General features: G+C 51.4%; 1 protein-coding gene across 1 annotated transcript; it reads right to left on the minus strand.

Annotated features, from left to right (window-relative positions):
- Positions 1-23646: 23646 nt before the first annotated feature.
- On the minus strand, positions 23647-38133 carry LOC135890566 (carbonic anhydrase 15-like). Its single transcript, XM_065417977.1, has 8 exons — positions 37971-38133; positions 36096-36131; positions 31680-31850; positions 31027-31187; positions 29982-30074; positions 26435-26501; positions 25584-25750; positions 23647-23868 (listed from the first exon to the last, which is right to left on the minus strand). Exons 1-8 carry the CDS (start codon positions 38131-38133, stop codon positions 23647-23649), a joined length of 1080 nt encoding a protein of 359 aa, XP_065274049.1.
- Between the last annotated feature and the right edge of the window lie 20153 nt (positions 38134-58286).

A 58286-nucleotide genomic window follows, 5' to 3' on the forward strand; every position in this document is an offset into this window, starting at 1 on the left:
GGCAAAATGTGGGTGCCCCAGCTGTAGGGAATGGGGAAACGGTAGCTGTTAGAATAGGGAACCAGGCATTCATAAGCAGAAATGCTCATGCAAATCTTTACCCCATCTTCGACATACAGTCTCTGTCCCAAAGATAGCCATGAGAATGCATCGAGCGGCCTGCCCAAGAGCTGAGAACAAAGGGGAGGGCTATGGCATAATGAATGAACCTGCTAAATGAGCTCTGGTCCTCCACTATCAGACTTCACTTCTCCCTCAAGTTGCCATGCTATGGGGCTACGGCTCTCCCCACGGGCTATGCCAAGCAGCAGATCACAGCTCCCTGAACGCTCCTTTCCAGGGGAACAGAAACATGCTGATCAGTCGTGGGTGTATTGCATCAGCCACAACCCGGCTGAGAATCCAGGCCACGCACTGGGATCTGAGGGCTGCCTTGTCCTTCCGGCAAAGCCCTGCTTCCTGCCAGCCAGGCTCCTTTCTGTAATAACCCAACCAACGTTTAGGAAGTGCTTGGAGTGAAATGTCCACGCTTTAGCGGGCTCCCTGTTGAACAGAGAGCTCTGAGAGGCGGGGGAAGTGGATGAGTGAGGTGAAGGGGAACCAATGATCAGCCATGCTGAGTCCAGTGGCCTCCACGTTCTATCGTTTTTCCTTCCCTCGGCTTTGAACGTATCACCCACTTGGACTTCCCCAGTCCAGCCACTCGTCCTCCTGCAGACACTTCATTTCCTGGCCTCTGAGGAACCCACAAGGTTTTATGAGTGTTTGGCATGAGACCGCCATCCCGTGACAAGCCACAGGGCATGAGGGTGATGCTGCTGTGTCATGTTGTTTATGGGCTTTCCTAGCACTTCACAGACATGTCTGAAATGAACCTCACAACCTCCCCCTTTCTGCCACATGCTTGGCTAACACTGCCCTTCCAGCTCTACGCAGCTGTTCGTAGAGTCAGGGAAGCAGCTTTATATCAGGGGCATCTTCTCAGCCCTGTGGCTTGAGACATTTAAAACTAGAAAGGACAAAGCCATAGAAAATACATTGTATGGGGCTAGATGACCTAACAGGAGGGCAGGATGGGTGAAAGCTGGGGGGTTTCTTCCAGAAGATCCTAGTCTACTTGAAGGTGTGTACAAGTCTGAGTGTTTTAGCGACATAATTAAACCAGAAATCAGGCACATTTCTATTCTATAGAAGTACTTATCCCATATCCATTGCCATGGTACCCAAGTGCCTTCCAGCAATGAATTTAGCCATGTGACTGCTGTGTGGTCTTACCTAGCTCTTGGTTTCGATGCACCAACCTCTCGCAGCCTTCGCTAGGTGTCCTTTGCCATCTATGATGCTGTGCTAGCCAAGAGCTTTCTGAGGAGGGAGACTTGTCGGTACAGAGAGGAACCAGAACGGCACCAGCACATCAAAGGGGCGCTGTGGAGCGAGCCTCAGAACCCACCGATTTCATAACAGCTCGACTGCTTACTCCCTGGGACATGCGGGGTGGGGGGAAGGAGAGGAGAACCAGGGGGCTAAAATTAGATGAACAGGCGGCCTTCAAACGCCCTATCCTTCCCTCAGGACTGAACAAGGGAATCACCAGGCCGGTCTCGTCCAAACCAGCTCTGGGCAGCTGCTCCAGCCGGCTGGCCTCCTTCAGGGAGGTTATTTTATCACCCTCGCAGGAGGCACTTTGCTTGGGTTGGGTTTGTTTTTCTGGGCTTTTCCCTCCAGCTGCTGCCTGGGGCAGCGGTTACCAGAACACGTCCCTGTTAGTGCGGCTCCTGTGGAGCTAGACTGCTGCAGGGCGGGGGAGCAGGGCTGAGGCAGAAGCACCAGGCCTCTGCATGAGTGGCCCTGGTCTCCCATTGATCCCCCAGGATCCACAGTGTGTGGGGCAGGTCCCACAGCCTCCTCCTCGCTGGGGGCAAACCCTGACCCCCAGCAGAAGATTTCCTCCCCGGGAGAGGGTAGTGTGACCCACGGTTTGATCCTCTTACAGCGTTCACACCTGGGATGCTGGAAAGGGTTTGAAATGTTTCTGCCCTGTGAGCCTGCTACAGCCATAAATAATACGCCAAGCCCTGAAGGCCTCGCCCAGTCCTTATGGAAACAAAACCCACAGTGACTCCACAAAGAGCTTGGCTAGGGAAAGCCAAAGGGCTCAGGGCATGGAATAATAATGCTACAATATGCTGCACCCCCAAATAGCCCACTGCATCCAGATATCTCAAAGCACTGCACAGAGGAGAGCAACACTTTACAGATGGGGAAACTGAGGCACAGAGGGTGGAGGCCTCCTCCAAATCCCAGCTTCATTCAGGCACTTGTAAGATGATACAGGCACTTTTGCAGATGATACTAAACTACTCAAGATAGTTAAGACCAAAGCAGATTGTGAAGAACTTCAAAAAGATCTCACAAAACTAAGTGATTGGGCAGCAAAATGGCAAATGAAGTTTAATGTGGATAAATGTAAAGTAATGCACATTGGAAAAAATAACCCCAACTATACATATAACATGATGGGGGCTAATTTAGCTACAACGAGTCAGGAAAAAAATCTTGGCATCATCGTGGATAGTTCTCTAAAGATGTCCACGCAGTGTGCAGAGGCGGTCAAAAAAGCAAACAGGATGTTAGGAATCATTAAAAAGGGGATAGAGAATAAGACTGAGAATATATTATTGCCCTTATATAAATCCATGGTACGCCCACATCTCGAATACTGTGTACAGATGTGGTCTCCTCACCTCAAAAAAGATATTCTAGCACTAGGAAAGGTTCAGAAAAGAGCAACTAAAATGATTAAGGGTTTAGAGAGGGTCCCATATGAGGAAAGATTAAAGAGGCTAGGACTCTTCAGCTTGGAAAAGAGGAGACTAAGGGGGGATATGATAGAGGTATATAAAATCATGAGTGATGTTGAGAAAGTGGATAAGGAAAAGTTATTTACTTATTCCCATAATACAAGAACTAGGGGTCACCAAATGAAATTAATAGGCAGCAGGTTTAAAACAAATAAAAGGAAGTTCTTCTTCACGCAGTGCACAGTCAATTTGTGGAACTCCTTACCTGAGGAGGTTGTGAAGGCTAGGACTATAACAATGTTTAAAAGGGGACTGGATAAATTCATGGTGGCTAAGTCCATAAATGGCTATTAGCCAGGATGGGTAAGAATGGTGTCCCTAGCCTCTGTTCGTCAGAGGATGGAGATGGATGGCAGGAGAGAGATCACTTGATCATTGCCTGTTAGGTTCACTCCCTCTGGGGCACCTGGCATTGGCCACTGTTGGTAGACAGATACTGGGCTAGATGGACCTTTGGTCTGACCCAGTACGGCCGTTCTTATGTTCTTATGTTCTTAAGTCACCCAGCTGCATCAGGTGGCGACATGGGGCCCAATTTTCAAGTGCTCAGCATCCAATTCTTGGAAATCCAGCCACTGATTTTGGTGTGTAAATGGAAGCTGGGCTCGTCTGAATCTGGCCCATACAGCCGGGTGTCAGCAGTGTGCTGAAGGCCCCCAGCCCACCCCTCCTCATATACACATTGAACAGCAAACGTGACAAGACAGCACCTTGTGGTACCCCAAAGCCAGCAGTTCACCTGAGCAGCTACCAAGTGCTAGCTTCTGGGACCTCTCACCAGGAATGTTTTGCACCTGTGCACGATGGATGGGGCCCAGTCTCCTCTCATCTGCCTAGGAATAACAGATGTGTCCACGCTCCCTCAGGATCAATGGTTTTGAAGGCGGCTGATGGATCTAAACTAATCCACAGGTCCATCGACTCTGCGAACTTGGCCCAGAGATTAGCCTTAATGAGGGACACGCACTGTCCATCAGTGCTTTGTTAACCGAGTGCAGGAAAAGCGCTACAATTCCCCACAGGAGCTAACACAAGGCAGTCTAGCTTTTCCCTCTCATGCTTCACCCTCTGCACCACGCCGCTGCTGCTACCCCCCTGAAACCGCTTTTATTTCTTTGATTCCTTGTTAATCAAAAGCCAATTTCCCAGCCACATTCAGGAGGCCTAGTGACTACAGCACTTGGCGTTCACCTCTGGGGAGTCAGGTTCAGGTCCTGAGTGTCAGGAGTTTGATGAATCTCAGCTCAGTCCCTAGCAGAAATAAAAACCTTGACCACACGCAGTTCAGCACAGCTATCAACCTCGGCCGTCGGAGAGGCCCAGAAATGAGCTGATCCAGAGACTAAGGGGCAAATTCAGCCTTGGTGTCAGCTAGTATGGACTTCAGTGTAGCCTCACCCATTTGGACGGGGGCTGAAATTGGCCCTTAGGACTTTTCAGCACCTAGAGATGTGGGTCCATCAGGTGAGGTTTACACAGTATTCCGTGAAGGGAGCCCTGGCCTGTACATGAACAGAAATGACTTCAGTTACAGGGGCTGGACCTGCAGCCTTCCCGGGCACAAGCGACCTCTGTGTTTCCTGAAGGAAGAATGTAAAGAACCAGATACTAACGAATGAGCCGTTCTCTGGCCCCTTCGGCATCTGGCAGGGATTTCCTCTTGCTCTCTGGGACGCAGAGCTGTAGCCGATGGAATATCTGTCTAGCCGATAGACGGACTGTTGTCTGGGCTCTCTGCTGTCTCCTGGGCCACCCCCTCTTCCTCACCAGCCTGCTGGGATGTTTTGCACCTTTGCACGAGGGATGGGGCCAGCTGGGTGTGGCATGGCTGAGCTGAGTGCTGATGGCAACCTCCAGACCATCAAGGGGAAGAGGAGCCATCAGCGAGCAAATCCACAGAGCGCTCCAGCCCCGCTGCTGCTTCCATTGAAGCCAATGGGCGATTGGCCACTGATTTCAGTGGGACCAGGGTCGGATCCCAGTGAGAGCGTGTGTCTCTTTCTCTTCTTCTCCTTCTAGCTTCTCCCCTCCCCCTGCTCTCCTTGGCTTCTCCAGCCCCTGCTGCCTCTGATCCTCATCTCGCTCTGGGCAGCGCCTTGTTATTCCACTAACAGGCTGGCGAACGTGGTTACTGATTCATAGTGATGCATACCCCCGTTAGGCTGCACGTATTTTATTAGAGGGACTCGTTTTAATTAGGACTAGGCTGAGAATATAGCGTCTACCTTAATTAACACTCTAGGGGAGCAGTATTACCGGCATAGCTGCAAGTCATCTCTAGCAGTGAGTGACTCAGCATGAGCCTGCGTACTGGTTGTTAGAGGGGAGACGGGCCCTGATGCCTCCCACGCTGCTCGGCCGATGGTCCCTGGTGGATCCCTTTCTCCTTGGCCTTTGCCAGCCTCGGGGTCAAAGGAGCTAAGCAGGGCGTCATCAGGATACTGAAGGACTTGTTCACCTGTGAAACAGCCGTGCTGACACCACAGCACCTTGTGTATAATTCGGTTTCGCTGCCTCCTCAATGTTTTCCTCTCCCTTTTAATTCCCTGGGGCTGGGAGCTGCTGGCAACTCACCTGACTTTGCTAACGTGGCAGCGCTGCTCTTTCCAGGGCCCACAACAAAACAAGCACTGCTGGTGTTTCCCAGCCGCCGCTGCCTTCTCCTGTTTCTCTCCGAAGTTTCACCAGCTTCAGTATCTTGGGGCACTGGCCTGGAACCAAGCTCCAGGGGGACACAAACCAAGTGAGAAAGGTCAGAGCCCTGGCCCCTGCAACGCTCCCCAGTCAATGGCTCTGAGGTAGAAGGCCACGCAGCCTCTGCCAAGTGTTTCAGGAGCTCGTCGAAGGAACTTGATAAATGCCCTTTTAGAGTCCTAGGTTTTAACGTCAGTGCTGGCCAGCAATGCAAAGTTATCATTGTACTAGGGTGAAATTCACCCCTGTGCAGAGAGTCTGCACCACTTAAGCCCTCAAAATAGGTTTTAAGTGAGACTTTATGGTGCACAGGCCTTTTACTGGCCTTTGCATAGGGGTGAATTTCCTCCACTACTGAATCTTAGTGATAGCACCATTGCTCTTTCCTGCCAACAATCTGCAAAGAGATTAAACACCTCAGCTGGGGCAGTTCGGCATAGCTCCATCCCAGTCAATGAAACCACACCGATCTGCAGCAGCTGAGGAGCTAGCCCAAGAACTAGGACGACAGAACTTTCAACGGGCACCACAGGAGCATTTCAGCAGCACGAGGTGTCAGAATCACAGTGTAACTGGCAGTCCAGATCCCCTGAGTCTCAGGCCTAACAACTGCTGGAGGAGGACAAGGCATACTCTTCTAGCCCCTCCAAATAAGAGGATAAAACACCAAAAAAAAGAGGAAACAAAAGAAATGCTGCTGGCCCGTCTGAAGGACCATGTCCACCTGATGGAAGCGAAGCTCTAACACCACATGACATAGTCTAGGGAATCACAATCCATCTCAAACAGGGGGCATTATTAAAGAAAATAGCTACAAACTATAGATACAAACAAAAAGACCTCCACACAGCTTGAGTTCCAGCTTTGTCTCCCTTCTTCACCAGGTCCACCAAGTCACCTTGTCTGAGGGGCCTCTACAGCTCACCTAGTGGCTGAATATATGTTGCAAGTAAATGTATTGCACTGCCAATGGCTGTGGGAACCTGAGAAAAACTGTTATAATACTGAGTAACAACCAAAGTCCCCTCTCCCACCCACCAAGAAGAAACAACAAGGAAGAACAAACTTGCCGCTGTTGCTCCACCATCTAATCACTACCTGAGCAATTGGCCATTTGACTAGGGAGAAGGGAAGAGAATCTGTTGATCAGAGTCCAGAGAAAATGGGTGTGAGAGTAAAGCACTGAGCCTGTCATGGTGGAGAATCCCACTCATGCACCCTCTCTGTACACAATCCCTCCCTGCTTAAAACTTCTTGCAGATGCTGGTTCACCGTCCAGTCTGGAGACGTGCACATGCTATGGCTGAGCCGCTGGAAGAATAAGGCCGGTAACGGCTGCATGGTGACTTACAAAATAGCATTTCAAAAACAACTGGCAAATCTGCTGAGCCGGCGGCCCTGCATTGCGAGCGGTCTCCATGCCGCAGCGTTCCAGGAATCGTGGCACCCAGGGAGAAGAGCCCAGACTTCCATCGTATGTGTGCTGCCTCCTCTCATTCAATCTGCACATGCTGTGGCTACGCGGGGGCTCTAATTGCTCTGGTAGCTCAGAGAGCATTTGCTATTGCAGGTCAGAGCTGTATACTCAATCTTTACCTGCTGGAGGTTTCCTTCACACTCAGCCAGTCCAATAGGACAGATGAAAAAAAGAGCAGCTCCTTCCTTCTCAGGAGTCTTGCCGACATGGATGTCAAATGCTGCATTTGGGACACAACTCACTGCTCTCCTGTGGACTGGGGGGATGAGCAGACATTATCCAGCCCCTGTTCAGCATCTGATCTGGAGTCTGGCTCTTGTACTACAGGGGAAACTGGAATTTGCGGCATATTCCCAATGCCAGAGAACTCTAGGGTTACTCTAGGCCTGGAGCGGGGGCTCGATTGTTGGTATTTATTTGTATGGGCTGTGACAACACCAAGGCCCTGCGGGAATTCGCCGAGGGACCCTTAATGAACCTGAGGTAGGGCAAGGAGTGAAAACAGCACCAGGGCTCCCAATTAATGGCCCTGCACCTCAGGTGCAAATAACAGATTGAGTGGGTAATGATTTTGTGATCGGTGTCAGCAGGGGCTATAATTCAGCAGGGCCCTGCTCTGCCCAGGGCTGGAGAGGTCCCCTCAGGGCCTCCTGGAGCAGTGAGAGCCCGGCTCAGGCCTTTCTGATGGCCTCACATACCAGACTGCTCAGCCCCGGGGCCTGCGGAGCGGCAATCTGCGAGGAGATTTGGTAGGTTATACTGTGAGGCCTGCAGGTGAAAATGAGCTGGGTCACCTCAGCCCAACTTCTCGGGACTGGGGGAGAGGCTGGGAGTGGTCTGCGTGTGATGTCGCCTGGCGAGGAACTGCGAAGCCTCCAGCAGGGCAGGTGTGGTGGACATCAGGCCCTCCGTGTTGTTTTGCTGATAGCAACCGGCACAAACAAACAAGGGAACCCAGTGCAAAGGCAAACAGGAGAACTGCCAGCCCCACACACCAGGTTTGGCACTCCCCAGCTCCCACACACCAGCTCTGGACATGACCTCTCCTCACAGGCCAGAGAGCCCACTCCAGCGTCCATAGGTGTCGGGTGCGGGCAGGGGAGGTTGCACACAGGACCTTGGCCCTGCCAGCTGGGAGGACACTGAGCAGCTTGGCAGGTGGCCCACAATGCCTTTCCCCAGCCCCACACACACGGTACCAGATCAGCACATTCCCTCACCCCAGAGGGGAAATCCCATTGTCCCTCTGCATACTCTCAGGGTACGTGCAATGCTCAGCCTGCTGAGTGCCAAGCTGCCCGACCCTCCTCCTGATCCGGGCTGTGCGGATTCAGCACCCTGTGCCGAGGGGATGGGACTGAGCCCCTCCCTCGGGCATTGGCTGATGCCCCTGGGGATCTGGAGGGACCAGAGAGCACTTTTGCTTAGTTGGAAGAGTCCCTTTGAAAATCGGGCCGCTGTTATTCAGATGCCTCATTAAGGACTTCAGTGTCCCACTTTGCGAACCATCTGGGCTGAACTTCACTACATCTATAATTCCCGGACCCAGAATGCACTGGGCCTCTCGTGTACGGCCAGCATTGCTTCTCCAGGATGGTCTACAGCACAGATAGCTTCTTCCCAGGAGATCCCACCATTAGCCCTTTGTACCCAACGTTACTATTATTTCACTCCTGTCGCTGCCCTGCGTTCCCTGCCGGAGAGATGTTGGGTTTTGTGCAGAGGATTGCAGCCTGAGGGTGAGGGGGTTACTTCCACTCCCTGTTTCTAAAATCTCAGCTCCCCAGCTGGGTTGGTAGAAAAGCCTAGGCCCAAGAGTGGGGTAAGAAAACAGTAACAGAGGAATTCCCTGCACCAGCAACTCAGCTCTTCTGCGTTCCTAAGTTGGCGGTTGTTAAGGTTCCACTTATCAGTAGCTATAGCAGTGGTTTTCTGGCACCTCCCCAGTCTCCTCCTCCTCCCTTTGGGATCCCCCAGGTCTCAGCTCAGGGTTAGTCAACACGAACGATCTGCTACACACTCTCAAACACTCAGCCGGCTGTGCGCAGGCTGAGCTGCCGTTCGGAGGGCCGGAACATGGCCTCCAAGCCTAACAAAACTTGGAACAACGTGCGTCTGCTTCATTCCATCACCGATGGCCTGCGGAGGGAGGGGGACCCTGCTTCCCCCTCTGCTCAGAACACGGCATCTGCTCACAACAAAGAGAGGAAGCAGCAGAGGAGAACAAATAATTCAGTGAGCCCAGACACAGGCGAAGCCCAGGGTACTGGAGACGAACGGCAGGAGGAGACCCCTACCCCCCGAGACCCCAAGAGACAGAGCGTAGGCGAAGAGCGAATGGCTCAGCTCCGAAGCCAGCTGCGAGCCCAGGTGTCCGTCAGGGAGCCGCAGGAGAACCCCAGCCCAGGCAGCCGGGTGATGGAGCTGGTAGAGAAATTCATGCACGGGGAGGCGGAGGATGGAGGAGCTCTGTCTCCAAACAGCAGCACAGGCCCCGAGGGCACAGCAGACCGTGTCGGTGCAGTGTGTGGGCAGCACAGCGACCCTGCTGGCTACGCCGGGGAGCTCCCTGCAGATGTGGAGAAGCTGCGGAAGGAGCTGGCGGCACTGAGAGGAGAGGTGACTGCCAGCATCGAGGCCATGAGGAAGGATGTGACCGAGGAGCTGAACAGCCTGCGTGAGACCCTGCAAGCTTACGGCGAGCATCACGCGCCGCTGCCCTCAGAGCTGGGCCCACTGGGAGAGGAGGACGAGGCCACGTTTGGCCAGCTGAAAGGCACTTACCACAGGGCTGGACAGAAAGAAAAGCCGGGGGGGCAGATCCCATCAATCTTGGAGGAGCAGTTCAAGGCTCGCTCCGTGCCCTCCCTCTGCCCACTGCCAGGCCCCACCAGAAACCAAGTCCTGCTCCGAGCCATGACCCTCGTCACAGCCCAAAAAGCCCTGACTGGTAAACTAGGGCCCCGATCCAACTCAGACCCTGTGGAGCCATTGCAGGGGAAAAGCACCTTTCTACCCCCTGCAAACCTGAAACCCACTGGCAAGAAGCAGCCTAAAAAGATCATAGCACCTCCAACTGCCAGGGGCCACCAGGAGACAGGAAAGTGTGGCCACAAAATGGCCAGCAGAATGGTGATACCTCACCCACCATATGACAGCACCATATGACAGCCCACTGAGCGAGCCAGGCATGGGAGAAGACGCTCAATGGGCTTTTGTTCTGCTAACAGAGCAGCCCCCGCCTCCAATCCTATCTGAATGGAGATGTTAGGAGAGGGAACTAGCCAAGCACTGTGTAAAATACTGAGGCACCAGCATCGAATTCGTGGGCAGCAGAGATCACTGCAGAGCACGGATCCTGTAGCCGGCACAATCGCCAGGAAATGAGCACACCATGGTGCCCTGCAGGGAAGGAGCGCACAGACCCTGGCCACAGCTGCACTCTCCGCACGGAAGCCTAGGTGTCCTCCAGATGGGTATACTGCAGCCAGCACAGAAATGCTGTCTTTGATTCCTTCCAGGGCTACTCTCCGTGGAGCGGCAGTGAGCAATGACTGGCCATACTGTTGTTCCAAGCCAGAGCAGTGGCTTTTAAGCTCCTTTTTATGGGCAGTCTGATGCATAATCTGTATAGTCTTTAATTTTTTTAATTAGCACCTGGTTGTTAAAGCGATAGACACTTAAAAAAAAACCCAACAACCTTGCAGTAAAGAAAGGCTGATGCTATGACAGGTATTTAATGCTAAGTAACAATATGCCGCATTGCTAGGAGATGTTCCGGGGACAGCACAGAGTTGGTACAGCTGCAAATTGCTAAATTACAACAGTAGCTTTCAGTCTTCTCCTTGGATGGAGATTCCTGAAAGGTGAGGGCTCCCATGTGTCATTTACGATCTACAGAGCAGACTGCACTATGTAATGCAACCAAAAGGCTGCGTAAATGATCTGTAACTTACCTAGTAACTGCTCAAGGCAGCAGCAGTTGAAGGGGAAATGTTATGCTGAAACGAGAGATGGTAAACGTAGAAGTATAATGCTTAAATCACAATGCTTATGGTTCACTGGGGATGTGCTGTTACCACCAAGTGAAAGGTTTGGGGGGGGGGGGGTTGAGATAACCGAACTGGAGGAATAGAGAGTACAGGTGGGCTCAGACCAAAACTCTGGAACCTTAACATATGTTTGAAATCCAGGGCAGGATCCAGAGCCGAACGGGTCATCTTTATAGCTGGCCAAACCAAAACCCTAGATTGGTCAAACTCAATAATGAGCCAAACCAAAACGGTGCTTAGATACTAAGATGACAGGCACCTAAGCAACAGCTAGAAAGACAGATCTGAATACTCCCCAACTTTGGAATGTTTGAAATCCAGATCTGGATTCAAATCTCGTGGCCTCGCCCATCCCTAGTATATATTGTTATCCGTATGCATGGGGTGAGGGGGTGGGCAGCTCTGCAGTGCTGCTCATGCATTAATAACCTGCCCAGGGGATAGCTTGATCTAAGAGGTGTTGAGTAAGAGCACCATAGAGTACAAGGTATTTTGGTAGCTACAGATCAGGCTGCAGATGCACCGAGCGCAGAGTTAGGGTATGTCTACACTACAGGATTAATCCGAATTTATATAATTCGAATTTAGGAAACCGATTTTATAAATTCGAATGTATTCGGCCACACTAGGCACCATTAATTCGGTGGTGTGCGTCCAAGCTACCGTAGTAGCATCGATTTCCAGAGCGTTGCATTGTGGGTAGCCAATAACATCTAATTGCCAATAACATCGAATTGCGGCCACACTAACCTTAATTCGGATTAACAATACCGATTTTGACGCTACTCCTCTCGTCGAGGAGGAGTACAGAAATCGAATTAAAGGGCTCTTTAATTCGAATTAAATGGCTTCGTTGTGTGGACGGGTCAAGCGTTAATTCGAATTAAAGCAGCTAAATCCGAATTAAAGTCGTAGTGTAGACCAGGCCTTAGATAGGAGCTCAGTAGATTGCTTTATGTCTCTAGTAACATGCCTGAAAATGAAATGGGGGCAAGGACACGTCCATTTCAATTATAGTAGGGGAATCAAACCTTCCTCCTTCCTTAATTCTAAACCACTCCATATGTCCCTTTTGCCCAGACCCTCCAAGGTATGTAAGTGCCCAACTCCCATTGATTCAATGGGAGATAAGCGCCTAAATACCTTTGAGGTTCTGGGCCTTTCAGACCAGCATGTACATCATGCCCTGAAACAATATCACTAAGGGGTTTGCATTGGGTGTGATCTGAGCCTACACACAGGCCTTTCTCTGTACTTATAGCGCGAATTGTGAGTGTAACACACAACTGAGCTGGGTATTTTCCTCTCATTGCAGACATCATTTTAAACCTACTCCCCTCTGCTATTTTAATGAAATGCTGGGATGATGTTTTTTAATTACTGGACAAAGGGAGCCCTCGTTTGATGCCATTTACAGCTATTGCCCCATAACATGAGATAAACCCCCGGCTTGCCTCAGCAGCTGAGGGTTACCAGCAAGGAACCTAGTTTTCCATGATAAAAAAAAATTCTCGGATTACAAAAATATAAAAATCTGTTTTTCCGCGATTGAAATGAAATGCTGAACTTTACTGTCCCTAGCCATAATATATATATAGGTTTCAGAGTAGCAGCCGTGTTAGTCTGTATCCGCAAAAATAACAGGAGTACTTGTGGCACCTTAGAGACTAACAAATTTATTAGAGCATAAGCTTTCGTGGGCTACAACCCACTGAAGTGGGTTGTAGCCCACGAAAGCTTATGCTCTAATAAATTTGTTAGTCTCTAAGGTGCCACAAGTACTCCTGTTATTTTTATATATATAGGGTATCGGTTGAACACAATGTTTTATTGATATACAGTGGAACCCCGTTTATCCAATCTAATTGGGACCAGGACCATATCAGATAATGAAAAATGGGGATAATCTGGAGAATGGGCAAAGGGCAGCAACCCCCGCAGCAGGCCTCAGGCTGTCAGCCCCGGTTTGGTTAATATGGAGAGCTGGATAATGGAGGCTCTGATAAACAGGGGTCTACTGCAGTTAATATATGGTTTTATTTTTTCCACAAAATGTAAAAAGTAAAGATTCTCTGTAAAAACGCAAACTCTGCATTTTTCTGCCTCTTCCCCTGGCAAACGGATTTCTGGGATCCCTGGGTATCAGTCCAAGTGCAGGGCAGGGAGAGGTAGCAGCTGCCGGAACATTTCACGTTTTTGTTGGGTCTCTCAGATGCTTTAGCACTGGGCAGTGTAGGTGGAGACCAAGCCACCCCGCTGGCTTAGTAGAGGGGGCATGGTCATGAGGTCATCATTGGGCAGGACCAATCTATGTCCAACCTAGATCTAAGGCAGCGGTTCTCAAACACCATTGCACCATGAACAGGGGCGGCTCCAGGCACCAGTGCACCAAGTGCATGCCTGGGGTGGCAAGCCGCGGGGGGCGGCCTGCTGGTCGCTGTGGGGGCGGCAGTCAGGGAGCCTTCGGCGGCTTGCCTGCGGGAGGTCCGCCGGTCCCCGCGGCTTCGGCGGCGGGTACACTGAAGCCGTGGGACCAGCAGACCTCCCACGGGCATGCCACCGAATCCGCGTTACCAGCGGACCTCCCGCAGGCACGCCGCCGAAAGCCGCCTGACTGCCATGCTTCGGGCGGCAAAATACATAGAGCCGCCCCTAACCATGACCCCCTTCTGACAAGAAAAATTACAACCTGACCCCACAAGGGGGCCCCAAAGCCTGAACCCACCTGAGCCCTGCTGCCCTGGGTGGGGGGGCCAAAGCCCAAGGTCTTCAACCCTTGGCAGGGGGCCTGATACCCGCCGCCCAGGGCTGAAGCCAAAGCCTAAGCCCTGCTACCCAGGGCTGAGGCGGCTCAGGCTTCAGCCCCGGGCCCCAGCCTATCTAACACCAGTCCTGGTGACCCCCTTAAAACAGGGTCGGGACCCACTTTGGGGTCCCTACCCACATTTTGAGAACCGCTGATCTACGGGATCCGGACACCAGCTACTCAAATAGAAAGGCCGGGAAACTGTATTCAAAGCCCTGAGTGACAGAGGCGTGGAGCATCCGCAGCTCCCAGTGCTTTCATTAGGAATAATGGGGACTCGGCATCTCTGACAGCCAGGTGCCCAGTCCCCACTGTCTCTTATAGCTACCGTCTGTGAACGCGCGAAAGGAAGATAAATAAACGCTGAGATGCTCAGTAGCGATTCTAAGCAATTTAGAAAAGCTCTATTCAGGCCTGACCTGTCCAGCCACCCTGCAGGGCGCTGAGCCTGCCAGCTCCAGCAGCCACAGGTGGTGGCTGTTTTTCTACACGCCCGCTGGCACTGTTGTCACGTGCAGATTAGCCTTTCCCTGCTGGGCCTGCTACAGAAACAGGGTTTGACCCAAAGCTCACTGAAATCAGGGGGAGGCTGTTCCAGTGGCTTCAATCCGCTTTGGATCAGGCCCACAGCAAGGAAATCGTGCTGGTGTGCTCTGATTGCAAAACCCTTTCTCTTGAGTCCAGGGAACGTCAGTGTAACTGCTTGAGGACGACGACCCTACTCAGGTGAAGTAGGGAGGCCAGAATCTGGCCCCCGGGGAATGGCTCTCTTTTCCAGGCGCAGTTCATACATCTAGCGTGTGGCATGAGCCAGGGAATCGACAAGTTGTTTAAACTCTGCAGTCCTTGTACAAAGCATTTAATTATTTTTCTCCGTCAGCGTCAATATGTTACTATTACATCGGTGAGCGCATATGAGCGCTGTCTGGTGAATAATTGATCACGGGGGAATTTCTGCCGTCCTTGATGGAGCACCTTGTGCAGCCCAGTAAATCAGGCCGGCTGTCTGACCATGGAATCCTGTTGGTTCAAACTCTCTTCATGCTGCACTTCCATTAAGTGAACTAATATTTCTATCCGTTCTCTCGCAAACTGGGCTCTGGATCTGGGATGCGTCAGTATCTTGAAAGTACATTTTCTAAAATGCAATATCCCTCAGTCTCCCCACTCCATTATTTCCTAAACAAAGCAGTGATATTTGAACCAAAATGCTTACTGCTCCTTTCATTCTCGCTTCCCCTGAGAGGAAGAAGTGCAGCCAGACAAAGGAGAACTGGTTTCAGCTTTTTCACTGAAGTCGGGGGGGGGGAGGTGAGAGGGGGGGAGTTGTATGCGCATCACAAAGATCAGAAATTGGACTTTCATTGGGGCACCCAGTTTAAAAACCCAGACCAAGGTTTTCAAAAGTGACCAGTGAATTTGGGCCTCTCCCTCTGCTGGTGTCCAGTTTGAGACCCCATAAAGGGGCCTAACTTCCAGACAGTGCTCAGCCTGGGAAAATCAGGGCCCTTTGAGGTGTCTCAAGTTAGACACCCAAAATTACTAGTCACTTTTGAAAGGCTTAGGCCCACTGTCCTGCTCAGTTACCTATTTGTCTCCCGTCCCCTTTCTACCCCTTTCCCTGGGGAGGATGGACATTCATACGATTGAATCATACGTGTTAGCCTTGACTGGATGCAACATCCACGTAAGTAATGACTTCAATGGGATTCGGATCAGCCCCCTAGCGAGCTGCCACCATCCTCTGCCAGGTTGAGCAGTGAGAGCCCATATCTGGAACCTGAACCTGAGACCAGCAGAGCTGAGCAAATCCAACAAAAATTGCTCTTTAATGTTCATTCAAATAAAGATGTTGAATTCTCAGTTACTATATTTACGCTTGTGTGTGTTTTCCCGTTACACTGCTGTTCTACTGCACACTTTCAATGGCAGACATGCTTGCCGAAAGACACAAGTGTTAGGTGAATACTAGAGAATATTTCCAGAAAGCAAATTTCTAGCTCAGACTTGGGGCATTTGCACTGGAATCCTAAACCTAAGTGTTAAACTCATCCAATCAGGGTAGAGAAATAATATCATGTGGCCCACACATCCAATCAAAATGAGCCAATGCCCCTTGAATTTTGGATATTTGCAATGAATGACTCAAAAACAATCTATGGACCAGAATTCAATGGTTCAGTCCAAAAACTGAACACCACAAGCTGTTTGTGGACACTTTCCAGGAAAAAGGCATGAGTTCTCCAGTAGATTAGTCATTGTGGATTGATTGCTCTGCTCCAGTAGAATCCAGACTACCGCATAAAATGCTACCTCTAGACACCTAGGCTGGGCCTATGCATCTGAGTTGCAATGATGATTTCAAAGCTGTAACTAACTCTGAAGAGATGCCCTTAACAGCACACACTAGATATTTTTATGGCATCGTTTGTGGCCAGAAATAAATGATAAAATTCAAAATTATAACAAGAAATACTGAAATACAGTCACAGCAACTTTTATGGCAACAACTGCATGAAACTAACCCAGGTTTGGCCCTGATTCAGCAGGGCACAGACGCATATGCGTAACTTTAAGCATATGAATAAGTATGAGCTTGATTTAATGGGACTACTTACATGTTTAAAGTTAGGTATGTGCTTCAGTTCCTTGCTGAATCAGGGCCTACAAAATTAATCTTTATATTTACTACGCTAAGCCAGTGGTTCTCAAGCAGGGGTACATATACCCCTGGGGTACACAGAGGTCTTCCACAGGGTACAGCAACTCATCTAGATATTTGCCTAGTTTTACAACAGGCTACACAAAAAGCACTAGCGAAGTCAGTATAAACTAAAATTTCATACAGACAATGACTTGTTTATACTGCTCTATATACTACAAACTGAAATGTAAGTACAATATTTATATTCCAATCAATTAATTTTATAATTACATGGTAAAATGAGAAAGTCCGCAATTTTTCAGCACTAGTGTTCTGTGGCACTTTTGTCTTTTCATGTCTGATTTTGTAAGCAACTAGTTTTAAAGTGAGGTGAAACTTGGGGATACGCAAGACAAATCAGACTCCTGAAAGGGTACAGTAGTCTGGAAAGGTTGAGAGCCACTGCCCTAATCCATTGACTGTTGTCTGATGGCTATTTATTTTGAAGTTATTAAATTATAGTTATTGATTTAGCATAGTGCCATAAGTCATATGTCCTGCATATTAGAAGAAGAGTATTTTGCCTTACAGGCTATTGAAATCAGAGTTCTGCTAGAGCATTTATTTACTTTAAATATTATTTCAATTTTTTAAAAATGGGAGAAAAAGAGAAGGTAGAATTTGCTGATGTGCTCATGTCAGAAGATTTTCCTGATGCCCTTTAACAAATACTATTTTAAAAAATAACCTTTTCTTTTACAATAAAAATCCTGTAGTTTATGAGCTAATGGCAGAAGACCAGAGAGCCACAAAGCAAAGGCTCCTGGTGCCACACAAAAGTCTGTGATCACAACGTTCAGTTCCCTCGTACCGAAAGATTTACGATGTGGGTGGAATGGTTTTCACAGATGGACTCTGGGGAGGGCAGTTGCTCAGTGTTCTCTGCCATTATTGACCTGCTGTGTTTCCCTCATTTGCTTATGGAAGAGACTCATTCTGTGTTCTAAACAATCCGAACCAAATGTAGGTCCTGTGGGGGTAGAACCAAGCCCGTACCCAGAATACGACCTGCAGTTCCCAACACAAACTGGACATTGGTGCAGACACCTTATAGGTTTAATCCATCTCTGCCCTCACTAACTAAGGCCCTGCTCCTGCAAGATGTCTGTCCCATGCAGAAGAACCCCAGCGCACAGGGTCCTGCAGCACTCAGCGGTTCCCATACACGGAGCCACTTGAAGGAGTAGGGCCTGGGTTGTCTCACTGTTCAATAGATGTAATTGTGACATTCTATACCTCAGGGGAGCACCCTGTAACCCTTGTATTCCACATCTATATATAATTGTGATATTGCATATAAAGCAGGCCGTGTGAGTATCAGGGGAAAGGTTATGATCTGCTGAAAGCCAATGTTCCATCTCATCAATGCATATGAAGGTATAAGAATTGTGTTGTATAGTTTTCACTAAAATATGCTGTGGGTTTGGGACGCGCCCAGATCCTAGCTCTCCAGAGACCATGACAAGGGAAGAGGTAACCAATGCCCAGGTGGGTACTGAACAGACATCACCAGCCATTGTCCAGCAAGGGAGTTAAAAGTCAAGGACTCACCTGCATGAGGTCAGCCCAGGGGAATTGCTTAACCTTGCCTGGGGACTCAGCAATGCCCCCCAGACATGCCTGGACATGTGTTCTCCAAGCACATGGACTAAAGGTATAAAACAGAACACAGGGGCCACCTGCCGGGCCTTTCTCCTTCCCCCACCTACGCTGCAAGCAACAAGGACACTCAGAAGACTGAAGACTCCAACAGAGGAGACTGGCTCAGGTTTCAAGGGTGAAACCTGTGTACTCTGAACTACAATATCTAGTGGGGTGAGAAAAACTGCTTAATCTAGATGTTGCCCAGTCTGATCGGGTTGAGAGTGTAGATGGCGTGCTTACATTTTATTTTATTTTATTTTATTTTGGTAACTACCTCTGACTTTTTGCCTATCACTTATAATCACTTAAAATCTACCTTTTGTTGTCAATAAATTTGTTTAACTGTTTATCTTTACCAGTGAGTTTGCCTGAAGTGTTTGGTAAGGGTGTTTGCTCAGGTTTACAAAGGCTGGGGTATATCCACTTTCCATCAATGAAGTGGTGAAGCAATTAATACATTTGCACTGCTCGTCTTCATATTCCTGAGGTACAAGGCTGGGAGCTGTGGGGATTTGGCTGGTGCCTTTATTTGTGTGATTCATGAGTGGCTCTGGGAGCATTCCATGCAATCTAGCTGGGTGTGAAGCTCCACACACGGTTGTGCTGATAACAGCACCTGGAGGGGCTTGCTGCTTGTCACTAGCAAAGCATTGTGAGAGACAGCCCAGGTTGGGGAGTTAAGGGGGCACAGCAGTCCCACAGTCCCAGGCTGCACCCCAGGGATCCCATCACAGTAATCACGAAGAAGAACTTCCTGGAATGTTGTAGGCAATAGTGAATTTCTCCCGCTGTCGCACAATGACTGCTCTTTGAAATGTCACAGCACTCTCATTAAATGTAATCTGTTTTTCCTAAAACAGCTGACACCTTCAGTGACAAAGGCAGTTAGGGGTGCTCAGAAAAACTTCCTTGGCTATGGCATTTTTATAATTCTCAGTAAACTTCATGTATGTCACAGGAATGTTCAGATACATTTATCAGTCTTTGCACACATGAAACTGGGGGGGGGGGGGGGAGAAAACACCTACTGCAAAATATTCCACTATCAGCCAAATACAGGGCTCTGTCCTTGGTCCCCTTCTCTTATGTCTCTGGGCTTATTTCTGGGTAATTCCATCCTCAAACACACATTAACCTGCCATCTGTATGCTGAAGACTTATGGATCGACCTCTCTACTCCAGACCTGTCACCTCCTGTCCAAACTAAAATCTTGGCCGGTGTCTGACATCTATCTGGGACCTAAGCCAGGTTTGGAACTCAGACCTTAAAATGCAAAGAAAGGAAGCTTACCTGGGCTGGACCTACCAGCCTCAGCCCTAGAGGTCTCTAATTCATGCATTCAAGCTAGGAAGCATCTCTCTGAAAACGGGCATTTTTAGAGCCGACTGCTGCCCCTCCATAAATAACGGAGCTCTCTCAACAGGGAAAACCAACGATGGGCAGGGAGTGAAAGAGAAAGCCCTTCCCCGGGGAAAAGGCTCAATTGAAAGGCCTGTGTGGGTGCAGGGGACTGGGTTATAGGCACTAAAATTGACTGACCTTTTCCAGAGCTAACTTTAGACTCCATTCATTTTTCTCCAGTTCTAAATTTAAACCTGCAATTACTGAGAATAAAAGGAAAAGTTCAGGCTCCTGAGATCAGGTTCGCTCTTTGCAAAAGAGCCAGGTACCTCAGCCCTCTGCGTGTTAACCCCAGGAGGTCAGGCGATTTTTATCTCAATAGGCTTTTCCTGCTCTAACCATCTCTGACATTTACATTATGGGGAGTGCACAGGAAAGGGGTTATTAGAGAGACTCAGGGATGCAGATAATCTTATGTTTATTAGCTGGGGATTTAGTTGCCCAAATCCCATTGAAAGTCAGTGGGCTCCCTTAGGCTGCTAGGGAAATCCCAGCCATTGTACCGGTCACTCTGAAGGATCCCCCAAACATGTTTGCAAATCTGACATACTCCGGGTTCTATACTATACTATACTCTATACTATACTCCAGGTTTCCTTCACCACTAAAATGCAGACAGCTCTGGGGTGAAAGCAGCAGCTGCTACGGCATGACAGTGCTAGTTAGGACAGGAAATTAAAAAATAAACAGAATTTCTATTCATTCCTTCCCACCCATTCTTTCCTCTCTTAGAAGATGATCTGAGTTATTATTTCCAGAATTCAGGAAGGGACAAGACTAAAGTCTGAAATTTCAGCACATAAATGATGAACATCCCAATTCCCTTCCCCATGGCACCCCCAGTCCCTGTCCTCAGCAATGAAGGGCGGCGGGGAACAGAAGAGCAGGTCTGGCAGGTACACTTTCATTGCATTTCAGTCATTTTAGCCTTAACAGTTTCCTCTAGCAGGCGACCAATTGCGTTCCCCTGCCAGACCAGAGGATTCACCATGTGGAGATGTCGCTCTTGACAGAAATAAAAAACAAGGTGAAGGCTGGTATGACCAATTTGTATTATACTCTCGGCAGTGCCTTAAGAGGAGACTGAAAGGCTGGATTCCCCGCTCACTGACACAGTGTGAATCAGGAGTGACTCCAATTAAGTCAATAGATTTGGTGTAAACAAGAGGAGGAATCGGGCCCTTCAACTCAAAGTCCCATGCCTCATCACCCGTAGGAAACACTTAGCCCATGAGGAACACCCTGCGGGAGTGTCCAGAAGCTACAAACCATCCGTGGATGGTGTCCCCCGTGCTTCCTCCCTGACGCGTGGGTCTACACCTGAACTCAGCTGCTTGCAGTTCCATGTCTCCGAGGAGAGAATACTCAGGTACCATCTAACCCTCTGGCCTGTGCTTTGAAACGCAGGCTAAAAAATCCAGCCCTGTTTATGGCAAGGCTGGGGGATGACAAATTCCTAGTGCTCTAGGTGCCAGGGGCCTAGATAAGGCCACCAAGCCTTCCAGGAAGGGAACCTGAATTTTCATGGGGAAAAAACAAAACAAAAAACCAAAACAAAAAAACATTTTGATAAAAATCTTCCAGGCTTTTTTATCCATCAAAGTAAGGGGGCGGGGGGAGGCACAAGCCCCTGTTCGGTTGAAAGATACTAAAGGGTGAGTCTTTGATCCAAAGATTATCCCAGGCCCACGTAAAGTTAACGGATGTGCCATGCACTCTTACAGACTCAAAGGAGGGGGGCAATTAAGCCTGTTTATGTAGAAGAGACACCTACAAAAAATGGAGGGACCGCCCAAGGCACATGGCAGGACGGAGCTAAACCGTGTGGGCTGAGGGGTTTCCCTGGTTGCAAACACAGAGAATAGAATCTTGGTTTTGCTGCCTGTGTATGGTAGAGACGGGAAGCCTGGAGAAGCAATTTTGAGCCTGACCCTGGGCAGAGACAGGGCTTCTTGAGCACAGAGGTCACTGTGGGGAGGGCGGAGGGGGAGAGCAGACTTGGGGATTTCTGAGTAAGAATTTCTGCTGCTGTTTGTTTCTACTGTGTTCAGGGGGAAAGGACTTTGTGCACATTTTTTGTCACTAAACAAGATCACGCCCAAGAATAAACCTGACTCATATAATTGATTTCGTCTCCTAACGGAAACATCCCCTGCAAGACCTCGAACACTGATTATCCACTAGAGCCAAATGGGGCAACCCCCCTGTGCAGGATGCTGTGGAGACGCACAAAGTATCAAATGGAAACAAACAAAAAGCCAGGTGATTCTGACCAGAGATGTAAGAACTCTAGATTTATTACAATTGCATTCTGACATCAGTTAAAAATTTCTTCTCATTCAGCGAAAGCACTGTGTGTGCCATATCATCAGTCACTCCAGTATAGCACAGCTGGCAAAACCAAAGGGGTCACATTTGTCAATATGCCATTACTGGATGTGAGGCTCCAGTCCTGCAACGTCAGTGCTTAACTTTAAGCAGGTGAGGAATGGGAGAGCTCAATGGGAGTTCTCATGTGCTTAAAGTTACGTGAAAGTCTTGGCAGAATCAAGGTCTTAGTTTATTATTTTTTAAACTAGCAATGAACATTCCTTTTCCTTTGATCCCTCACCATTGGCTCTTAAGCAATGTAGGCAGTCATGGGATAAGAGAGAAGGTCCTCTCATGGATCAGGAACTGGTTAAAAGATAGGAAACAAAGGGTGGGAATAAACGGTCAGTTTTCACAGTGGAGAAAGGTAAATAGCAGGATCCCCCCAAGAATCTGTGCCGGGATCTGTGCTGTTCAACATATTCATAAATGATCTGGAAAAAGAGGTAAACGGTGACGTGGCAAAGTTTGCAGACAATACAAAAATATTCAAGATAGTTAAGCCCAAAGCAGACTGACGAGCTGTAAAAGGAATCTCACAAAACCCAGTGACTGGGCAACAAAATGGCAGATGACATTCAATGTTGAGAAATGCAAAGTAATGCACATTGGAAAACATAAGCCCAACTATACATACAAAACAATGGGGTGTAAATTAGCTGTTACCCCTCAAGAAAGAGATCTTGGAGTCATCGTAGATAGTTCTCTGAACATATTTGCTCAATGTACAGCAGCAGTCAAAAAAAAGCTAACAGAATGTTAGGAATCATTAGGAAAGGGATAGATAATAACACAGAAAATATCATAATGCCACTTTATAAATCCATGGTATGCCCATACCTGGAATACAGCGTGCAGATCTGGTCACCCCATCTCAAAAATGATTTATTAGAATTGGAAAAGGTACAGATAATGGTAACAAAAATAATCAGGGGTATGGAACAGCTTCCATATGAGGAGGTATAAAAAGACTGGGACTGTTCAGCTTAGAAAAGAGACAACTAAGGTGGGATATGCTAGAGGTCTATAAAATCATGACTGGCGTGGAGAAAGTGAATAAGAAATTGTTATTTGCCCCTTCACAACACAAGAAACAGGGGTCACCCAATCAAATTAATAGGCAGCTGGTTTAAAACCAACATTAGGAAGTTCTTCTTCACACAACGCAGTCAACCTGTGAAATTCATTGCCAGGGAATGTTGTGAAGGCCAAAAGGTTCACTGGGCTCAAAAAAGAATTAGAGACTTTCACGGAGAATAGGTCCATCAATGGTTATAAGCCAAGATGGTCAGGGATGCAACCCCCTGCTCTGCGTGTCCCTAAGCCTCTGACTACCAGAGCCTGGGACTGGATGACAGGGGATGGATCACGCGAGAATTGCATGTTCTGTTCATTCCCTCCGAGGCACCTGGCATTGGCCACTGTCAGAAGACAGGATACTGGGCTAGATGGACCTTTGGTCTGGCCCAGTATGGCCGTTCTTATGTACCCCCTGCCAATCTGCTTTCATTTCATTCATCGTTTTCAGTCCTGTGGCTAGAAAATGATCACAGTGTGGAATCACGGATATGAAGACATCATAAAATAATCACGAATCATTCATGACAAAGAAGGGAGGGAGTCGGGGGAGGGGCCTTTAGGAGGGGCCTGAGAAGTGGACAATCTGGAGAGCCAAGAGCAGAGGAAGGAGCGGGAGGCTGACGCCGGGCATGGCACTGCGGCTGATCGTGGCATCTCTGGACGCAGAGACTTTTCGGTTCTTGAGAGGCTGTGGCGGTCGAAAGTTGTTGGTCATTTTCACTAGAGAGGTGCCGGTGCCATTGGCCGGGAAGTGAACTGTGTTGACAAATGCGTTCAGCTGCAGATGTGAGAGATAGAGAGATTTCAAGCCACTTCATTATGTTCAGTCAAAATACTTTTCAGGCCCCTGATTCAGCAAAGATTTTAAGCACATGCTCATCTTTAAATACACGTTTAAGTACTTTCTTGAACAGGGATGGACTTAAACACATGGTTCAGGTTAAGCACGTGCTCAACTGCTTTGCTAAACTGGGGCCTAGGCAGACATCGAAATCCATCCCCGTGCTTCCCTGCGACTCAGGGTTGCTCACTCTTGGACAAGGCTCCTGATACTTGGCATTTTTCTTAAAGACCCAGCTCCTGGAGTCAAGTGATCCCACGAGAATCTCGGCTTCCAGTAAAGTAAAAAAAAAAAAAAAAAAGTTTAATCTAGTTCTCACACCTGTGGAGAAACCCTTGAAAACAGGACTCGAGTGCACCCGGAACACAGCTGCCTGAGCTATTTGTTCTGAACAACCTTGGTGGCCAATGTAGCTCACTGTTGGGAATTGCCAGCAACTGATCCCCAATGTATTCGGCTGGGTTTTGGTGGGGAGGTGGCAAGGATGTTTCCGGAGAGTCTGGGGGTGGAGAGCAGCTTTTCTGTTGCTTTGATTTACTGTCTGGCTTAGTTAATTTGTTCCTGTTCCTGGTTGCTGATTGCCGCTGGCAGGCAACGTGCGCTATCCATATGTGATTTTTTAATGTTGCCTAGTGGTCATGATTGATTAAATTGCTAGAAAACTAGTTAGTTGTCAGGGCCCTAGAGCTTCTTGTGCAAGTGATTTATTATTGTTTCAATCTAAGAAATAAAACGAAAGTGGCTACATAAGGCACATGATATTGCTGCAGTCATCCAATCAAGGAAAAGAAACAACTGTATTCACTTTCCGGCACAACACAGTGAAAATGACATGGGGCCTCCAGAGCTCGAAGCATGAACTAAACAACCGAGGGTATGTCTACACTACTAGACACGATAAATCGACCCCCGAGCGCTCTCCCATTGACTCCTGTACTCCAGCGCCGTGAGAGGCGCAGGCAGAGTCGACGGGGGAGCGGCAGCAGTCGACTCACCGTAGTGACGACACCGCGGTGAGTAGGTCTAAGTACGTCGACTTCAGCTACGTTATTCACGTAGCTGAAGTTGCATAACTTAGATCGACCCCCCCCGTGTAGACCAAGCCTGAGAGCTGTAACAGGCTGCCATCTTCTGTGGACACAACCCGCACACTGACAATTTGGTACACTGGCAACTGCCCAATACTCACTGAAGAGCAAATAATATTACACTACTAATCACAGCAGCAGGAACTCCATGCTCTTATTTTCAAAGACAATGAGAGTGCGCACGCGGGGGGGGGGGGGGGGTGACTCCCCACTGTTTGCCCAGCTCTGACACAGAATAGTGCAGAGTACCGTCCCCAGGAGGAGATGCACCAGGTCAGAACTGCAAAGCCCGTCTTGTTTGGATGCTATTTCCCTTGGGAGCACATGTACTTGAAATTGCTATTTGTGCCCATCTGGAATGGGTTTCAAGTCCAGCACCTGCAGCAGATGGTCCTGTGTGGTATTTCAGTGGGCACGGATGGTAAGAGGAGACAAACGGAGCAGGATCTCTGCTCCCTGAACTGCTGCCCACGAGCTGGGATTGGGAAGGACCTCTGCATACTGAAGACCCTCTGCTGGATTCACCCGAGCAGTAGTTACAGCAGAGCTGTGCTGTGCTTTTACCTGAGACTGGCTGATAGGGATGGGCTCCTCAAACAGCGTCCAGACGACAACCTCCGCGCAGTCCGGGGTGGTCAAGGAGCCCTGATAGCGGTAGTACTTGGACAGCTTGGCCATGCTGGGAAGAAGGTTGTTCAAGCAAAATGTGGATGCTAAATCCACAAAATCCCCTTGAGAGAGAGAGAGAGAGAGAGAATGAAAAGCCATCATCATAAAAGCCCATCCGGGGGATGAACGGCTTGGAAGAGCTGACATTTCTAAAGCTACAGCGGGCACCATTCAACCCTGCCTCACACCTTGCATCCTTTGCCACCACAGATGCTGCTAGACCGCCAGGTGCAACAGCAGCATCTTGGCTCTGCTTGGCAGACCCTGTGGAGGCTGCCCTCACTGCACCTCCACAAGTCAGTCAACAGGTTACAGTGTGAGCATGGGCAGGAGGGTGTCAGGCATGGCTCCTCCCCTAGCACAGAATGAGAACCCAACACAGCATCAGCGGGTCATTGGCTCAGACAGCCCCAAACTGGCCCTGGGTTCCAGACTTTCCACACCATGCATGGACCCCAGGAAGCTCAATGCCACTGATTCTCAAAAGGGGCTGTTCACAGCAGAGCATCCCTGAATTAGACAATAGGCAGGCCATGTAGATTGATGGCAGTAACACACCTGTGCCCACGTTGTGTTAACCCACCGGGAACAACCCAGTTACACTGTGGCATGGAAATGAGTCAAGGGGTCCTTGAAACCACTGACTGGTGCCCCTGCCTATCCCCTTCCCTCCTGCTTCCGGGTTCCTCTCATCCTCTATTCTGCCTGCCCTGGAGTGGAGATGACAGAGGAGCAGGAGGACTCACCTTGACGGGAAATGTTCTTCAGGCCAGCTACAATCGTGTTGTAATTGGAGTTATCAGCATCCGACACCTGCCAAGCATTACAGGGGGAGAATGAACGACCAGCCCAGGGCAGATCTCAAGGATTCTATTTACCAGGGGAGTCCAAATGGTTCCAGACAAAAACTGGGTCCCCCGGAACCCGAGCGCGTTTGCAGCTCTTGTGGACAGTGATGCGTGTCTGGACACCTATGCTTGTGCTGTGCTTCCCCACCTTGGACAATGATGGAGATTTTTATTTCGACAGCACCTGCTAATCTCAAAGGATCCAAAGTGCTTACAAACTAACGTGTGAACTATACAGTTGGCTCACGTCCACCTTCACTGAAACTCAGCCACCTGCAAGGTGTGTGCAATCATTGCTCAGCAACACGCAGCAACTCTACCCAGCAGTGAAGAACGGTGTCCTACAGACGCCGCAGGAGTTCTCAGAAGACTGATGTCAATACCAAGGGGGAATTGGGCCCCAGCACTGGAGTTACCACCCACCTCTTATGAAACATGCCGGAGGAGCTTTAGTGACATTTCCCACATGAGGATGCTTTGAAACTTCCTTTACACGCCTAGTGTAGATTTCACTGCTGCTCTCTAAGCCAGGCCCACAGTGAGCTGCTATTCTGCAAGGGGAAGCAGTACAATAGAAAGCTGGGATGTCAACGTCCATTCTTAAACAGTAGTTTAATGCTGTCTGCTCAAGCGGTCAGTCAAAACTGCCCTTTCTCTGCCCTGATCAACAGCGGAATGGGGGTGGGGGCGTATTTTTAAATCTGTTTTTGAGTGACAGCTTAATGGGGGAACACTCCAGCAGCCATGCACTGCAGACAAAACGGCAGACGACGGCTATGATGGGATAAGGATCCCATTCTGATCACAAGACAAAACCAATCTCAGTTGCTAGATCGTAAGCTCCTCTGCGGGGCGGGCGAGATCACTGAACCAGACAACATCCTGATTACAATCCTATCCCAGCAAACAGCAAAGTAGGTGACTAGGGAGGCCCCCAGGAGACATGAAGCTCCCACCCCGGTGTGCTGCCTGGATAGCTGGTGGGTTAAGCATCTTTGTGAGACGTGATGCTGGTTTTCACCTCACCGGTACACGACTGGGTCACAGCTACCAGCAAAAAGGCAGAGAGAGAGCAGTAGGGGACCAAAACACTTCTCTTCCTATGCAAATGCTGTGGGCTGAGAACGAAGCCAAGAAGGCTGAGAGAAAGGGTGGTCTCCTGGTTATAGCAGAGGACTGCAAGTCAAAAGCCATGGGTTCAATTTCTATACTGCTATCTCTGATTCACAAGGTGACCTTGGGCAAATCACATTGCTACTCAGGGCCTCGGTTTCCCTGCCTATAAACAAGGAATAATAATCCCCCTTCATCACTAGTGTTTCAAAGCACTTTGAGATCCATGGACAGAAAGCACTATAGAAACGCAAGGTTTATTATTATTAACAAGACTTTTTTCCATGCTTTGCGTTCTCCCCGTGGAGAGAACAGAGGCAGCTTTCTAAGTCAGTCACTGTATGTAAACATTTGCGCTCCTTCCTCTTCCCTTATGTCTCACGCACACTCCTAGCTCCAGAGAAATGGCGCTGCACTGATATAAACCACACAGGTTCACTCCCACGTCAGTTAATTGAAGTTTTCCCAGAACCCTTAAGCCATTGCATTTGGCTTTCTTTCATAAGCAGCATAATGGGCAGTCAGGAAAGCTATTTTCAATGGTGTTGGCAGGCGTCTGGAGCCCCAGCTGCTAACACCATTGTCGGGAGGGGGATATCATGTAACTGATTGAAACAAGTCTGATTCAGCTCTCACCATTCACCTGTACTTTGGAGAACTGGTTACAATGCGACCCGGACTCCAATCACCCTGGCTTTGCACAGTTCATATCCAGGGGAGCAGGGGAAGAGAGCACTGCCCCAGCTGCGACAATGGTCTCTCAAACCTATAAACTCCCAGCTGACCTCCCACTACCTATCTGCTTAACCTTTATTTTTAGCCTTTCAATAGTATTCTTTAAGGTTTATAAAATGTTTTGGACAGAGAGAGCAATCCAACTGGCTGATGATCTCTGTTACGGCACATGTGGCAAAGTAGAAGGTTTTGTCTTCTGTGCATTGCACCTTTACATTTCTAGAAATCTACTGGGCTCCATTAGCTGCAGAAGAGACACCCACACTGTGCTCTCTCCTGGAGACTTTAGTTTTGTTCTTTCTTGTTTTATTGCTGCTTCTTAATCACAAATCAGAAGTAATTTAGACTATAAGTGTGTCGTTACTCGGTGTATGGAAAGCATAACTTACGTCATTAATGGACCAAAACCTGCAATGATCAAAACTCAGATACAGAAATGCACCTGCAGCGTTCAAGTGCTTTACTGAGCCTGGAACGTTACTTGCAACCCAGAAAAGGCGAAGCGTGTGCTAAAGCCTATTCTTTCTGGCAGGAAATGATCGATAGGGTCCATCTAACACCACGACCCTCTTTATGCATTCCAGGTCATTTTTCACTCTTGGGCACGTCAAACTGCAGCAAAAAGCACGTGGTTCTTAGGCGCTGCAATGACAGCCAGAAGGTGAATGTTTTCAGAAATGGCAATGTGCGACTTTCCGCACGCTAAGTGGCCTGGCGCTGGAATGAGCAATGGGGCAGCTCTCGGGACGGAACAGCCTTTGAACAAAATGAGAACTTGGCTACATTCTAGGCAGCTCCCAACAGCAGCACAGAGTTGGTGGGAGAGCAAGGTGAACCAGGCTGTGATAAAATACACATTTGTCCATTTGCTTTACAAAAACAGGGAACCCCCGTGACCGCCTCAAGATGCCACATTCGGTTTAGCGGCAGTTCAACTCAAGTGGTGATTTCTACTCTGTCCAGAGGGTTCGTGTTCTTGGGTTATTCTTCCGTTGGGGTGAATTTCAAACCTTTCCCTGCTGCATTCCATCGGATGCACCAGGCACAGAGGCTGCATTTTGCCCTGTTCCCCAGCACTCGATGCAGCAGTTACATGGTGAATTAAAATCCCAAATCAGAGATTAAACCAATAGTTACTGCTAGGGTACAGTGAACGCAGTGACTTTGAAGCGAGCCACAGACGTGTTTCTCAGGCCTGGCAGCACACAGCCTGCGACCTGAGGATTCGCAGCACACCTGAGCTGTGGCAATCAGACCCCAGGGCACCGCGGCTGTGCTGCGGGAGTGTTTCCATCCGCATTGGAGGCAAAGTGCCATTTCTGGTGCTGGTTAAAGGGGCTGACTTGGCAGAGTCAAGGGTCTTTAGACCCAGAGCGGGTACTCTCCGGGCAATGTCCCACCTGCGTGCCCCAGCCTGAGATTCTCTCTCTAGATTGATGCCAGTGGTGCCATATGGCGGCTCAGTTCAACACAATCAAGGGAATTTTTGTTTATTAAAGGGCCTAGAACGCAGGCTACTCTCTGCCACCTCCTCAGGGTCACTTGGAGGAATCTGGCCATGAACGTGCAAGCCAGGGGCAGGGTGTTTTTGACGTACCTTGTACAAGAAGCCCAGGACAGCCAGCCCATTCGGATGCCCTTTGGCCTCGTTGAAGGTTTTGTACTTGGTGTTCATGTGAACAAGGTGCAGCTAAAGAGGAAGAGAGACAGAAGGAGGGTGAGACCTGTTCCAGGCCATTGTGGTATTTCATAGGCGCCAACTTTCTCCAGCGCTGGTGGGTGCTCGCGCCACCTCCGCCCTGGCCCCGCCCTGACTCCACCCTTTCCCCGCCCCTGGCCCCGCCCCCATTCCAACCCCTTCCCCAAAGTCCCTGCCGCAACTCCGCCCCCCCCGCCCCTATTGGATCCCTTCCGCAAATCTCCGCCCCAGCCCTGCCTCTTCCCCCAGCGTGCCGCGTTCCCCCTCCTCCCCCCTCCCTCCCTGCCCCGCGAAACAGCTGGAGGTGGAGGCGAGCTGGAGCAGGGGGCGGGGCCACAGGGAGCTGCAGGCACTAATTTTTCTCCGTGGGTGCTCTAGCCCCGGAGTACCCACGGAGTCGGCACCTATGCAGTATTTTACCCCATCAGTCACAGGGACGGCGAACGGATACTCAGCTCGCCACTTCCAGCACCCTTTGTAGCCAACGGCGCACACAGCTCCTCAACACTAGTGGGCAGCCACATCCCTGACACTAGGGGCCCTTCACACCACTCTGGAAGTGCAAGAGAGCCTCAGCGTAGGTATCAATGACAGTCACGCTCACTCTGAGGCCTCTTTACGCTGCCAGAGTGCCATGAAGGGCCCTCAGTGCAAAGCAGAATCAGGCCCTTGGTGTTTTAAGGCTGCATTAAAATTTCATTCATTTTTTCATTGAAGTTTTCCAGGGGGACAGGGGAGGATATTTTCCAACCAGCTCTGCCAAACACAAAATCCAGAGAGATGTGGGTTCACCAGGGGTTTGCTGAACCTAAGATATACACATTTATCTGGGGTCTTGTGCACAGTCTGAATCATTATCTTTGTCAGCAACAGGTGGAGTTCTCAGCAATATGCTACTATGAACTACAACTCCCATGAGGCATGACCACCTCTCCCCACTTACCTCCATGGGGAACTGGTGTCCATCAATGGTGTGCTCGGAGCCGTTCCCCTTGAGGTTCCCCCAGTGGAAATGGAACTGCAGGGCTCGGAACTTCTCAAGAAGCACCCCAATGGTGATATTGATATGTTCGCTCACAGACATGCCTTCCAGTCTCATCACCACTGTAAACGGGCCAGAGCGAAGTTACAGAGGGGAAACACATGGCTGCAATCCCACCAGCCTCACCCAGGATAGCGGTGACCTCTCATGTACACAAAGCAGATGGGGTAGAGGTGGCTGGGAGCGTGGGAGTGAATGCGTGTGAATGGAGGAGCACATAAAAGAGTCCAATCAGCCAGCTCACACCTCTGTAATTTCCATGCAGCTGGGCAAACCTCAAGGCCATTCTTCTCAGGCACAATGCATTCTCGGGTTAATAACAGAGCCAGATGCAAGACTATGAGCTCCTCTGGGCAGGGATCATGTTCTGTGTTTGTCCAACACCTAGCATGCACCATGGGGTCCTGGGCCATGACAGGGCTCCCAGGTGCTACCACAGTAGAAATAATAAATATATCATACTGAAGGGAATCCTGCGGCGAATCCAGCCCTGGATCAGAGAGTTTGAGGGGCCAAGGAAGGAGGGAGAGAGGGAGTCTGGCACAAATACCCACCCGTGTGCCCATTGTTCATGAGCCTCCACTTGCCCGGCGGGGCCTGGTCATAACCCTCAAAGAGGACGTCTCCTAGGTTCCTGTCCCTCTGCACTTTACGCCTGTCAATGTTAATGGGCGACTGGTTATCTCCTCCACAGCCCATTGCCAGATCCTTCCAGTACCTGGGGCCTGGAGAGAGAGAGAGAGAGAGTGAGTGAGTGGGGGGGAGGGAAGGGGGTAAAACATGGGCCACACAGGGACAAGCTACTGTGGAGTGAAGGGTCCTGGTGTCGTCACGTGAGGACGCCAGCGAGAGCAGCTTCCTGGGGCATGTGTTAAAATGGAGCTGGGTTTGCCAAGGGCTCCTGGCTTTCCTGCTTTCAACGAGCAAGTGCTGGTAAACGCAGCACGTCCGCCCGCGAGCGCTCTCTGGCCGCAAAGGACACAGCGCACGCCAGCGCTTTCATTAGCCTCTCCCTCCATGGCCCCCCGCCCCGCCCCATGAGAGACGGCCGCTCGCTTAGCCGACCTTCATGAATAGTAATGAGCCGGGTCTTAGTCAAGCCTCATTCATAATTCAGCAGGATTTCCTCGCTGGGCCAGGGCCTATATTTAGCCTGACAGGCGGCCCCTGCTCTCTGAGCTAGAGTTACAGACCCTGAAGAGCAGGCTCTGCTTCCACTAGTAGCTTCCTCGCTGGGTTTGGTTTCTTCTTCCCCCCGCTTCTCCCACGTCTCCCCTGGAGAGGTTCTCCGCGCCCAGCCACACCCCTCTCAGCCCCACCCCTTCGCCCTGCTTCGGCCGTCTTTCCCCGCCGCACACAGCCCCCTCAGACACCGAGGCCTCCTCGCCCTGTCTGGTCAGGGCTGTTCTCATGGGTCTGTGCACTAGCAACCATTTGGATTCTCCACAGCTACCACGATGGTCACCTGTAAGCCTGAGGCCTTCGCGCCAAGGCAGCACAAACTCTTGCCCCACACCTCTGATAAGCCATCGAGACGGAGCCGAAGCCGCCCCGTAAGGCCATGAACACAAACGCGTCATTGGGCTACCGCAGTCGGCACCGCCTCGGCGATGGAACGTAGCAATGGAAGGGAACCGGTGCCCAATGACTGAGGAACCATCACAACACCACCGGTGAACCCGATGGCAGCAAACGGCTGGCTCTGCTGTCTACAGCTGTAGGCTACCAGGGAGCTGGGATTGTTTCAGTGGAAACCATGGTGAGTAACATTAATCTGCGAGGTGCGTAACCTTGTAACGAGGGAGGAAGCCAGACAGTCTCCCTGATCGGTAAGGTTTTGGCTGCTGAAATCCAGCCGCTGCACTTTAGAATGAGCGGCACAATGGAACATCTGCTTTACTGAAGCGGCCCAGAGGCTGAGAGGAGAAGATGCCACAATTAAAGCAGAACACTAAGCCAACACATCAGCAGTCCGCCCACTCGCCACATCAGCTGGAGCCCAGGAACGACGTCACCGAGATTTGGCTGTCTCTGAACTGAAGGGGGGGTCAGGGCCTTACTCCTGTCACTGGACAGTCAGGAAGGCACTTGGACGCCCATGGGGCAAAGCGGCTGGGTCCTTTCCTTTTGCGCCACACGATATCAGCGTCAGGCACTGAAACAGCATTCCAGAGGGAGTGGTGCTATTAGCCCCATTTTACAGATGGGAAACAGAGGCCGAAAGCCACTAAGTGACTTGCCCAAAGGCCCGCAAGAAATCTGCAGCAGATCAGGGAACTGAATCGTGCTCTCCCAAATCCTAAGCTGGCACCCAAACCACTGGGCCATATTACCACTCACGCATAGAAGGACTGTGAGGAGCATGCCCATATGTCTCAATACAGATGTGTTTCATTGATACAACTAAGAGAGATAAGGATGGAGGTCTATAAAATCATGAATGGTGTGGAGAGAAAGTGAATAAGGAAGTGTTATTAAGGTTTTTAAGGTCAGGCTTGACAAAGCCCTGGCTGGGATGATTTAGTTGGGGGATTGGTCCTGCTTTGAGCAGGGGCTTGGACTAGATGACCTCCTGAGGTCCCTTCCAACCCTGATATTCTATTATTCTATTTACCCCTTCACGTAACACAAAAACCAGGGGTCACCCAATGAAATTAATAGGCAGCAGGTTTAAAACAAACCAAAGGAAGTACTTCTTCACACAATGCCAGTCAACCTGCGGAACTCATTGCCACAGGATGTTGTGAAGGCCAAAAGGATCACTGGGCTCAAAAAAGAAATAGAGAAGTTCATGGAGGATAGATCCATCAATGGCTATTAGCCAAGATGGTCAGGGATACAACCCCATGCTCCAGGTGTCCCTAATCCTCTGACTGCCAGCTGCTGGGACTGGACGACAGGGGATGGATCACTCGAGAATTACCCTATTCTGCTCATTCCCTCTGAAGCACCTATCATTGACCACTGTTGGAAGACTGGATACTGGGCTAGATGGACCATTGGTCTGACCCAGCGTGGCCGTTCTTATAACAACATGTACTAAATGGCAGGCTTCAAAAATCACACTTGTCCTTACAGGGCCACATATATGTCAGAAATAAAATACCGCACAGATATACACATAAGTCCTCAAAGAAGTCACTCTCCTGTATAAGTCCAATACTGGCATATAAAATGTACACTAGTTATATACCATTCCCATGGAAGTTACCCGTTTTGGTTACACTTTATATTAAGACTCCATTTTATAAATAGTTTATAAAGAGTTAATAAATGATTCATAGATGTTATAAGTATGTTACAGACATGAACAGTACGTGTGATAGATGGTTATCAGCACATCATTCAGAGGCATTATAAATGGCTATAAGCCATGGTTATAAACAACCTGCTGAACGCTAACGATTAATAATTCATTTAAACATTTATTAAGCTTTTTAACACTTTATAAACTATTTATAACCGCTCCTTTAATATCAAGTGTGACTGACATTTTAAATGTATAACTATATTTTAGTATGGGTAAAGCAACCAGTTTATTTTCCTGGTGACATAGCAAAGGGCGTTTCTGGCCTCTGAAATGTAAGCGTCCACCCCACGCTGTGTTTCCCAGACTCTTCCGAGCGCAGAGCTGGGCGGTGAGCATACACGTCAGACTGCCGGGCTGACGTTTCACATCCCATCTCTGTTTTCTCTTTAGGGTAGCAAGATATTGACTAATGTTGCTGACTTCTGGCCTCTGCTCAGAGCCTGGCACCATTCGCACTGCTCAACAGCCATTTTCTATTTACAAATCAAATCTTGTCCTCAGCAAAAATGGGGAAGCCGAGTGCAAATGGATCCTTTCCCTCAGCCTGGCCCTGCAGTCCTCTGTACAGGGGGTCCCATTCCAATGCACCCCCCTGCTGTCAGGGAAGCTCTGACCACACGCATCCACAGCACTCTGAGCATGACACTTAAAACCAAATCCCACGCCTCGGGGAAGTGAAGGACTCCCAACCAAGCGAGCGAGACATGTGACAAATGAGCAGGGCCTGGCAGGGCTGCCGGTAGCTCTCGACTCAGTGTCGGCTCAGAGCAAAGCGATGCAACAGTTGCTCTGAATTTAGTGAGACCCTGAAATCCTTTTGGGCCGGGAGCAAAGAGAGCCATGGAGTTAGGCATGACAAAGAGGAGACAGTCACTGGAAAAAACACGCGGTGCTGAGCTTCTCCCGAGAGCCATGTCAGGAGTGGACATGCACAATACTTTGGTGTTAAAGTGACAGGGAAAACCTCCTGATCCCAGGGGCCAGCACAGGCCTCACCTCCACAGCAATGCAGAATATAGGCTCCCCTGCTAACTGCCTCTCAAGCTGTCCCTAAGGTCACTGACCACAGCTCGGATAGATCTGCTTATTTGATATATTAGCATGTGGGCAATTTAGGCTTCAATGTGCACTCAAATAATTCACACGTTAGCATCATATGGGTTCACTTCTCCTTCCCTTAGTCGGGTTTCCCACCCTGAATTAGATCACACGTTGTCCCAGTGCTCGCACCGCTGTTCCAGGGCTCTACCTGGCCCAGAATATTTATGCAAAAAATTAAAAAGACCCAAAATGCCTGACTCTGGGCGGATGTATTCTGCTCCTGCACCAGTGCAAAGGCCCTGACTTCAGGGGAGACAGCCCTGATTTAGCCTGGGCGGGAGAGGGAGCTGGATTAGGCTCAATGGGAATAACCACGTAGGTGCTTTGCAAAAAGTCATTTAAAAATCTCTCTGAACTCTAGGGTTGCAAGGGCAGTTTTAGGTACTGCAGCTACCGTGATCTCTGCCCCTGGGGCCAGGCACGCACATTCACACCCCACGCACGTTCACATACCACACACGTTCACACTGCCTTCAGACCCGGGCGTGCACACGGACACGCTGCCCCAGCACACTTGCCCTCCACACACACCCCCACTTGAAACAATTTCTGTACTCACCACACTTGGGATCCTGTGAATCGTAGCACCAGGGAACTGCAAGAGAGAGAAGAATTCAGAATACAGGCTGGTAGGAATGGAAAAAGTTGGCGTTAAAATCCACAGGTTTTCGCAGGGGCAAAGAGCTCGTTGCGTTCTCACTTGTCCTGACCCGTCATTCTAAGCAGCCATGAAGGGTTTGCAGAAAAGCATGCGGTTAGATGCACAGGCCTTGACGTGGGCCTGATTCTACAGAGGCAACATATAGGAGCGAACAGCCATAGCCTCAAAAGCCCCAGGTAGGGTGACCAGATGTCCCGAGTTTATAGGGACAGTCCCAATATTTGGGGCTTTTTCTTACATAGGCTCCTATTACCCCCACCCCCTGTCCCGATTTTTCACACTTGCTATCTGGTCACCCTAGCCCCAGGAGTCGCTCCTTAGCAGCCCAGGAATTTAAATGAGAAGGATCCACATGGAGCCCTCTTGTGGTCACCCTTCAGAATTCCAGTCACCACAAGCAGGAGATACGGAGATACTGCAGCTACCGTGATCTCTGCCCCCTGCGCCGAGCGCCAGGCTTCCTGACCTGCCCGTGACTGATGTGTCGGGGGATGGAGGAGAGCACAGGAGTTACCCAGCACTGTTTTCACAGCCGATTCTTGCCCGGTTTCAGCAAGTTCTCCATTCCTGCCTGGGCTGCGCTGTCACTGAAATGTACCCGTGGTCATTTTGGCAACAGGTTATCGTGGTTTTGGTGACATTTTCTCTTTTTTTGCAGACACTGGATTTTGCTAAAACCAGCCGTTTTAGAGGTAAATTTGGACCAATAATTAGCTGAATTATCAAAACCTCTGTCACTAAAGCGGTGTGGCCCCCCCTTAAATAACGTGACCCTGGCTGTAACACTAGCATAGTGAATGTGATCATGCCTCCTTCTCACAGCGGTGCCCAGCCAGTATAAAAGCTTGCCACTTACTGAGCACAACAGGTGCTCTCCTTCCGCACCAGCGGTACAGACTAGGGCTGCAGGGTTTGAACCCTGCCAACCAGGGCCGGCTCCAGGCACCAGCGCAGCAAGCAGGTGCTTGGGGCGGCCAACGGAGAGGGGCGGCACGTCTGGCTCTTTGGCGGCGGGTCCCTCAGTCCCTCTCGGAGGGAAGGACCCGCCGCCGAATTGCCGCCAAAGAATGAAGCGGCAAAGTGCCGCCGATCGCGGCTTTTTTATTTTAATTTTTTTCGCCGCTTGGGGTGGCAAAAACGCTGGAGCCGGCCCTGCTGCCAAGGACCAGAATGTGAGTGGTCCCACTGACTTCTAGCGGACTAGTCACTGAAGTGAAACATATGCCCGTTTGCAGGACTGGACCGGTATGTGGCTACAGCTTGTTCTATGAGCACCATATTTTATTGCCGTTATTTCGGTGAATGCCTCAGTGACCTTCTGATTACAAAGGCTTTGGAAATGACCAGTGATGGTAGCCCCCGTTCTCCAGGGCATGGCCGGGCTGCGAGGAGGATTAGCTCCACCCCAAGCTCCATCCCAAGCCCATCCCCCCACCACGTTCACACCCGAGTGCCCAAAAGCCAGCATGCAAGAACATACCTGCCCCCTTTCTCCTGGGGCCTACAGCAGCGGAGCAGGAAAGTGAAGGGGAAGAGGGTTGAAAATCAGTACATGATACACCTAATCCAGCGGCACACCGATGCACTCCACGCAGTTCAAATGGAACAGGTCTGTCCTACAGGTCATCATTACTATAACTAGCATTGGAGCAGCTACACTGGTAATCTGGGGTTTACCTTTGTCCAGAAATATTTGCCCAAAGGAAAAACTGATGCTAAACCCATAGAGAAGGGGGATACGTGAAGAACAAACCTACTAGAACCCCTTATTACCGAGCATTTTAAATCTTATTCTTCCTGCATCCAGTACCAGGCCCATAGTACTGGCCTTCTGCTTGCTACCGTTCAGCACCTTCTGTCCGAGACACGGCACGAGGAAGGACTGAGCTATCCAACAGCAAACACCTCTCATGCTCACGCAGGACACCTCACGCATGCTCACGCAGGCTTTTTGAGCCTCTCGGGGCAGCACCAGAGGGTTCAGTCCAAAAGCACTTTGGGCTGTAGCCTGTCTTCCTTCCACAGGCCTAATTCCATTCACCGCCAGTGGAGTTTTGCCTCAAAACCATTGATGGGCTTGAGCCCTTCTTGTACTTCATGGGACTGTGGATCTCCTCTTCCCTGCAGCGTACAGCAACTGCCCAGGCCCTTCACACACACAAATAAGGGAGACACACATTAAACTGAATCTCATTTGTATAGATCACGCTCATAGTTCTAGCCTCTCTAGATCCCTTTGTGTTAATTCTCTGTCCTCACCAGCAATTGCGACGCCACCCAAATATCACCTGTACGTTTCAATCATGTGCTTTTCACCCCTTCTTCCAGGTGACTGTAGAAGATGCTAATTAAGACTGGATCTATCCTCTATCCCTGCAATACCCGCCCTAGAATCGCCTGCCAGGCTGATACGCTGCCATTCATCACTGTTTTGTTTATAGTGCTGCCACGGGTTTGGATCTGTGTCACTAATCCTGGCCAGTCCGGTTGGAATTAATTAGGAGAGCAAGATTTCATGAGACCCTATATCAACATGCTTTAGTGAACGTCAACCACAATAGGCAGTTGTCTGCATGCCTTTCATCCACTGACACCATTGTCCTGCTATCAAAGGAACACTGTCTAGTTCATCGGGCCAGATCTGTTCTTGAATCCATCCTGCTTAGTGCTCATGAACTATGGTTCTCTTATCTCTAGGTGTTTCATGATTCAGTCCCCACTTTATAACTGTTGTGCTGTTTTACTAGGAAGATCTGCAGGTTGGCAATTGCCAGGATCACTCCTACTTCATTTTCTCTGTGCTTTTTCTCCAGTCTTCCATCAACTCTCCAGCATCATCCTCTCTGTCAGTACTGAACACATCAGGGTTTTGTGATGCAGGGTAAGCAATCTGCATACGTTCCAATTAGTCCCCTACTTGTTCTTTAGGGACAGTTCATTTTACATGTCGCCCTAAATTAATTATTATCTAGCAATGATCATCATCGCTATTATGACAGTAGTACCTAGGTGTCACACCTGATTTCAGGGCACCGTTGTGAGAGGTGCTGGGAAAACCCATAGTCAGAAACAATCCCTGCCCTAAAGAGCTCACCATCAAAGTAGACATGACAGACAGAAGGCAGGAGACAAGAACTGAGCTCCTCATCCCTGCTCCAGCCCCTGTACGCCAGGTGAAAGGGATGTGGCAGCATCCAAGGGCTCTACATGCCCTGTTTCTGGCTAGTAAAGAATTCTCCCATCCAGACAGGGTGGGAGACAGCCAGAGGGCTGCTTTCAAGGGGAGGAGGAGGACAGACTATGGCAGGGGGAAGAGCGGATGAAGGGGACAGGCTAGGAGGAGAGCTGGGGAGGACACACTGGAGGGGGGAGAATAGGGGGCAACAGCTTCCTGTCCAATTACAATAAACGCCTTCCTGTCTCAGGCATTTCCCTGTCTTCTTCCCACCCCATAAAGACAGCAACAAACTCTCATAAAATCCACCCTCTCCTTAGCACTTGTGTTCAATTCCCCATCATCATTTTTACTGGACCAATTTTCCCTTTTATCTTCTGCCTATTAATAATAGATCTAAAGAGACCTTTCTTAGGAGCTGAGATCTTCGCTGCAATCCAGCATTCAATATTAGCTTTTACTCCTCTAATTATCCCTGTAACCTGCTTTTGTTTATTTTTATAGCTCTCGCAATCCTCTCCCTGAGCAGATTGATTATATTTTTAACCTCCTTATAATTGCTTGTCCTGTTCTTTACATCTCCACTTAACCAGACTGGCCTTTGTTGCCCTTTTGTGTGTTTACTCTGGATTTAATCAAGATGAAAAACTCAGCAACAGTCCCCTCCCGGCTCGTTTCACATATTTCCACATTACATTTCCAGACACCCCTTTCTCCTTCCCACAACGCTTAGCACTTCTCAGCCACGGACAGCAAAGCCCCTTCCATGGCAGCACAGAGTTTTAATGGACTTGCTCAAGGTCATACAGAAAGTCAGTGGCAGAGATGTGAACAAGGCTCGGAGGGCTGTTTCCCATGCTGGTGCCATGCCAGCTGGGCCATGGGGTCTCTCTAACTTCCCATTACTGTTGTTACTCATATATTACAGTAGTCCCCAGAGGCCTCAGTCAGAGCCCCATTGCACAAAGTACTGTGTGTACGCACACTAGATTGTGAGCTCTTTGGGGCAGGGACTAAGTACAAAATGAGAGAACAGGTGGCTATAACAGATGGGGCAGCACAAGGTAACAAGGACATGATTAAAGCTCAGTAAGGAGCAGTCACAGCACGCCAGCCTTCATAGTTCAAATCCAGCAATGATGGGCTCACACGACCCTCAAGGTTCTACAACCTACCCCACCCATCACTCATCCATGGCTCAATGGCTAACGAGGTGACCACCTTGGCTGCTGCAGCAAATCGTGTCCCCCCAGGAGAAAGCTCTCTTGCTGAGTTCTCACAATCCGTAACTGAGTCATTAGAACCTACAGTCCTCGTTTCTAACCCTGGCACTGGGGAATAAACCTCCTGGTCCATTGGCCTGGGGCTCCTACAGCAATAGATAAGTGTCACCCAACCTACCACACTGTCCTTTTCTGATGCCGTGTTAAAGCGAACTGTTTCCTTCCTTTCTCTCTGCATGGCCCTTCGCAGGTTTCGTTAGTCTTCTCTCCGAAAATGAAAGCCACCCGTAGCCACTTTCTCTAGTCCTGGGGTCTTTGTCCCAAAACTACCCATGGAATTTGTGATTCTGTTTCTCACTTTGCCCTGGTTATTGGTAGCTTGGCTGTTTTTCTTTACCGCCCCCCGCCCCCCTTAACCTCCCACACACACACACCCGACTGTCTCCAAGGAAATCCACTTGTTATTTGTTTGTTCTCTTTTCAGAAACTGCCGAGCTGGCAGGCAGGCAGCATGCAGCCCCGTATTCATCATTTTCTAATTTACTGCAGCTAAACTATCACTCAGTCCCCAAGGCTGTAATGGATCCTGCCCCAGCTTCGTCACGTTGGCTGATTTGTTTCTCTCCAAAACTCTGGGACGACGCACTGAAACTTCTTGGCACTCAGTCATTCTCCTGCTCCCTGGACCTCTGTCCCCCGAGCCAGAGGTGGGGATGAATTTCAGTTTGGGCGCAAGGAACTGTCCAGGTGGTTTGGGGAAATGTTGATCTCCTGCCTTTGGGACCTCTGCATCTGTCCGTGTGAGCTTTGAGTCTGATCCGTCTCAAAACCAAACATCTGCCAAGCCCTGCTTCCTCCCACCCCTCCCAGACACAGCTGCCCTTGCCCCCAGTGACTTGCCATCTCCTCCCACACACACAGCAGTGGAGTGGCAGCCTGAGCCATCACCATTAGCTTAGGCCTAGGTGATAAGCGACCTGCATAGCACAGTGAAAGAGGCCATGCTGGCTAGTTGTTAGCACATGGTGCTGGGAGTCAGGACTCCTATGTTCTACTCCCATCTCTGATGCTGCCTTGCTGTGCAATCACTCAGGGACAAATCTGACCTCAGCTGTCTCCAAAAGCCCAACGTCATGAACACAGAGCCAGGTCCTCTGTGGCCCTTCCCTGCTGTGTGCCTCAGTTTGCCCATTTGTCAAGCAAGGATAACAATCCTTCCCTACCTCCACAGAGGGTTGTGAGGCTAAACCCATTAGTCACTTTGATCTCTGCCGAGAGAAGGCATTGTGCTGCAGAACTGCAAAGGTAATTACTTACTAGTCCTCTCTTTCTGCCCCCATAACTCTGTATGGCCAGAGCCCATCAGAGCTACAGGCTAGCCTGCAGCAGAGGGTGCATGATGCTAATCCCCCTGTGCTCTGGGTTATGTTCACAGCATACACGCAGAGAAGTTTGCTAAAAACAGAAATACACTTGCCGGAAGGTGCACCATAACACTGCTTTAATCGCTTAGAATTCGGTACACCACCACACAGGAACCCCAAAACAGAGGAAGCTAGAACAGGCTGCTCCCTGAAAACAGAGTCACAACTCACCCTACCTTGCTCTAGAACTGACTCTGATTGCACGCTTCCCTACAGAGCCCCCTAGCCTGTAAGCAGGACCAGGAAGACTGAGAATTTCAAAGACGGACCATAATTTTAACCTAAATTGCAAAACATCATGCACTGGGACACTGAGGAAACCTCTTCAATGCACCCTGAGGCTCACACACACCTTCTGGAGCAGTCATAAGAACATAAGAAAGGCCGTACTGGGTCAGACCAAAGGTCCATCTAGCCCAGTATCTGTCTACCGACAGTGGCCAATGCCAGGTGCCCCAGAGGGAGTGAACCTAACAGGCAATGATCAAGTGATCTCTCTCCTGCCATCCATCTCCATCCTCTGACGAACAGAGGCTAGGGACACCATTCTTACCCATCCTGGCTAATAGCCATTTATGGACTTAGCCACCATGAATTTATCCAGTCCCCTTTTAAACATTGTTATAGTCTTAGCCTTCACAACCTCCTCAGGTAAGGAGTTCCACAACGCACTGTACATCACCCTGCCCCATCGAAGTATCACCATACAGAACCAGCAAAGGCAAATTACCAGGGAAAGCAACGGCTCCTCCAGCTTCTCCCTGCAGATCGGGATGGAGCAGGCTTGTTGCTAATAAGTGTGCAGGATGTGACTGCCAGGGCCCACTGGGGTCACTCGCCTCCTGCTGCACACAGCTGACTCTCACCTCCCTCGCCCTGGCTGCAGCCAGAGCTGTCCCGTCCATAGGACAGATCAGGGCAACCGCCCTGGGCCCCACGCTTCGGGGTCCAGGGCAGCCTGAGGGGTTAGCAGGGGGCCTGGCGCCAGCAGCAATGAGCAACCCGGCCCCAGCCCACCCCGCCCCGCCGGTTCTTGGCGTCGCTCGGAGGAGGGGGCGGAAGCCGGAAAAAGGCAGGGCAGGGGCTTGACAAGTGGTGTGGAGTGGGGGCGGGTCCCGGGCCCCCTAGGGACGACCCTGCCTGCAGCTGATGTTTCCAGGTAAGATTTGTGCTGAGCCCCCAACCCATTCATGTCTCCAAACTCCGCTCTGCCTACGCTACCACCCCTCCCAAAGATTAAAACAGCTGTTGGATGCAAGAGCTGTCAAAACCCCCCTCCGTCACAGTTCGTATTGTATTTCCACGCCTGAGCACGCAGGGCCGAGACGTGCTCTGAGCCCCGCAAAATAGTCGCTCCTAGGTGCGCCTGAGCGGAGGGCATTCAGCTGGTGGGCACCAGGGCATGCAGCACCCGCCTCGCCAACAGTGTGGCCCCTGCCCGGAGCCGACTGCCTTGACAAGGCCTTGAGATCATTCACGTAACCCAGTCTGGCACATTCTTCATTGCTCAGGTCTCCAGCGAGACACACCAGAGCAATTAACAAGGGTCAGTGCCCCGCTGACCCCAATCTCTGCGCTGACAGCGCTGGCTTCATTTGCAGCATGGCCTCAGCGCGGCAGGGAAGTGCAGCACTGCACACTGCAGGAATGCAAAATAAGGCAAGTGGCTGGAGCCAGCACTTCCCCTCCCCCCCCCCAGCAGCCCGGCCGAGCACTGGCCGGTCTGCATCCCCCCCTTCCAGGCCATCAATGCTTAGGCAGGGGACTAGGTGGGTTCATTGTGTCTAGGTAGGTGCCCAGGATGGGAGGCGTGTGGGGAGAGACTGTACGGGGTGGAAGCTGGAGGGGAGGTGTCCCAGGCTGGGGGGCATACAAGGAAGGGTGCATGGGGAGGCGGATGTGGAGGATGGGCAGGGAGAGGCTCCACGGGGTGGTGAGTACACACAGATGGGACGTGCATGGAAAGGGGCACCCAGGGAGCCGGGGTTGGGGGGCAAGGCACGGGGAAGGGCACACGGCGACACGGTCACCATGGTGCATGCGGGAGAAGTTTCTCTCCTCTGAGCTCTGATGGCCAAACTCAGCCCTGGCAGACGCTGCGTTAACTCAGCCCAAGTCAAGGGCAGCGTGAGGCCCACTTACGCCGGGGCTGAATTGGCTGCTGAATGTTCCGCAAACACCCTGAGCAGGGAACTCTGCTCCCCGCTCTGCCTTTCCCTGTGCTGTGCGCTATCCCGCCCTAAGCACAGCCGCTGAGCCCCGCCCCGGGGCTTTCCCACCGCAGGAGCAAAGGGGCCGGCCCAGCTTTCACGAGGGCGACACGGACAGTGCTGCTGCACGGCTGGTTGCTCACAGACAGACCCAGTGCGGGCTCTGCTCCCTCCCCCCGTTTGCCATTGGTTCTGCTCCCCGCTCTCCCCACCAAGAAAAGCTAAAGACCCTTCATGTTTTTTTCAGGGCCCATTTCCTCAGGCAGGCAAAAGTCCCACTGACACACCCAGTGATACATCCAGAGTCACCAGTCATCTCAAAGGATGCTCCGCACCCTGTCCTGACACCCCCTCAGCATGGGCCCGGAAGCACAGCAAACTCGGGGTGTGTCGGACCAAAGGGGAGTGAACCCCGCCATTTATCTCGGCGTTTTATCCTGCGTCCCCCAGCGTGGTATTGGAGAGCTTTGCACGTTTACTCCAGGATGCACATGAAGTTTTCTGTATCTCTCTGCCTAGCTGTGCGGGGGGGGTATAAGAAAGCCAGGAGAGAACACCCTTCCTCAGCCCCCAGCCATTGCTTAGGTTGTGAGCTCCTTGGGGCAGGGACTGTCTCTTTGTTCTGGGTTTGTACAGCACCTAGCGCAACAAGGTCCTGGCCACGACTAGGCTCCTGGTACTACGATAAATATAAATAATACGTGATATCCTCCAAGGGCTGTGAGCTTGAAATGTTGCATCCCGCTATGGGGCTGACTGTGCCTCTCTCTTCCAGCTGTGCTCAGGTAGAGCAAAGAGTCATAGCTACAGGCCAACTAAACTACTCCTGAGTTATCTAAGAATATCAGTCCTGCCCCTACCACCCAATGCACTCTGAGGGGACATGCCAACCACACATCAAGCACACTGACATCCGGGAGGATGAGAAGCCCAGGTGAGCCCTGTAGGGAATCTGTCCCAGATCTAGATGTGATATTTGGAAAGAACACTCTTGTTTTAGGAACAGCCTTTGGCTTTTATTCCTGTCCATCAGCTCAACAGTGACAATGGGGCCAAATGAAGTCTTTCCACCACATTCTGTCTTGTACCAGCTTCACAGTTCTGTTAATCTTTAAACCTTTTTGTTCTGTGTCATTTTTCACCATGTCTATCCAATGCATCCTCAGTCTTCCCCTGTATCTAGCTTTTTGCATTCTAGTATGTATCACCATGTATAGTATACTTTCTGGGTCAATTCAGGTCGTGTGTCCGAACCACCCACAGTCATCTTTCTTCGGTAACAGGGTTATTACTTGCTTAGCTGTTTTCTTCTCACTTCATCTTTTGTTTCGTGTTCAAGATCTCACAATCAGTAACTGAGTCATTAGAACCTACAGTCCTCGTTTCCTCATTACAAGGACATGCCTTGAAACTCTCAGTGTTCCCCTCAGCGAGTCCATTTCTTCAGTCAACACCTTTCGTTCGTTGGCTTTCCTCACACTCCAACCCATAGAACAGCATTGGCAGGACAATTGCCTCACGTATGCTGATTTTTGCTTTGATTGAAATATCTTTGGCCTTCCAGATGTTACAGAGTTTTATGAATGCAGTAGCAGCTAGTTCAATTCTTCTTTTTATGCCATCTTCACAGTTTCCATTCTTCAGTACCTCCAAGGTACACACATTTTTTCTAGTTCTTTGTCTCTGGGTTTTATCTTTACCTCTCTCTCGTGTCTTCCAGTTGCCATCATTTTTGTCTTCTCTGTGCTGATTTTCAGTCTGACTTTTTCTGATCCACCTTGTCAGCTATTCTCTGTAAATCCTTCTTGGTCAATATCATCTGCGAAAATAAAGTTGTTCACTGTCCTCCCACACAACATGATGCCTCCCATTGCATCTCTCAGTGCAACAGCCACTACTGCTTCCAGTACAAGTTGAACAAATCTGGTGTTAACGTGCATCCTTGCTCCTAGCTCATCCTGACCCATTCCATCAGATTCTTGTCTATTCCCACCACACTCATCACCTTGCTGTAGATGTTTTTCATCAGCTTGATCTGTTTCTTGGGGATGCCAGACATTCTCAAGACTAGCCATAACCTTCTCTGCCAAATGCTATCAAAAGATAAAGTCCTTCCGATTTAGGGGCAGTAGACAGGTTGTGATACCTTCAATCAGCAAAGTAAGTTCATCACAGTGGTTGGTCTAGTCAGGAATTCAAAGCACTGAACAATATACACTCCTGCCATTGCTACAAACTCCCACGTTTGTGCTGTTACTCACAATTTCTTAAGAATTCATTCATTCCGCCCAAGCACCCACCCCACATACACACACACACACACACACACACACACACTCACACTCTATGGACGTGATCCAAAACCCATTGAAGTCAATGGAAAGATTCCCATTGACTTTGGCTTTGGATCAGGCCCTCTAACCCCACCTGTCCTAGCCCAAGCTAGTCTATAATTCCACCGGTTCTCAATTTCCAGCAGATCCTAGAACAGTGGGATCACAAATTCCAGTCGGGTCCTCTACGCACTGCACTCAGATGACCCGGACCTGAAACAACCTCCAGTAATGCACTCAGAGCAGTCCCAGGCATCTCCATTTGCATGTGGTGAAATCTGCATGAAAATGTTCCTTTGCATTTGCAGACAAGGTAATCAGAACCCTAACTAGCCAAACAATTCACCTGAGGATTTAGCTGGCACATTAATGGGAGGCCATTGTGTTCCTTCTGCTGCCCACTGTGGCAGAGCATCAATTGCCCTTGCAGGTTCTTCTGTGAACTCCTGCAATAGTGACTTCAATTCTCCAGCATGATCCCGACAGCCCAACAGGGAAACCTCCTGTGCTTTGGAGGGGCTTGAGTTTGCTCTGACAGGATATCCTGTGACACTGGACATCTGCTGATCCCCTCGGCAAGGAACAATGACCTGGTAGGGGTGCTATGCAAAGAGCCACCGATCCAGACAGACCGAGGACACGTCTGGGTGCTGAATGCACAATTTCAAGGGGCTCTGAAGTTGTCTAATTAGGTGCAAGTCAGGCAAAGCCAGAGTAGCAGCAGTGTTACATCTCACACACACCATTCCCCACCAGTAAGGGCCTGTACCTAGGGGCAGTTCAGTCTTTACACCCAGTTCAGTTCTTGGCTCTTCTACCGGAAGTGCCAAATGCAACAGACAGACACTTGCCTGGACTGGAGCAAGTGTCAGCCAGGGAGCTGGACTGGAGCTGTCAATCATACATTGCCACAAGCCTCCAGAGCAGTTTCCTGACTCCGGTCACTCACGGACCTCCTGGGATGGCTTGGAACCAGTCACTTGGCAGTGAGAGCCAAGAAATCTCAGTGCCGACCCCTTGAGTCCCCCACCCTGCACTAGGCAGCCTTCCCAGCGCACAGCGATGTGCTGCAAGGTCCCTCATCTTGCAGTCTGAGTAGCTGAGCAAAGGCCCAAGGGCCACATCTGGGTATGGAAATTGTATGGCGGGCCATGAATGCTCACGAAATTGGGGGTTGAGGTGCGGCAGGGGGTGAGGGCTTCAGCTGGGGGGGGGGGTTCTGCGGTGGGGCTGGGGATGAGGGGTTGGGGGTGCAGGAGGGTGCTCCGGGCTGGGACCAAGGGGTTCGGAGGGCAGGAGGGGGATCAGAGCTGGGGCAGGGGGTTGGGGCGCAGGAGGGATGAGGGGGGCAGGCTCCGGTCTGCGTTTACCTCAAGCAGCTCCCGGAAGCAGCAGCATGTCCCCCCTCCTGCCCCTATGCATAGGAGGGACATGCTGCTGCTTCCGGGAGCTGCGCGGAGACCTGGCATGCATGGAGCCGGGCAAGCCCCGGACCCCGCTCCCCAGCTGGAGATTGAGGGCCAGATTAAAACGTCTGAAGGGCCAGATGTGGACCTCAGGCTGTAGTTTGCCCACCCCTGCTCTACATCCAGGTTTGTGGGTTTTCAGGCTAGTCTGGCCAACCGCAGCTGCTGCACCATTTAAAGTGTCCACGCATGATGAAGAGCAGTAGGAGCGGACGTTGAACCGAATGGCTCAGAGGCTCGGCAATCAGATACGGCTCTTCTCGCCTGGAGCGCCCTGGTCCCACGGGTCAGTAGTTCCATAAACAAAAAGTATTAGCAGCTGGGGTCTGATCAGTGCCTTCAGTGAAAGGAGTTGGGAGCCTGGCTGTTCCTGTGTAACCTCAGCACTGACCTACACATTTATTGGCATCCCCGGCTGAGAAGCCAAAGCTTGGCTGGGCTGTGGAGGCAGCTCTCCCCCCTCACACCAGACATGGTCCCTGCAGATCAGGTGTGAGGCTCATTGGTGGGACAGGGCAAAAGGCTCACACGGCCTCTGCCTACGTGGTACTTGGGCACAGCAAACCAGCCTGCAGAGCTGTGAAGCCAGCACCTCTCACAAGGACGCCTCAGAGAGCTTCAGGCTCAAACCCAGGAGCTGCTGGCAGGACACAGTCCACGCCGGAAGCCTCCTCACCTGGTGGGGCAGGAGTCCTGGTCTCTAGCGATTTGAGAGCCAAAAAACTCAGTTCTGGATGCATCTTGTGGTGTCTAAATGGAAGCAGAGCTCTTTAGAAGATCTGCCCCCAGCAACTTCCCCAAGGTCACCTGTAGCAGAGACGCGCATTAAACCCAGAACTCCTGCATCCCGGGCCAGCACCTTAACCATTCTTACTGCCAGGCACCTGCTGAGTGTTGTTATTGCCAGTAGCAGAGCTGGGCAGCAAATGGAAAATATCACAAATATTTCCATGAGATTCAGTTGGTCTTTCATTGAAATTTCATTTGCTGACATTTTCCAGCCAGCTCTAATTAATAACGAGAATGAGCCAAACCCCTGAACTCCATCACTGGCCTGGATCCGCACTGACATCAGTGGAGTTACCGTGAATTTACACCAACGGCTGGGAGAGCAGAATCTGGCCACTGGCTGTGCACTTGATCCAGTCACAGTAAATCCCTAGACACAGCTGCGGCTTCTCCACAGCTTGGCAGGAAACAGCCTCGCTAAGGCAAGAAACAACCGGGTACGCCGCTTTATGGAAATGAGCCCCTCTCTCCCACTGAAATGATCCTGGTGCCACCAGTCTGCTGGCAGCTCAGCACAGCCCGGGGGAGCCAGCAATTCCATGGCCAGCCTCTGAGCCGGTTGGGGCTCAGCACCAAAGCGAGGGCAAGCCACTCGCCCCAGCTGCTGCGTCTCTGTCCTGCCCGGCCCACGGGGGGTTTACGAATGGCAGGGGATGCTGGAGCACTCGGGCCCTGCCAGAGGGGCAGGGCTGTTTGTAGCCCGCAGAGAAGCTGGGAATGCCAGGGGCTGAGAGCAGCAGGTGGAAGGCTCCTGAGCCGCCAGTGCTGTTCGCAGGCAGGTCCTAGGACAGGTGATGCGGGCAGGGTGGCACACAGACACCGGCAAAGACAGAGGGGAGATGAGAGCCCTGCTCCCCGGGTCCGTCTCTAAACCCTCCCACCCACCTGCCCCCTTCCACACACAGCCAGAGGGGAGACGGAGCCAGCCCTGCTCCCCGGGTCCGTTTCTAAATCCTCCCAGCCACCTGCCCCCTTCCACACACAGCCAGAGGGGAGACGGAGCCAGCCCTGCTCCCCGGGACTGTCTCTAAACCCTCCCAGCCACCTGCCCCCTTCCACACACAGCCAGAGGGGAGACGGAGCCAGCCCTGCTCCCCGGGACTGTCTCTAAACCCTCCCAGCCACCTGCCCCCTTCCACACACAGCCAGAGGGGAGACGGAGCCAGCCCTGCTCCCCGGGACTGTCTCTAAACCCTCCGACCCACACACAGCCAGAGGGGCGGAAAGGGGACGAGCCCCAGGCTCTGGCCCCTGGCCCCAGATGGAGAAGAGCAGGAAAAGCAGCGGCAGCAGGCGGGGACCGAGGCCAGGTAGCTGCAGAGTGTGGAAGAAGTGAGCTGGGCAGGGGCACCAGGTAGGGTGACCAGAGAGCAAGTGTGAAAAATCGGGACGGGGGTGGGGGGGTAATAGGCACCCATAGAAGACAAAGCCTCAAATATCGGGACTGTCTCTATAAAATCGGGACATCTGGTCACCCTACCCCAGGCAGAGTCCCGCTCCCCCGCGGGGCCATGCCCGGGGCGCTGGGGGGCAGAGCGCCGCAGTCACCAGACAGGGCCCGATCCCGAGGGGCTCGCTCGGTCCTGACCCAGGCAAGTCCCCCCATCCCGTCCCGTCCCTGGCTGCAGCCAGGGCCGGTCCCTGGAGCCCCGGGACGCAGGCAGGGGCTGCCCGGGCTGGGGGCTGCCGTGGGCGGGGCGGGGGCTGCTCACCTCCCGAAGCGGCGCGGAGCACCAGCGGCAAAGCGAGGAAAGTTAGCGCCAGGCGCTGCATCCTCCGGCCGGCTGCTGTCCCCGGGGCCACCCCGCGCTCTGCGGCTCGCGCCCAGCCTCGGCTGTCCGGGGCTCGAGGGGATCCCGGGGCTGCGCCGCCGCCTGCGCGCGGCTCTTAAATATTCAGCGCCGGGAGCCGGGCTGAGCTTAACCCCTCGCGCGCCAGCGCGGCCCGGCCCGGCCCACCTGCCCCCGCCGCGGGGGGTGCACAGCTCCGCGGGCTGGGGCGGGGCGGGCGCATGGCACAGGGGAGCCCAGCAAGCCCCGGCCTCCCCTCAGGGGCCACTGGAGCGTCGGGCTACTGCAGGGAGACACGGGGGAAGCCGGGAGCCCAGGCCAAGGCCCCTCCGCCCAGAGCCCGGCTCCTCGCTATCCACAGGCTATGGTGCCCAATGGTTAGAGCTGCAGCCTGGCCACCAGGACTCCTGGGTCCCACCTGCCTGCCTGCTCTGCCCGCTGCAGGGCTCTGGCAAAGCCAGTCACTGCTGCAGGTGGGTGGGGGCCTGTGCCCATCAGCACGACCCCTGACCCGCAGCTCTCCTAGGGGCTTACGCCCTTCCTGAGCCCCTGCAGCCAGACCCGGAGACATGCCAAGGATCAGCCTTATTTTGAACGGCGCACCCGTTCCCCTACAGGGAAGTTGCAGGGGGAGAGGGGAGGTTGTTTTTTAGCGTATGTTGATTTTAGTGCTAAAGGAACAACCAAGCTGTGCTCATTCCAGTAAACTTGCAGGGGGCGGGGGTTCCTAGGAGAGGTCCAGGCACAAGTGGAGCCAAAAATAAAGGGAAAGGAGGAAAACAAGAGCAATGAAACAGCAGAGACGCTCACTGGGCCTTAGATTAGGGGTAGGCAAACTTTTTGGCCCAAGGGCCACACCGGGGAATAGAAATTGTACGGTGGGTCATGAATGCTCACAAAATTGGAGTTAGGGTGCAGGAAGGGGTGCAGGCTCTGGGATGAGAGGTTTGGGGTGTAGGAAGGTGCTCTGGGCTGGGATCAAGGGGTTCGGAGGGCAGGAGGGGGGGGATCAGGGCTGGGGCACAGGTTCCAGCTGGGGGTGCAGGCTCTGGGGTGGAGCTGGGATGAGAGGTTTAGGGTGCAGGAGGGTGCTTCAGGCTGGGATCGAGGGGTTTAGAGAGCAGGAGGGGGATCAGGGCTGGGGTGCGGGAAGGGGTGCAGGTTCCAGCTGGGGGGGTAGGCTCTGGGGTGGAGCTGGGATGAGAGGTTTGGGGTGCAGGAGGGTGCTCTGGGCTGGGATTGAGGGGTTCGGAGGGCAGGAGGGGGGATCAGGGCTGGGGCGCAGGTTCCAGCTGGGGGGGCAGGCTCTGGGGTGGAGCTGGGATGAGAGGTTTGGGGTGCAGGAGGGTGCTCCAGGCTGGGATCGAGGGGTTTGGAGAGCAGGAGGGGGATCAGGGCTGGGGCAGGGGGTTGCAACGTGGGGAGAGTCTCGGGGGGGCAGGTTCCGAGCAGCACTTACCTCAAGCGGCTCCTGGAAGCAGCAGCATGTCCCTTCTCCAGCTCCTACGCAAAGGCACAGCCAGGTGGCTCTGCACGCTGCCCCGCCTGCAGGCACTGCGCCTGCAGCTCCCATTGGAGCACGTAGAAGCCAGAGTGGGGCTATGCTGCAGCTTCCGTGTGGTGCGGCCCCCGACCCAGTGCCCCAGCCAAAGCGCCGGAGCGGGGCCAAGCCACATGGTGCGGCTCACAGGCCACAGTTTGCCCACCCCTGTCTTAGTGTGTGCTGGCATGTGACAGCCATCGCTCTATCTGACCTACAGGCCTCCGCCTCAAAGGAAACTTGCCCAGTACTTGGACCGGACAGAGATGCTGGATTCATGGCTCATTACAACAACCTGTAACTCACTAACTCCCCTTTTTGTCCTGTGACTGCAGAGGGGGTAAGGGGCCACTCCACTGTGAATGGGCCCTTAGAACATGTGCTAGCTACTTATGCTAAATAATCTGTTCCACCTTGCAGTGTGCTATGATGCTCTGAGTATCTTCCCACACCTGAAGAGCAGCTCTGCCTCGCCTGAAAGCTTGTTTGTCTCCCCAATGGAAGTTGGTCCAATAAAAGATATTACCTCACTCCCCCGCATCCCCCCCATCTCTCTAATATACTGGGACTGACATGGCTACAACTACCCCACGTAACAGACCTGGAAGCCAATGAAGCAAGCCCAAGAAAAATTACTGCTCAGGCTGGTGCTTCCCCAGTCTTCTTCAGTTGCTCCAAAAATCTGGTCAGGAACCTGGAGGGGGACCGGCCTGGCATGAGAAAAACCTGATCATTGATTGTCTTGTCTCAGCATCTGTCTGCAGCTGAGACACACACATGAGATAATTGCACGAGTGGTGAGTTAGAGGCTGTCCTCTGCTAACCCACCTAACAAACCACACTAGAAATGGAGTAGCCCATCCCTACCCCCACCAAGCGCTAATCAGCTGATGGATTTATGTTGCCAACACCCACACTGACAATCTGCTCCCCCCCCCCCCCCGAGTCACCTGGAGACATACCTGGAATTGTATTTCTATCTCTAGCCCATGGACAATGCCCCTCATAGGGGCTGAAACTAGGGGTGCTGCTCTGGGTGGGCAAGAAATGAGGCTGCACATCTCAAGAACTGGCGCTCTCAGCTGGAGCTGAGATTCTAAAGGCAGGGAAGTGACCGCACTGCTGGGGAAGCTCTCTGGGGCAGAAGCAAATGAGCCACTGATGGCTACTTAGCGTGACAAGGCGGGTGAGGTAATAGCTTTTATTGGACCAACTTCTATTGATGAGAGAGAGAAGCTGTCAAGTGAAGAGCTCAGTGTGGTTCGAAAACTGGTCTCTTTCGCAAGCAGAAGCTGGTCCAATAAAAGATATTCCCTCCCCACCTTGTCTCTCTCCTATCCTGGGACTGACACAGCTACACCACCACCGCAGGCAACTCACGGCCACGGCCACTTATGAAATAAACATTCCAGGCTTTGCAGAGAGAGAGAGAGAGAGAGAGAGAGAGAGAGGTGTGTGCGCCTGCAGATGCCATCAAAGCCTGTGCAATTACCCCTCCAGAGAGCCCTTCGCGCACTTGTTCTTGCTGCTGGATTCTTGGCACTCCTGGGTCGGCTCAGCCTGCAGTGACCAGACAATTCTGTTTGGGGCTGGGGACCCAAAGCTGCAATTCATAAAATCCAGCTCAGCGGTTTCAGCCAGACTCATTTAGCCCCACTCGTTCACTGCCCAGGGGAGTGCACCCGGCCTGCCTGGCACACGGCTGGACAGTGCCTTTCAGTGAGTGTCTATGGGGGTTGGGTGCCTGAATTCCCATTAGAGTTTTTTTTTTTTTAAATCTCCCCCTTTGTCAGCTGCATGCAGCAGGTCCCTTCTGAGCAGGTGGCTAACAGCAGCTACCTCTCAGACCCCCTCAGAGCTAACCAAGTGTTTCTTTAGCGTCCTGCTTCGGGGCCCAACCCCCACATCTCCAGCTGACTTTACCTGGCATTGGGGATACTCAGCGCCTCTGAAAGTCTGGCCCTCGGGATTCCTGATGCTCCAAGCAGGGCGTGAAGCTGGCTGCTGACGGGGATTGGCAGCGCACTACCTGCCGCACGTCAGCCCGCAGCCATGATCCAGGGGGAGTTAAACCAACGGGGCTCCCCTTGGAGTCGCCTGTTTGTCAGGGAAAAGAGGCAGGTTTTTTCCTATAAAGCTGGTTTATTTGGTTGGAGCTGGAACAACCCACCTGTTGTTTGAGAGAGAGAGAGAGAGACAGACTGACCCCTTTCATCAGCATTCAGCCTCCTCTTTACATCAGCCCCATGCCTGGCCCTCCGGGACTGGGCCACTCCAACGCTCAGCCGGCCTCCGCAGAGGGCAAATGAGATGATTGACATTCATCAGCAGCTCACCTCGCCCCTGTCGATGCCCCAGTGTCCTCCCACGTTCATCATCAGTTCAGGAAGCATCTGTGTGGATTACGCTGACACCAGCTCCCTGTTGGGCTGATGAGAAGCGATGCCAGCATGGGATGACCTGGGAATGGCGGACGCTGCAGCTGACTTTACAGGGAGGGGTTTATCAGCTCACCAAGGGCTGTTGGCTGTCAAAAAAGAAAAGAAAGAGAGAGAGAGAGGAGAAAGGGTTTTATTGTCTCAGCAGCAAGAGATCATGCAATTGTCTCTTCCATCCCAAATGGGGGATTTTCCCCCTCTGCCACTCACCAGCCAGAGAATTAGCCTCCGGCAAATGCCATTTTTACAGCCACTTTCCCAAGTCCTAGCACACTTAAGCCTGCAATTTGGACTCTCTGATGCTGCAGTAACATCAGGCAGTTAGCCAACAACTGAGGCTGGTGTGACGGAGTGGGCATTTTCTGTAATATTTTGTATGAATATACGGTGTGTGCCTCAGTTTCCCCCTATGTGCTACCTGGTTAACTAGGTGGTGGGAAAAGGTCTTTGCAGAGACCCAGAGATCCAGGAGTGACTGACGCCTAGCTGTCTAGGGCCTGGGCCCCCAATCCATGGAGAATCTGAGAAGACAATGGCCACTTCAATTGCCTGGACATTTGGCACCTAGCAACTAACGACCCTGGGTGGCCGACCCTCCGTAGGAAGCCAGCTGGTTTGACCAGTTGGAGAACAGGGCAGAGGAGGGGCCAGGCACCGGTGTTAAGTGTGGGCTGCTGGAAGCTGGAGACTCTTGTGAACTAGGACAAGGGAGGGGTCAGAGGGCTCTGAGCTCTGGGCTGACCAAGACGGCCATGCTGTAACTTTCTGTTCTCTGTGCTAACCGAGGACTTTCTCTGCTGTGTTCCAGACATCTAATAAACCCCCCACCCACCTCCCACTTCTACAACGCTGGCTAAGAGTCACTCCCGCTTAAGGGAAGTGGGGGTACATTGCTCCCTTTGGGGGTACAAGCCTCTCTCAGGTGTCCATCTCAGGTGGACTCGCTGAAGGGAGCTCCCAGCATAGAGCAGGGTGCTGAAGACTGTAGTTCAGTCCAAGGAGGCAGTGGAGCCAAGTGGCCTACCCTCGTGGGAGCGGGCGGGCCCACGGAGACTGTTCCAGAGCCCTGGACCTATGGATCCGCGTCAGCGGGCTGTTCTCTCGTAGCCTCGTTCCAGGTCAGCCTGCCAGCAGGATGCACCCGCGCTGCACCCACAACAGGGAAGGGGTTTTCGGTCTCTGGTTCTAAACAGATGTTTCACTGGGCAGCTGCTTCTCCAGCAGCTGTTCAGGAGACACGGACACACACAAGCCTGCATTCAGCCTTCTCTCAACAGCCCCAGCCCTTCCTCCCCACCAACCCCACCCCCCAACCCTCCCCCCGGAATGGGGCACTTTGCAGCTAAGCTGCTGATACATTACTCCACCGCTGGTGTCCTGGGGAGCCCCAGAAAAAGGCCCCCCTGCTCCTCAGCTGTTTGCTGGGGTTGGGTTGGTAGGCCCAGGTCCTTGGTGCACCCCAACAGGCCGAGGTGCAGTCTGAGAGCTGGATTCATTCGTGCCCAGGCATAGCTGAGTCTTGTGCTCGGTGATGCAGCAGAGGAGGTCCTAGGCTGGCCTGGAGCTTTCTCTAGTTAGCCAGGGTAGCCGCCCACCGCGGCAGGGGTCAATACCCAGGGATTTCCTTATGGGCACGTGAGCACCAGTGCACGTGCCACACAAGACATAGGTGCTGTTGCTTTAGTTCGCCGCCGCCAGTGGGTATCTGCGCATCATCTGAAAGTGGCAGGGCCCTGGAATCGGGGGCCTATCAGCTAATTCAGTTATTCAATCTGAAAAAACCCTCCAGTCTTGACACCATCCCAGTGGAGGTGACATGGGCTGACACACGGCTGCTGTAACTCCACTGAAGTGACTGGGCAGATGTGGTCCCTGGAATTGGCTTCATGATCTGCAGAGAGATCACCAGGATGGCCTGGGCACCGGGGGCAGACACAGCTCCATGCATGGCATGTGCTGGAGCTGTCACAGCACAGTCGGATTGCTCTTTGGAGTGAAGCCAGAGGGGTTGTTTTGTGGCCCTCTTAGCAGAGGGCTTCCCCGTTCTGCTCCCATGGTTGCATCACGGCATTCTCCCTTGGCCAAGGCCCCTTGCTGCTGCCGCTCAGTGCTGTCCCTTGCCTGACCACAGCGGTCACTGGAGAGCAAGACAAAACATTCTCTCCATGGGGGCTGGACCAGATTCTGAGCCCAGTTAGCCCCGTGCAAACCTACAGTCACTCCGCTGAGCTGAACGGGGTCACTCTGCTCGTACAGCTTTGAGATCCCAAACGGATCTCACTGTTTCTTGAGTATTTCAGCCTAACCCAGCATAGCAAGAACGTACCCAGCAGCGTGGTGTCTCAAGGTATTCACCTTCCTTCATACTTCCATCTCTCAGGTACTGTTGTCGTCCCCCCCCCGCTGCTCATGTCCTTATACCCATGCCAGACGGCTGACGGCCACTGTCCACTTACCATCCCCCTAATGCTGATCCCCCTTTGCAGCTAGAGTTAGAACAGTGGTTCCCAAACGGGTTCATGAACCCCTGGGGGTTTGCAAAATGTTACAGGGGGTTCTTGGGGTAAAAATTCCCTAATGGCGGACAGAGCTGTCCCTAGGGACCCCTGGCAGCACGGGGCCAGCAGCTCAGAGCCCCTGGACTTCCAAGAGCTAAGCAGATCAAAGCAAGCATATCCATCACACTGAGGAGATTTAAACTTCAAGACACCTTATAAGAAATGGAAAGGGAGGTAGATATTTTTGGCTGTTTTTAAAATTAAATAGGCAGCTAGTATTGTTTTTAAATTATTATGAAGAACAAGTTTAAGCTTTGTTGTAACGCGAGTTATTTGCCTGGACTGCTCAAGACCTGAATGCTTGTATAGGAGGAACTCTTTGAGTTGGCTTCTTAAATACCTTCATGCTGTTTCAGATCTGATACTCCTTGATGAAACACAGGAGCCTTGTCTTGTAACAGGCTTATTCAAAGTGATACAAGCTACGAAAGTGAGATCTTGGAAGAGTGTTGCCATTTTCATAATGTAATAAAAATACTGTAATGATTAATAATAAATAGCGTGTAATAAGCATGTCATAAAAACAAATTGTATATTTCCAAGCTCACTGCTTTTATAATTTATACTCCGGTAAAGGAGAAAATCCCTGGAAATATTCATTTTTAGGAGGGGGTTCGCGAGACTGGACATTTTAGTGAAAGGGGTTCACAGGTTAACAACTCAGTTAGAACGAGCTCTCCACTGCAGAGAATCCAAGAGGGGCAGAAGAGAGAAGGAAAAGCCGGGCAGCACCCCCTGCCCCCACCTCCCACTACCTTGCTAATTACAGGACGTCTCTCTCTTTAGGTAGAAAAAGCTTTTACTGGCAAAGGACGCTTCCTCTGAGCACTCAGCTGGCATGAATCATGCACGGGACGGGCCTGGAGTGGCAGGTGCACACAAGGGGAGGGGGACGGCTGGGTGCCACCCCGGCTTTGAACTCCATCCTCCAATGTCACACAATGAAAATCAATGAGCCCAGGGAGCAGCCTGAGAGATGCCTTCCCCCCCCCCCCCCCCAGTTGGGAATGGAGAATGGGAGCCAAAAAGAATGGACACGTTCAGTCTAAATTTCCCAGTTGTGGGTGGGGAGGGCTGGATGTAGCGACCTCCTGTTTAGCTTGGCTCCTGTTGCGTGGGATAGCTGGTCCGAGCCTCTTCTGT

This window comes from Emys orbicularis, chromosome 16 (genome assembly GCF_028017835.1).
Source record: "Emys orbicularis isolate rEmyOrb1 chromosome 16, rEmyOrb1.hap1, whole genome shotgun sequence".
Classification (NCBI taxonomy): domain Eukaryota; kingdom Metazoa; phylum Chordata; order Testudines; family Emydidae; genus Emys; species Emys orbicularis.

Bases quoted from the DNA above. Each gene is read 5' to 3' on its own strand.
- LOC135890566 (XM_065417977.1), bottom strand. From the start codon at position 38,133: ATGCGTGAGGTGTCCTGCGTGAGCATGAGAGGTGTTTGCTGTTGGATA. The intron at 25,751-26,434 runs GTGAGTCCTCCT...CTCTCTCTCAAG, and splicing joins GAAGAACATTTCCCGTCAAG to GGGATTTTGTGGATTTAGCA. The intron at 23,869-25,583 runs GTAAAAGCACAG...TCACATCTGCAG, and splicing joins TCCCTATCAGCCAGTCTCAG to CTGAACGCATTTGTCAACAC.